General features: G+C 45.2%; 2 protein-coding genes across 2 annotated transcripts; both read right to left on the bottom strand.

Annotated features, from left to right (window-relative positions):
• Nucleotides 1–35,194: 35,194 nt before the first annotated feature.
• On the bottom strand, nucleotides 35,195–46,162 carry TMED3 (transmembrane p24 trafficking protein 3). The gene is made up of 3 exons (XM_027089106.1): nucleotides 45,860–46,162; nucleotides 43,947–44,195; nucleotides 35,195–36,057 (listed from the first exon to the last, which is right to left on the bottom strand). The coding sequence occupies exons 1-3, from the start codon at nucleotides 46,034–46,036 to the stop codon at nucleotides 35,821–35,823; spliced, it is 663 nt and encodes a 220-aa protein (XP_026944907.1). The 5' UTR covers nucleotides 46,037–46,162; the 3' UTR covers nucleotides 35,195–35,820.
• A 9,376-nt stretch (nucleotides 46,163–55,538) lies between these two features.
• Nucleotides 55,539–60,749, bottom strand: ANKRD34C (ankyrin repeat domain 34C). The gene has a single exon (XM_027089105.1). The coding sequence runs from the start codon at nucleotides 60,568–60,570 to the stop codon at nucleotides 58,963–58,965; it is 1,608 nt and encodes a 535-aa protein (XP_026944906.1). The 5' UTR covers nucleotides 60,571–60,749; the 3' UTR covers nucleotides 55,539–58,962.
• Nucleotides 60,750–71,892: the final 11,143 nt, after the last annotated feature.

Below are 71,892 nucleotides of genomic sequence, written 5' to 3'. Positions count from 1 at the left end.
AAAAAAAAAGACTGAATGAATTCAAAATGACTCCTATTAACTCTCTGCAGATCCACTATTCAGGGGCCGCTTTCCCCATCTCTGCCTCACTGGGCCTTTGTAGCAAAAAGGTCTGATTATTTCGTGTTATTTTATGCTACGTTATCCCCACCACCTCATCACCTAGCACACTAGACACAGTAGACAAGAGGGAATTTTGTTGCATTTGATTTCCCTTAAGCCCAGTAGGTATATTGCCAGGCGATTTCAGAATAAATCTCGCAGCTCTTGGCATCGCATAGGAAGCCCTTCCACATCCGGCCCCTGCCCCATCTTCAGCCTCATCTCTGGCCACACATTTCTCCTCCAGCTGTACAAGCACCCTCACCTTTCCCAGACATGCTGCTCTTTCTCCAAGTCCTCCCTTTCCCTCTCCCTCCAAGTCCTTCATTCAGTATTAATCACATAGTACTGTAATTATTCATTTGCATTACTGTGTCTCCTGCTAGATGGTCAGCTCTTCAAGGGGAGGGGCTTGGTCTCCCTGGGAATCAATCCTCTGCCTCCTCCCAGGAGATCCCATGTGGAATTTTCTCTGGAAATACAATGGAATAGGACAGAAGCTTGGAGATGCCAGAATGGAGGCAGTAAATTCTGAACAGAAGAAAGAAGGCAGCCTGGCGTGGGTCCCTGAGGTTCGGGACTGTTGCAGAAATGTGAAGGTGTACATTACTTGGTACCTCTACCCTACTCGCGGTGGACAGGAAGCTATCAGGACCCCTGGGCCAGCTCAGAGCCCACCACTCTCGCATATGCGTTGGAATTTTCCTCCCAGAGTTTTGCAGGATGGAACATTCAGGAGCTCTTTGATGGTGGGAGATGAGTTTCTCCAATCTCCCCTCAGGACTGAATTATTCCCAGGAAACAGGACCATGGAATTATTGGGATCTTAATGCTTGTGCAGTAAAGGATGAACCTTACCCCAAAAAAGTTTGGCCCTTTGCCCCCAGCTCCTGCGACGGAACCTTTAAGCTGTGGAATGTTAAAAGAGGTTTTGTTTACCTTGGGCCAAGCCAGAGAGTCTACACCAACAACGTGATTCATGGTGGGGGCCATGGGCCACATAATGTCAGCTTGACCTCTGAGGCTAGAGACTAAGTTTGGCTGGACCAGTGGTCAGCCATGACTACAGCTCCAACTGCCCAATAAAAACTCAGGTCTCCAAGACTCAAGTGAGCTGCCCTCACTGGCAATACTCCATGCATGTTGTCACACATCTACATGACTTCACGGGGAGAGGACACGTGGAAACCCCAGGCCTTACATTCTGCTCTATGTGCCTCTTCCCTTTACCAATTTTACTCTATATACTTTGCTGTAATAGGTATAACCATGAGAAAAACAGCTTTGCTAAGTTCTGTGAGTCCCAGTGAATCATTCAACCTGTGAGTGGTCTTGGAGACCTGCTAAACTTTCAGAGCTCCTGTTCAGTGCATTTCTTTCCTCCATCTAAGGGGGCACCATGGGGTCAAAAAGATATGATCTTTGAAAGCCTTGAAAATAGTCTCCCAAAGCAGGAAATAGTGAGCCACATTGGAAATCAGGTGGCTGGCTGGTCCCTGGAGATGGATGATTGTACAGATAACAAGGCCAGCAATGACCGGTGCATGGGAGAGGGACAAGGTGTGGCAGTAGAGCTGTTGGCGCCTCGTGCTCTAACTCTTAGAGGGCCATGACCCATGGAGCACGTGCTGGCAATAAACAGGCAGAACAGGTAAATCCCAGATGGCGATCACACTGGAACTCTTTGTGGTGGTCTTGGTATTGGTGGAGCCCTGAGGCCCTTGGAGAGGAAATTGGTCATACTGATGTCATTACAGTTGACTTTGGGTCAATGGGAATAAAGAACATACTCTTTTGTTAGGAACAAGCATATGAGACACTCATGAAATACAATCCAAAGGAAGCTCCCAGCCTCTGTGTCTAAAAACACTACTCCATAAGCAGAGGATCTGATCAAAATTCCAGGAATAGGGGATCAGGCAGGATAGATGGCTGGTGAAGCCAATAGCAGTGATGGCAGAAATTCAGTGAAGTGGAGGACACAGGAAAGGGTAAAAGGAAGGATTTCCAGCAGGGAGCAGAGGGGGCGCAGTCAGAGTCAACCACCTTGTAAATCTGATACCAACCAATGTTATTGGCCTTCCCCAGTCAATAGAAATTGATCAGAGGCCAGACAAGAAATTCAGGCAAGGCTTTATTGGGCCCCCCCGCCTTCCCCTGAGGAGAGCTTGCTCCTTATATGGGGTGAGGGTAGGGGTGCGTCCAGGGGTCGGGCCGGAGGGTTGGCTTAGATGTTCCGCCCATCCCCTTAGGTGGTGTTGTGTGCAGGGGGCATGCGCAGTACCCTGCGTTTGCTCCTGGCTCTTCAGAAATGGCAGTTGGGTTTTTTGGTCTTTTGTATCTTTTGTCCCGAATTTGCCCTAACTGCGCATGCACGCAGTTATTTTTAGTTCCATACAGTTTCCTTGTATTTTGTCGCTGGAGGAGAGGTGTGTCCAGGTGCCAGCACTGCAGCAAAGGGTCCCAGGTCCCAGCCGGTCTCAAACCAAAACAGCTAAGTACCAAGAGGAACTGTGAGAAGCAGATGACAGACCACACCAGACTCTGGTAATTTGGGGAAGGCCAGCAGTGCCCCGTGGGGTGCACGCTGCCAGTGCAGACCAGGCGTCCGCTGGCAGGATGGCTCATCCCTCTGCACCAGCATTTAGCGATGTTCTGGCCTGGTCGTCTCCCTGTGGGTATCAGCAGACGCAGCTGCAAGCAGGTACTGCTGTCAACTAAGAGAAGCTAGGGCTAGTCGCAGCTATTGTTTTCTGTAAGGCAGATCAGAGAGGAAATGTCGGAGGTCCAGCCAGCTTAGGGCCTTCCTAGAAAGAAGTTCCTTCCAGGAGCGATGCCCGGGATAGCTGATCATTTCATTCTGGCTCCTGAGGACAGAGTCAGAAGCCAGCCGTGTAGAGAGCCCACGGCCTCCACGGGAGCTTGCATTGTAGTCTTGGTTTCTGTCTGTTCCTGGGCTTAGATTGCTGAGGCTACCAGGAGGTTTAAGTGAGTTTCACGTCACCAACTGCAGAGCACAAAACTAAGAAGTGAGGGGATCCCTTCAGGTAAAGTCCAGGGAAATCCAAGCCTTAATCCTCGGGGGAGGTGCTGCGGATAGAAGCTCCTCTAAAGCAGCTACTTCAGAGGAGAACTCAATGCAGAATTCAATGCAAATAATTTTACGGATGAGAAAACTGAGGCACAGAAGGCTTAACTCACCTCCCGGCTAGTGGCAGAAATGGTCACGTTTGGGGGCAACGTTCCTGACTTCACAGGCTGCCTCTGAGCATCGACAGCCCCGTAAGGTCTGGGGTTGGGGGGGGGGGAGAGACGGGGCTGTGGGGACAGGAGGGACACCTCTGATGTTGGTGAGCAGAGAGTCAGGGCTGACTTTGCAATCACACCGCACATAGAGCCTTTTAAGCAGTGTCAGAATCAGACAAAGGAAAGTGCTTGTCACCCCCTCAGGGGCAGCAAGGAGCTCCATCGCGGTGCGTCCAGGTCAGAGTGGCCGTGGCATCACTTGTCCTCTCCGAAGGGTTCGGGCGAGGTACCAAATCTGGCCTCCCAGCCTGGGCCCCCTGGTGCAGGGAACAGACCCTCTGTGACAGCCAGCAATTGTTCTAGACAAAAGCTACTACCCAAGTGAGTTGGTCAGGAGCTAACGGCACAGGGCTTCCCCACGGGGAAAACATGCGGACTCTTCCCACAGATCACTTGCTCCCTGCTCCCTGCGAGGACCTTTTAAGCTTCATCCTGTTCTGCTAATTGTGCACCTCCTGAGCCGTGCGTGCTGAAGTGAGCAGAAAATGAGGCTCAGAGATGTTCACCTTAGCTTCTGTCTTTGGTGGCTTTTTTCCTTCTGGGTTCATGAGGCTTGTCTGCACTTTGCCCTGGCTCAGGCCATGGGGTCAAGGCTGTCGAGGTTACAGACCTGCCCCGGTTTCTTCCCCTCCTTAAAGCTCACCAGCAACTAGGGGATGCTGCCACCCGGCAGTGGGAACTGCCTCCCATGGGGCAATTAAGCCAGTGAGCATCAAACCGTGATAAAAGAAGACTTTGCAAAAAATAAAAATAAAACATATAAAACTTCCAGAGCAAGAGTGAGCAAAATAGTGAGTCTTCCAAGTTAAGCAGATGTGGTAAAACACGTTCATTTGATGTTTGTTTGGCTAATGAGAGCAAAAGCTTAATATACATTGTAGATTTCTCTTTCCTTCTTCCACTTGTTAAATTGTTGGTTGGTTTAAAAAGGAAATTATAAGAGCATGTTTAAATCATGTATCAATCATGTTTAAAAAGGAAATTATAAGAATATACTCTGCTTGAAATAGAGACACAGACATAGAGAACAAACATATGGATACCAAGGGGGGAGCGGGGGTGGGATGAATTGGGAGATTAGGATTGACATATATACACTACTATGTATAAATAGATAACTAATGAGAACCTACTGTATAGCACAGGGAACTCTGCTCAGTGCTCTGTGGTGACCTAAATGGGAAGGAAATCCAAAAAAAGGGCATATATGTATACGTAGAGCTGATTCACTTTGCTGTACAGTAGAAAGTGACACAACACTGTAAAGCAACTATACTCCATTAAAAATTAATTTAAAAGAGTGAAAACCATGAAACCATAAAGATTCTAGAAGAAAGAAAAAGAATATACTCTGCTTTAAGATCTGAAAATTCATGTATCCTCGACTGAGTGAAATATATACACATATTTTTTTTATTAATGCATTGTCTGTCTTATCCAGGAATTAAGAGGTTGTAATTTATTGGCAATTATCTTCAATAGTTTTAGTTGTGTTAAGCTGAGGAGGCTTAATGAGTTCAAATTTATATGTAAAAGGAACATTCAAGTCTCTCAGAACTGATTTCTAAGACTGAAGTCTCCTTAAGGATGCCTTAGTCACCCTTGGCCTATATAATTGATCTTTAAGTTATAAAATGAGATTTTCTCTTATTTTAGAAAAAGTGGGGGAGGAGGAGGAGGAGGGATATTTGGAGGAAAAGGGGAGGGGCAGGGGAGGGGGGAGAGACTCGGCAAGGATCCCCCTTGCTTAGAGAGTTAAAAGGGGATCAATTTCTAGATGCCTCAACTCCCATTCCTAAAATCTGCCTGAGAACAGGTCGGAATGACCATGGAGATTTTTCCTTTCCCAGCTTCCCTTTCACAGTGGCTTTTTTGACAAAGAAGAAAGGAACGCCTTCGCCCATCCTTAATCTTACTACTGTATATTGCGCCGAGCTGTAAAAAACTGCGGGTGTCAAAGAGACAATTTAAAATACTGCCTTGGGAACAGCTCCTTTAATCAAAGCACAGTGGACTTATCTATGGCCCAGTCTCTGTCTGCAGGTCTTGGAGGCATTTCTATGAGGGTGAAGTAAAGCATTAGAACCCAGATGTGTCGGCCTGTGTTAGGATGCCCTAAAGTGGGATATATTGCAGAGAGAGGCAGTGAGAGGGGTTTCACCTCTTCCATCTCCCAAATACTGTCCAATAAAGGATCACTCTTGAGGGAGAATCCCCTGAGAACAGAACAAAAAGCCCCAGAAAATGTGTTTCCTCCCGGTATTTAATGGTAAACGATTATTTTCAGATATATTTATGTCTGAAGGACAGGGGCAGCTGAGTGATGCCGATTCTTTTAGGCATGACTAGAATGCTTTCTGAGCTACCAGCATTTTTCAATATCCATTAACGCCACCTGCAGATAAAAACATTCTGTGAATTTTCAGATTTGGTGCGCTTCATTCTGTAAGGCAGTGAAACCTATTCTAACACGTCATATCACAAAATGCGTTATTTCATTTCATAAAGTGTTTAATATTTTTCTATCTCCTTTTAACAAACAACAAAATTATGTGCCAGTTGTCAGGTTGATTTATGCTCACACTTTCATTAAATACATAAAAAAGTTTGCTTGTGACACCTAACATAATTAATCATTTCTGATTTTTATACATGATTCTTATTGAATTATTTCAAAAAGCTCGACACCGGTGTTCAATATACAAAGCACATACTTTGCAAATACCATGCTTCCTATACCTCGCTTCAAAAATAGCAACATTCTGGGGCTTCCCTGGTGGCGCAGTGGTTGAGAGTCCGCCTGCCGATGCAGGGGACGCGGGTTCGTGCCCCGGTCCGGGAACATCCCACGTGCCGCGGAGCGGCGGGGCCCGTGAGCCATGGCCGCTGAGCCTGCGCGTCCGGAGCCTGTGCTCCGCAACGGGAGAGGCCACAACAGTGAGAGGCCCGCGTACCGCACAAAAAAAACAAAAAAAAAAAAAAACAAAAAAAACACAATATTTTAACTACACTTTACATTGCATATTAGTAAATAAAGAGTAATAATTATATTATATATATATATCACTTTGTTATTGATTGCTTTTGGTAACATATCCCACTAGATGTGCTGTTTAAGTTCTTTCTCAATTGTTCTTTTAAAAATAATGTTCTTTAAAGCACATTGAAAAATGAAGTTGGTGTTCTCTAATTTTATTAAATGAAGAAAGTAAGCTTGAGTTGACTAACTGGTTTGCCAACAAGGATTGACTTTGCTATTTTGGTTATATGACAAATATCTTCCATCAACTTAATACACTAAATCTGAAGTCCCAAGATGTCCACCAAAATTAAAATATTTATAAAGCAGGTAACAATCCAAAAATGGGCAGAAGACCTGAACAGACATTTCTCCAAAGAAGATATACAGACTGCCAACAAACACATGGAAGGATGCTCAACATCACTAATCATTAGAGGAATGCAAATCAAAACTACAATGAGGTATCACCTCACACCGGTCAGAATGGCCGTCATCAAAAAATCTACAAACAATAAATGCTGGAGAGGGTGTGGAGAAAAGGGAACCCTCTTGCACTGTTGTAAAGTGGTACAGCCACTATGGAGAACAGTATGGAGGTTCCTTAAAAAACTAAAAATAGAACTACCATACGACCCAGCAATCCTACTACTGGGCATATACCCTGAGAAAACCATAATTCAAAAAGAGTCATGTACCACAATGTCCACTGCAGCTCTATTTACAATAGCCAGGACATGGAAGCAACCTAAGTGTCCATCGACAGATGAATGGATAAAGAAGATGTGGCACATATATTCAATGGAATATTACTCAGCCATAATAAGAAATGAAATTGAGTTATTTGTAGTGAGGTGGATGGACCTAGAGTCTATCATACAGAGTGAAGTAAGTCAGAAAGAGAAAAACAAATACCATATGCTAACACATATATATGGAATCTAAAAAAAAAAATGGTTCTGATGAACCTAGGGGCAGGACAGGAATAAAGACACAGATGTAGAGAATGGACTCGAGGACACGGGGAGGGGGAAGGGTAAGCTGGGACAAAGTGAGAGAGTAGCATTGACATATATACACTACCAAATGTAAAATAGATAGCTAGTAGGAAGCAGCTGCACAGCACAGGGAGACCAACTTGGTGCTCTGTGACCACCTAGAGAGGTGGGATAGGGAGGGTGGGAGGGAGATGCAAGAGGGAGGGGATATATGTATACATATAGCTGATTCACTTTGTTATACAGCAGAAACTAACACAACATTGTAAAGCGATTATACTCCAATAAAGATGTTAAACAAATGAAGTAAAATAAAGCAGGTAAAATAGTAAAGACATTTTATAAACTAATATTGTGTTGACAAAATTATATTGAAATTAAAATTTCAATTTTCCCAATCCTTTCTGATTAAATAAGGTGCCTGTAAGTGAAGGGGTGACATCATCACTTAATACAAATTGAGAAAGCTTTTTAGTTATTCCTCCCAGAAATTTAAATAAGGAATAACTTTGACGAAAGGGTAACATGCATTTACAAAAAGGTAGTTCTATTTTTAATTTTTTGAGGAACTTCCATACTGTTTTCCATACCGGCTGCACCAACTTACATTCCCAACAGTGAACAAGGTTCCTTTTCTTCCACATTCTCACCAACGCTTGTTATTTCTTGTCTTTTTAATAATAACCATTCTAAGGGCTTCCTTGGTGGCGCAGTGGTTGAGAGTCCGCCTGCCGATGCAGGCGACACGGGTTTGTGCCCCGGTCCGGGAGGATCCCACATTGCCGCGGAACGGCTGGGCCCGTGAGCCATGGCCGCTGAGCCTGCGCGTCCGGAGCCTGTGCTCCGCAACGGGAGAGGCCGCAACAGTGAGAGGCCCGCGTACAGCAAAATAATAATAATAATAATAACCATTCTAACAGGTGTGAGGTGATATCTTGGGGTTTTGATGTGCATTTCCCTAACGATTAGTGATCTTAAGCACATTTTCATATACCTATTGGCCATTTATATGTCTTCTTTGGAAAAATATCTATTCAGGGTCCTTTGCCCATTTTTCATTTGGGTTATTTGTTTTTTTTGCTATTGAGTTGTATGAGTTCCTTGTGTATTTTGGATATCACCCCTTTATCGGATATGTGATTTACAATATTTTCTCCCATTCTGTAGATTGACTTTGCACTTTGTTGATTGTTCCCTTTGCTGTACAGAGCTTTTTAATGTGATATAGTCCCACTTGTTTATTTTTGCTTTTTTTTTCTTTTACCTGTGCTTTTAGTGTCATGCCAAAAAAATCATTGCCAAACCAAAGTCAAGGAACATTTTCCCTATGGAAAAAGGAGTTTTATGGTTTCAGGTCTTATATTTAAGTCTTTTTATTATTATTATTAATTTTTTAAATTTATTTTTGGCTGCGTTGCGTCTTCGTTGCTGCGTGAGGGCTTCCTCTAGTTGCGGTGAACGAGAGCTACTCTTTGTTGCGGTGCGCGGGCTTGTCACTGCAGTGGCTTCTCTTGTTGCGGAGCACCGGCTCTAGGCATGCAGGCTTCAGTAGTTGTGGCTCGTGGGCTCTAGAGCACAGGCTCAGTAGTTGTGGCGCACGGGCTTAGTTGCTCCGCGGCACATGGGATCTTCCTGGACCAGGGCTCGAACCCATGTTCCCTGCATTGGCAGGCGGATTCTTAACCACTGCACCACCAGGGAAGCCCATATTTAAGTCTTTAATCCATTTGGAGTTGCTATTTGAATACCTCAGATGGTACATCCACTCCACCTCACAAAATGCGCCTGTGTAAACAAGAAAATGGCCCAACTTAAAATCGTAAAGAAAAGAGTTTTCATGTTTATCGAGACATTCTGTACTTTTTTTATTTTTTTTTTGCGGTACGTGGGCCTCTCACTGTTGTGGCCTTTCCTGTTGCGGAGTACAGTCTCCGGACGCACAGGCTCAACAGCCATGGCTCACGGGCCTAGCCGCTCTGCGGCATGTGGGATCTTCCCGGACCGGGGCACGAACCCGCGTCCCCTGCATCGGCAGGTGGACTCTCAACCACTGCGCCACCAGGGAAGCCCCATTCTGTACTTTTTAACGGCAGCTGTGATCTTTACTCTGTAATCTCTCTCTAATTCTCCCCAAAGTGGCTCTGCCAATGGCCACTCCCAGGCTTTCTCAGCCTCATGAAGACCCCCCAGTAGCTGGATGTACAGCTCCCATCTCAACTTCCATTGATCAGAGGAGCCACTGAATACAATTCATACTTGGACCGGCCACGGGACCTGAGGCTTTTCTGAATGGCAATCCTGAAGTTCTGCAAAAACTGTAACAGTGATCCCATCTAGGCCAGCTGGCTGAAGCCAGGAAGGGGGAACAACGTCTGCGCATACCCTAAAAAATAATGAAAATAAATAAATAACAACAACCATAAAAATGGTAAACAAAAGATATTCTGAGGTTATGGTTACATGTCAACACTTCAGTGAGACCACAAAAAGGTTAATGCTATTTTAGAGACATTCATGGAAGCCTTGGTTCCAGAACAAAGGAGGGGTTGTTTGGGATCTCTCTGTGCTGGTCAGATCACCGCTGCACCACTGTTTTAATCTGGGTGCCTCAGTCTGTAAGCAGCCCTGACAAACTGAAGTTTCCTGATAAATTCCCTCCACCACTGCCATTCAAACACATGGGTCATTGCAGGGTCAAACTGGGGTGAGAAAGAAGTGGGTTGGACTGGGGCGTTATTGCAATTCTGGAATTTACAAAATCTTTGACACTGTATAACTTCCTTGAACTGTAATAAGCAAAATGACCAATAAAATCTATCTCCAAATGGCCTCTGTCTCTGCTATTGTTAAAATTACCCAAGAACTCCAGAAGTGATCAAATAGAGGTCCTGATGGACAGAAATTACAGGGTGCTATGCTTTAATTTAATGGAAGAAACATTTTCTGTTAAGTAAATAGACTAAGTGTTAAGACTGTGAGTCCCTGAACTTGGAAGTGACCGTCAGAGGAGGTCTGGTAGAAGGGCAACTAGTTGAATGAGGTAACCCTAACTCTAACCTGGTTTGCCCTGGCTGCCATATTTCTACTTTTTACCTTGGGTGTGGGGGTGAGAACAGAATGGGTCTGGCAATCAGCCACCCACCTTCCTTCTCTGCATGGCTTCTGATGCCACCTAAAAGCATGTCCCCTCCGTTCCCCTGTGGTGGTGGCTTTGGCCCAAAACACTACCCTCTTTTCCCAAGCAGCGCACACAGAGGGATCACCCAAGAAGAGAGCAGTGGAGACACAGGGAATGTCTGCTCTTATCTAAGCAGGGAGAGACTGAGCAGAGGTGGGACATTGTGCTACTTGGTGGCCTGGAGAATGAGGGACAAACAGCCTCTCTCCCTCTCCCTCCTCAGGGCCCAGCACCAAAGGACTAGGGAATTACATCTGACTTGACAAGGATGAAAAGGCCAGAGCGATGTCAGCCTACCTGGTGTTTACTAGGCTCCTAATATGGGCCCTTTACATGAGGCCCTTGATACTCTGAGGATTAGACACTTTTATAGGGCTATATGGAATTCTGAAGGCCATGAAAAGCCATGGGTGAATCCAGCATGGGGGTGACATCGGATTAGCAATTTAGGGCCAGCTCTGGTGCGAAGGTTTAAGGAAGGAGAAAAAGAGAACTTCATATGTCTGCCTGGTCGCCCTGCCCAGCAACCAGGGCAGGGAGAAGGGCAGGGCTTTGGAAATGATGCTTTCTCCAGGAACAAAGAGCTTTGGTCAGTTTGAAACATCCCCTAGACCCTGTTTCTCAGGGCTCAGTATCTGGGAGGCAACTTGATAAAGGAGGTATGGCCCAAAGCGGGGTTGGTCTGATCCAGCTGTTGACCTTGGTTCATTTGCAAATCAGCCTAAATAAGAAGACCCTCAAAATTAGCCATGCTTCATCCAGAAATATCCCTAAACCCCCAAATCCTTGTTAATGAAGCAGGTACTTGGACAGGCATATGGCCGAGAGAGAGGCTGGGGATAGGAGAGAATGTATTTGCATTTCATCCGTTTCCATCTTGGTTCTACTCAATTTTCCATGTGGGAATTTTTAACTGAATCCACCTAAGCTTCGAGCGATTTCTAGCTGCTTAACAGATCCTAAAAGGTCATCTTACATCAGGCAGGAAAGGCCTCAAACCAACTATAGAGCCCATGAACCCCAGAGGCAGAGCAGCTCAAAGAGGCTGCCTAACCTTGCTTTGTATGCTGAGTTTGTCCTCACACCAGTACTTCATCTTCTGTTCATTTGCAGCAGTGAAAGGGACAGATGATTAAGTACTATTGGGAGGCACGGGAATTCATCGGAAGGTGGGCTTGCTTGCATTAAGCTGTACTTATAACATTTTGCAGTTGAAGACAATTGAGCAGCCAAAGAAAATAGCCCAAGAGGGAAACCAAAGAGATTTAAGATGTCTGATGGACAGTTCTTGACAAAGCTCCCAGACCAGTATAATCTGGTATAATCTCGTTGAAAATGCAGCCCTTTCCATCCTTTACTGGAAGGTAAAAGAGAAAACAGCCCATGACTGGTCTTATCTGCATGATGAGTGGTGTTTACAAAACACAGATTCATTGTGTAGCAAGAGATAACTAGTAGGCGCTTGTTTGCAGGTGTAAAATTTAAAAAGAATCTGCAGAGACTTCTCTGGGGGTCCAGTGTTTAAGACTTTGCCTTCCAATGCAGGGGGTGCGGGTTCAATCCCTGGCCAAGGAACTAAGATCCCACATGCCTCGGGGCCAGAAAACCAAAACATAAAATAGAAGAAATATTGTAACACATTCAATAAAGACTTTGAAATTGGTCCACAACAAAAAAAAAAAAAAAAAAAGAAAAATCTTAAAAAGAATCTGCAAACATCAGAAACACAAGGGCTCCATTCCCTTCCACCACCACTCATTAGATTGGTCTAAGGCAGGCTGGGTCTGAAGCTGAGCTTTCTTGATAAATCAAGAAACAGTGGATACGCCCTTTCAAGCTGATCAGACAAACAAGGGAAAAGCTTATTTTTTGGACATAACCTGAAAGTCCACTTGAAAAGACTTGAGCACATTATGGGTACAGTAGGGACACGGATAAGAAAGGAGAATTCTGGGCTTCCCTGGTGGCGCAGTGGTTGAGAGTCCGCCGCAGTGGTTTTCGTGCCCCGGTCCGGGAGGATCCCACATGCCGTGGAGCGGCTGGGCCCGTGAGCCATGGCCGCTGAGCCTGCGCGTCCGGAGCCTGTGCTCTGCAACGGGAGAGGCCACAACAGCGAGAGGCCCGCGTACCGCAAAAAACAAAAAGAATACACATTTCTGTGTGTATTTGGTTTTCCTGAAGTGGGACCTATCTGGCAGATCTTTTAAAGATACAGTCTCAAATGTTTTAGAGTTTAAAACGTATCAGTTTCAAGAGAACCCAACGCATATAGTTTCGGCTCGATTACCAGCAAACTATTAATAGCTTGTCTGCCTGTCTGCAGAAACTGGCTGGGAAAACTCTGCAATCAGATGCCTTTCACACCCCCTGTGACTGCGCTCTGACCAGTGCAGGGCTGCTTGTACTTTCAGGTGATAGAAAACACCCCCACAAAGAGAAAAGCCAGACCTGTGTCCACGCCAAAGCAAGCCACACAGGCAGAAGGCGTTCACGAGGCCGACGGTTTTCTTCACAGAGCCACCCTGAGCCAAAGGGCTCCCCCAACCTTCCTCCCATTTCAGAACTCCCAGTCTCAAGATGCTTGTGGATTCCTCAGGATCCACGGCCTCCGTTTGAAAAATACTTCGTTAATCATTAAATCCTGTCACTTAGGAGGTGAGAAAAGCAGAGGTAGACATTTGACATTGAAGAGCAGGCCTGGTTATAAAGGGACATTTATCAACCAGTGTTCAGTTAGGAAAACTGGAACCACTCTAGCAATTTCAGAGGGTCAGAAGGGAAGGAGTAGCAAAGAGAGAAAGCTGAGTCCGCTCGCCCGTGGGAGCTGCAGGCAACTAGGAGCCTAGAGTTACCAGATGTCACTCATGCTGGAGCGGAGCCCAGGCTCTGTGCCGCTGCTTGAGCAGAACCCAGGAGCCTGCGCTGCCTGGGGGCTGCTGTTGCCACTTGCTGGTGGTGACTTCAGATGCAGGGGGGAAAAAGGCATCTCCCTCCCTCCCGAGACAGAGACCAGCAGCCCCTGGCAGCCAGGAGCGGGCCTCAGACTTCTCCTGTGAACACGAACCCTTTCACAGAACATCCACATCAGACAAGGCCATCACTCTGGCCAAGCTGAGGCAAGACACAAACACGACCGCTCCACCATCGTGGGTGAACTTGGCCAACACAGGAGTACTGTTCAAACGACAACATGAGCGAACATCCCCATTCTGGCTGATGTAAGCATCTGCTGCTTCTTTACCAAGGACAATTTGGGCCTCACACTGCTCGTCCGTCCTTCTAGATCAGATTTGTTAAGACACCCAGTCATGGAATTACCCCACTTCCTGACAGCATCTAACTCAGAGCAAGCTCCTCTCCCTAAACTCTCCCCCAGATCACCTGCCACAAGCCCAAACCCTATAATCGACTCTTTCTTACACTCTCAACGGAGACGCCCCCAGTTCCCTTGTGGTCACCAGGTAGTCTAGACAATTAAACAAGCATTGGCTAAGAACCAAGGTTAATAGCTTATTGATGTGTTACCAGCACACTACAAAAAAGAGGTAGGTGTATGGCATGAATTACACAATGCTTGTTTCGAATCACCTGGAACTGTCCTCTTATCTCTCCTCTTATTTCTCAACAGTTTTCCTTGTTTTTAATACCCTTTATCCATTCCATCTTAGTGCTGAAATCATGTCCACCTCACTAACTCAATTCTCTATCGTATCTAGTCAACTGCTGACTAGCTCTATTCTCGTACCATACTTGCATAATATTGGACTATGTCGGGTACCAGATGAGGTGCATTCAGTTAAAGATGGCTCTAGGTCTCCACCCAGATTCTCCACCCAGAAGGAAGAATGGAACGCTCTGTGTTGTAATTTTGCATGACTAATCCAGGACCTAGCAGCCTGGGTCAGTTAAAAATGGAGCTTGGGCTGCAATCAGCTCTAGCTGAACCACGCAGAGAGTGGGAAAAGGAAAAGGGTGATTCCCAAGGAGAGCTAGAGAAGCGCTGACCAGAATTAGGGAAAATGGAGCTGAGCAGGGAAAAACCATGCGTGTCCACCACAGCACCCTTAACCGCTATTGCTGTTCACCTACCTATTTTGAGTGAAAACCTGTGCATTTTGGGACTTCTTTCCTAATACCAGAGAAAAACGCTCCAATGCCACTTTTTTCCTTGTCATTGTCACCAACAGCAGCACTGAGCCAGGTCTGTCATGGTCACCTCATGGTTTTTGGAGCTAACAGATTCTCAAAACTGCTGGTGCAGCACTAGCCCCTCCAGTGTAACATGGGGTCTGGTTCTACATATTTATATATTTTATTTTTGAATGTTTAGTATTTGGGCTTATAATTCAGAATAAGGTATAGAACTCCAGAACTCCAGGATAACCCTGAAAAGTTGAGGACCAATGAGGAATTTTTTTTTCCTAGACATATTGCAATATTGAAATTCCCTCTCAGCTCTCCAGACCAGGTAGTTGGAGCCAAGAGGCTCTACCAAACGATTCGTTTGGGAACTTGACAACCTGGAAGGTTTTATTTTCATCCACTTACCCAACAAACACAGGAATGAAAGCAATAATAAGTCATTCGATCATTACCAGAAATCATTAACAGGCATGAAGACACTCCCTATTTCTTTCTCTAGGACCGAGGGCTAATCGTGGCTTTTAACAACCACTATCTCTGTGAACTAAAAGATGCGAACCACCCAAGTATTAAGTCCATTCTGAATGCCCAGGGTGCTGAGGCCTACTTTGGAATGAATTAAACTGACTTAAAGAAGGTCCATTCATGTGGAGACAGGTGAGGCCGACGGCCACCTTATACATGAATGGGTGTAAGGAACGGGTTTTATTGGGGAAACGTACAAGCTAGTACGATGAGACATACAGTCCCCTGCTCTGTCCTCATCCATGGAGAAGTACAAAGGGGCAGAGCACATCGGGCAAACCATGGTATGCTCCAAGGGTAGGCCCTGCCTTGGCTACGTCATCTGCACAGTGCCAGCATGAGAGCAGCCTGGCATGCAGAGAGAGGAAACGCCAGTGCACGGGTGCCATGCTGTCCGAGTTTACACACCAGATGCTAGAACTTGGTGACTTTGTAAGAAGTGGCGTTCTAGCTTCAGGGGCACAGGAGCCTCTAGTTCCATGGGAAACTAAGTGTGTGCCCAGCCTCTCTCAGCTGACAGCAGGTGACCTCCAGTCCCAGGTAGCCCACTTCCAGACAACCTGAGGAGGGCTCTGGGGGTGATCAGTGAACAATTCTACCTGTCTCTCCACAATTTACAAGGCACAGATTCATCTCCAGCTTTTTCTTAGTGGAAGTATTGAAGAATCCGTTCATCTTGAGGGAGCATAGAAAACGGAATTGAAACTATTCTGTGCCTTTTGAAAACAAGAATGCAGCCATCGTTAATCTCTGCCACTGACTTGGAAGTTAGCATCCTCTGAGTTCAAACCCCGTCACTTGGCAATCGGTGAAAGAAAAAAATGCATCTTAAAGTACATCCTGTTAAATACACAGAGGGATGCTGGATTGCTCAGTGCCACGGGTCCTGTGACTCCTTCCTCAAAGTCACACAGCCAATGGGACATTGACCATCACCCTGGAGAATTAGATTTGCAAGTCAGCCCCAGGCTACGTGCCTAACATTCAAGTAGTTTTGGGATCTCAGTGACTAGGCTTCCCAAAGACATGCCTGATGGAAAGGCGCTCACAGGACAAAAAGAGTCAAATGTGCTTTTGCTTTACATTACAACTGAAGAAAATTGAGAATTTGCTTTTTAAATTATTGTTTTTGCTGCCCAGTTGTAAACTGTCCTATTCTTTTAGTATGAATATATATTGTTAGAGAGGGTGAAATCGTTTTCATATATTTATTGACCATTTGTAGTTTGTGAATGATTTTTTTTCCTGCCTTTGGCTGTCATTTTCCACTTGGAGTTTTTTTTTGTTTTTTTTTTTTTTTGCAGTATGTGGGCCTCTCACTGTTGTGGCCTCTCCCGTTGCGGAGCACAGGTTCCGGACGCGCAGGTTCAATGGCCATGGCTCACGGGCCCAGCCGCTCCGTGGCATGTGGGATCTTCCCGGACCGGGGCACGAACCCGCGTCCCCTGCATCGGCAGGCGGACTCTCAACCACTGCGCCACCAGGGAAGCCCCCACTTGGAGTTTTAAAAAGGAAATTGTAAGCATTCCTTACATATTAAAGTTATTGGCCATTTCTTTGTGATACAGTTTGCAAGGATTTTTCCTAGCTTGTTATTTGTCACATTTGGTATCTGACACACAAAGGTTGAACGAGTTATTAGCTGGGTCTATCAACGTTTTCTTTTCTAATTTCTACCTTTGTTTTATGAGTAAAAAGTCCTTTTAAAATAAAAGTTATGTAAGTAATTATATTTCCTTCTAGTGACTTTAAGGGTTTGTTTGAGGGGTTTTTTACATTTAAATCTACCTGAAATTTATGTTAATGTATGGGAGGAGATCACAAAATCTATTTTTTCAAATAGTTATCTGGTTATTCCTAATCTGTTTATTGACAAGTTCTTCCTCTTCAACATAAAATGCTACTTTTGTCATCTAATGAATTTTTATATATACCTGACCTGGATCTGGAACATTCTATTTCATTGATCAATCTGCACCTGATCACATAATTTTCATACTATAACTTTGAAATACTATATTGTCTGATGATACACATTATCTCCCCCCCCCTTTTTTTAAAGAATGCTGTGTTTTTATTTAATTTTAATGTGTTTTTTTTTTGGCTGCGAGGAGTGGCATGCGGGATCTTAGTTCCCCCACCAGGGATCGAACCCGTGCCCCCTGCATTGGAAGCTCGGTGTCTTAACCACTGGACTGCCAGGGAAGTCCCATATCCTTCCCCCTTTTTAATTTTTACAGCCATTTATATGCGTAAATAAATATTTTATATCGACTTTAAATAGTTTGGTAAATTTCCCTCCCCAAAATCCCACTGAAATGGGAATTGGAATTATAGTAAATGTATTGACTAATTCTGATAAATTAACTGGTTTTGCAATCCAGGACCTATAAAATAATGTCGTTCTACTTCTGTAAGTCATTGTTCATGACCTTGTTTTCCTTCTCATAGACCCTAGAATGTTTTATTATTCTCATAGACCCTAGAATGTTTAATTCCTATGGTATCTATTTTTCAATAATTAATGCGATCTTTTATTCTTTATATTATCCAAGTTATTAATGCTCTTATAAAGGAAAATAATTAGGTTTGGTATATTTATTTTATAACAGGACACATTTTGAAATCTCCTTTTAGTTCTAAATGCTTCACTTGAGTCTCTTGAGATAACTTGGGGTCATCAATTTAATAGCTATTTAGGCAAAATATGTAAAAATTGTAACTATAATTGAAAGTTTAAATAGTTTTATGATTTAAAATTAAATACTTTCACCTGGATTACCTCCTTTAATTCTCACAAAACTTATACGAGATAAAATTTAGGGTCCTTATTTCACAGATGAAGGAACGCAGGCTGAATCGACACCACTGGCAAATGACAGCATTGGAACCTGAACGCAGAGAATTGGTTAAAAATCTCAATTACATATATTTATACAGAGTATTATACATTTATTGTACGTGATTCTGTAGAATACTGTCTAATTTAGTGTTTCTGTACTGTTTTTCACTTCACAGCACACATAGAAAATGAAAATATTGTATGGGGCTGAGTGGACAACCAGCTTGCAGCTCTGGCCCTCTAGACACCTATGTCTCAGGACATCTGTAACCCATTTAAAGCACTGCATTTGGGATGCTCTGAATTACTGATGTGCAAAGACATCCATGTTGCAGTGTTACACCACAGTATGTCCCTGTGAGGAATAAATGAATAAAAACATGTAAAGCCCTTATTATGATGCCTGGGATATCAAACGCCCTCAGTAGTAGCTGTTATTGTCCCTTTTCTTCTGCCCTTAAGTCTGTACAGAGCAGGCCTCTTTCTTATGTTTCAGGAACGTCCTTTATCAAAAAAAAATTAAAAAGTAACTGTGTGTACCAGAAGATTCTGTTTACCCACCTAAACAGCCCTGGTTCTTCAGACAGCATGATCAAGTACATGCCATGCAAACCTGGACCCTCTATTTATTTATTTTTTGTAATGCTCATAGAATATTTATTTGTAATATCCCCAAACTGGAAACAAACCAAATGTCAATCAACACTTAAAGGAATAGATAATGGTATATTCATAAAACAGAAAAATTACTGCAATGAAAAGGAGTAAACTAGTGACACATACAGCCACGTGGATATATCATAAAATAAGTATGCTGTGTGAAGGAAACCAGATAAAAAAGAATAAATACTGCAGTATTAATTTTTAAATAAAATTCCTAAAAATACAACCTAATCTCTAGTGGTAAAAATCAGAACAGTGGTTGTCTGGGATAAGAGGGCAAAAGAGGTGGGAAATACTCAAAAGGAACACGAAGAAATTTTGAGGTGATTTTATGTGCATTTGCTTGATTATGGTGATAGTTTTATGGATGTATACATATGTCACAACTCATTGAGATGTACACTTTAAATATTGGACCCTATACTGTAGCATCCACATAAGATGCCTCAAATCCCATCCCGTGTTCTGTGTGGATCCCGCCCAGCGCGGCCCCACCCCAAAGGTCCCAGGCATTTCCAAGTGGAGTCAATACTCCGGTTGGTCCTACTTGCAGCCTGTTGCTTTCTCTGGACTCTTGTTCCCAGATTCTGCGGCTACCTTCCTCTCTCCCCACTCGCCGCCCCCTACCCTGGCCCCAGCTCCTAACTCCATTTTCATGCAGTCTCACTAACCATCACTGGTTGGCTTTACCAGATTTTGCTAAAGGTTTGGAGTAATGGAGGGAGATTACAGCAAAGTACAGGCAACAGATTAAATCTAACACTAGACTTTAATGTCCTAAAAATGTATCGACTATTCCTCTGATGGGCCTTCCTGAATCGTAAGGAAGAGACCTGCTCTGTGCACATCTAAGGGGAAATAACAGCCACTCCTGAGGGCTCCTGGCCTTCCAGGTATTATAGTAAGGTCTTTACGTGTATGTACTCATGTATTTCTCTTGCTGGGTATGATCAGCTGACTGTCACCTTTTTGATACACGCGTCTTCTCGTTTCCCCTTCTCTCTCTTTTCTGTGCTTGAGATCCCCTCAGTCATGCCAGCTGCCAGAAAACAGCTCCCAAACTCTGCATCCTTTATTTAGGGAGCCGTGTATTCCTCTTTTCTTTCCCCTCCTGCCCAGGGGAAGGGAAGCCTCCTCTTCAACTCAGAGGTCCATTAGGTGATCTTTCTGTATAAGGATCCGTCACCTTTAAATAAATTAGGCCACTTCTAAGTGTACAGACACAGATACAGTGCTTTGGTTATGAATTGCTTTTTTTTCCTTCTGGCTACATAAGCCTCCTGCCCCACATTGTCTCCCCGTCCTGGGCAAAATCTTATTTGTCCGAGAACCTCTCTCTGGGGCGTCCATGGCGTATCTCCTGCCACAAGTGGGACTGCTGCTTCCACTCTCGGGTTCCAGCCCCCGTACCCCTAGTAAGTGCAGAGATGGTGTGCAGTCCAGACAAGGTGGGAAGGAAAGCCCCCCATCCCCCCTTCTCTCTGCTCCCCCGATTTATCCAGACTGACCTTCAGGGACCTGTTCAGATCACAGCCCTCCTGCCCCACTATCTGCTACTCACTTACCTGAAAAGTTTTCTGCAAACTGCTCCTTCAAGATGCATATAGGTTACACCCAGGGAAAGCTGCATAGAGCTGGCCTACTTCCTGAGAAGCTTCCTTCTTAGCTTTGGCAGATAAGGAAATGTTGGGATCTTTGAAAGTAATTCTTCTTAGCTGAATATAACTCCCGCTGATCGAGTGGGGAGGCAGTGGTCAGAGGGCCTGGTGTGGACCCGTGACCTATTCTGGGCCAGGCCAGGGGATGCCTTTGTCCTCGACCTCCTGACCTTGAAGCCGGCCCCTTCAGGTGGCTGTCATAAAAGACACCTTCCACCCCAGCCAGGCACCGGTCACTCTCAGCCTGCTCAGTCTAAACTGCAATTCGTGGCCAACAAAATGGAACTTTCTTCAGTCAGGCCCGTTGGTGGACCATTTGCCTAGACATACCCTGTAGGTCTGATACCTGAAACCCCAGAAAGAAAGAGTGAGTCACCTAAAGTTTTATGCTTCGAAGCGGCGAGATGGGTGTCACACCCAGGTGCGCTAGCTTCAAGTCCTGACCTCTGTCCGGCACGCCTCAAGGCCTCCACCTCTCCTAGCTGATGACAGGGTTTCCAAGACAGGCCACCTTCTTCCAGCACAGCCTTTCCCAGCATGGCACCCCTCAGCCCACTCTCCAGTGCCCTGGGCCCCCGATGGAGGACAATGGGCATGCCTGTTCCCCCAGGTCTGTCCCCATGTTCTGGTTTTCCTCAAGTAAACAGGCACCCTTCACATGCCCATTCCCTTAGGGGTCTGTAGTCCGCTTTATCTGGTAAACCAACCTGTGCTCATGTAGAAACTGGGACTGACCAGTAGCTTAACAAAGCGTTTCGTCTCCCAAGAAGGATGTTGATACAGAATTTTCATGACATTTGGACTTACAATCACAGGATCAAAGAATCCTAGGGTATGACGGCATGGAGGGACTTCAGCGATGTTATAGACCAGTACATCTGTGTTCCAGATGGGGAAACTGAGATTTAGGAGGGGAAGTGAGTTTTGCAATGGTTTTCCATCATAATGAAGAAGTAGAGCCCATGGTTCCTGATTTCCAGGCCAGTGCTTTTCTTACTGACTCAGATATCAACTGAAATCAGAGAGGGCTCTGAATGCCCCAGGAGCTGGGTGGGGGAGGGGTATGAAGACACATCCACAGACAGAAGGACCCTAAGGAGAAGGAGGTATAACATTAGTTCAAGAAGAGTGTGTTTTGTTTAAAAACAAAAAACAAAAAACTTTTTAAATTCTAAAACTAATGCATGCTTTTGTTTTAAATATAGAAGAGTATAACACGGAAAATAGATCTCCCTTCCCCAGAGGCATTCACTACTAAGCTGGTGTATCCTTTCAAACATTTTTATCCATAAATAAACATACACATATTTGTATATGTTTGTGTATTTATTTACAAATGCGCATATAGGTACATACATTCTTTCACAAAAGAGAGCTCGTATTATACACTCTATTCTGAGATTTGCTTTTCTGCTTTACTTAATGTATTCAGTACATTTTGTCTACGTCAACACATATAAATGTCCCTCTTTTTGAATGTCTGCTTAGTAATCCATAGTGTCGATATATCCTAACTTATTTAACGTATTGATGGGTATTTGCGTTGTTCCTAGTTTAAGGAAGTTATAAAGAATGCTGCAGTGAGAATCTCCATATAGATCTCTGTGCGTTGCTGAGATTCTGTAGGATAAATTTCTAAAAGTGGAAATGCAAGGTAAGAGAGATTAGCACTTTAAATTGTATTTTTTAGAGTGGGCTTTTCCTGATCTCCTTTTCTAGCCCGCCACCATCTGCTGACCTTCTCCATCCCTTTACTCTGCTTTTTTTGGTTCTCCATCTGAGACGATATACATTTATTTATCATTCATCTTCCCTTCTGGAAACTCCTGACAGGAGGGGCTTTCGCTGACAGTTCACAACTGCAGATGTTCACTGGTGTGATCCAGGTCTTAAACAGTGTCTAACACACAATAGGTGTTAAATAAACATTTTTTCACTCATTTATTCCTTCCTTCATTCACTAAGTGTACATTGAGCACCTATTACATGCCAACACTGTTCTAAAGAACTGGAAATACATCACTAATGAAAGCGGACAAAAATCCCACCCTGTTATTCAGTGAATGAAGGGCTCGTTCTAGTGGGGGAATATTTGGGGCTGGAGAACACTTTGAACTCTTCAGAGCAGACTGTTTTTCCTCCCCAGTCTAACAAGACTCTGTTGGATTGCCGCATCCCTGCGGGAAAGCATCACACAGACCCACACTGATTCTAGGTCTAGAGGTGGTCTCTTCCTGTGTACTTGCTACACCAGACACGTGCCGGGGGGTCAGCAAACAGATCATCAGAATGTTCCATTAAGGCCAGCTCTCCCGGTAATGACAAAGAGCTGGATGAGAAAACTGTTACGTTGCTGACATCTCTGACATTTAATTTACAATAATGATGTTCGCTCGGGCCAAAACATCTACAATTAAACCTCTCACTTTAAAATTTAATATCAAATTGCACTTTCTTGAACTTTTGATCAGTCAATCCATTAAAAACTAGCTGTAAAGTGGGCAGCAGCTGACTCCCAGAAAATCACAGATGGAAAAGGTAAAGGACGGGCTCAGAGAAAGGGAGGACAAGCCAGGCAGGTGAGGGTCAAGGCTGACTCCTTGAAGCTGGATTTTTTTTTTTTCTTTGCGGTACACGGGCCTCTCACTGTTGTGGCCTCACCCGTTGCGGAGCACAGGCTCCGGACGCGCAGGCTCAGCGGTCATGGCTCACGGGCCCAGCCGCTCCGCGGCATGTGGGATCTTCCCGGACCGGGACACGAACCCGTGTCCCCTGCATCGGCAGGCAGACTCTCAACCACTGCGCCACCAGGGAAGCCCCGAAGCTGGATTTCTTGAAGGCTCACATCTGCCAGCACGTCCACCCCAGATGCTGAGCCAGACCTGAACCAAGGGGCAAAGAGTGGCACTTGTTCTTCTCCCACTCTCTAATCTGCTGTCCCTTTGGGGAGGGTCACAGTGTGCACCAAGCCAGGCAAGGGTGCATGGAGTGGTCGAGCCATGTCAGATAACTGGTTATGATGGAGGTCTGGTTTGAAACTCCAGCCACTCCCAGGACTGGAGCCCTGCTTGTGATGGGAAAGCTGGGGTCACTCAGTCCTCCCGAAGAGGTCAACCGTTGCACAATGGGAAGAATCAATAAAAATGAAGGAGTGGCACCATTTTGCTGAAGGTAGTGAGGCTTCTTTCTTTTTTAGATTTTGTTTTATTATAGAATATGTGTTCAGTTTTTTTTTTTCAGTAGAAAACATAGATAAGCAAAACCCAAAACAAAATCTGCAAATCACACTGCAGCACCATTTACAATAGCCAAGACATGGAAGCAACTAAATGTCCATCGACAGATGAGTGGATAAAGAAGATGTGGTACATATATTCAGTGGAATATTACTCAGCCATAAAAAAATTGAAATAATACCATTTGCAGCAACATGGATGCAACTAGAGATTATCATACTAAGTGAAGTAAATCAGACAAAGACACATATCATATGATACCACTTATATGTAGAATCTAATTTTAAAAAGATACAAATGAACTTATTTACAAAACAAAAGCAGACTTATAGATATTGAAAACAAACTTATGGTTACCAAAGGGGAAACCTGGGGGAAGGGATAAATCCGGAGCTTGGGATTAACATACATACCCCACTATATAAAAAATAGATACCCAACAAGGACCTACTGTATAGCACAGGGAACTCTACCCAATATTCTGCGATAACCTATATGAGAAAAGAATCTAAAAAAGAATGAATATATGTATATGTATAACTGAATCACTTTGCTGTACACCTGAAACTAACACAACATTGTAAATCAACTATACTCCAATAAAATTAAAATGTATTTTTTAAAAAAAACCTACATATCACACTTGATCTGCCATCAAGAAAAAAAAATACGTGGTGAAATTTTTATGATATTCTTTCTGGGATTTTTATCTATGCAAGAACGTGTGTGCATGTTGTGTGTGTGTTTGCATATTTTAACCCCAAATGGGACCGTACTGTGGATACTGCTTTATAACTCAAGGAAGTTATTTTCTTCATAATATTCCTGCACATTTAAGAAAGCTCTTTCCTCTAGTGGTATAATATATATCATTGTGTTGTTATAGTAAATGGGATCTTTTTTCCATTAAGTTTTCTAACCAGCTCTTGGTTTGCAAGAAAATATTGACTTTGTATATATTTTTAACCAGCCTCCTTACTGTACTCTTGTTAGTTCTAATAGATTTTTAATTAATTACCCTGGGGTTTCCATATACAGAATCGTCTTGGCTACAAATAAAGATTATTTTTAAATTATGACTTTTATTTTACTTTGAAAGCTTAAGTGCATAAAGAAAAATCAATTTTCAAAGGAACATGGCACATGAGTAAACCTTGTAAGCATCCCCCTGCTTTGCTGTGTCTGAAATCGTATTGACAGCCCTGTTTGGGGTTGACCACAGGACACCCAGCATTCTGGGGCTGGACAGAGTTTGTCTCCAAAAAAATAACCATAGACTTGTGACAGGTGAGTAGAGAGCCTTGAATGTTCACCAAGTACCAGAGCTAATTTGAATGCTGACCTGTGCTTTCTGGAGAGCCAGCAATGGGGGTGATTGTCCAAACATGGAGCCAATGGTCTGTGCCACATAAACGTGTGTCAAAGAGGATTTTTTAAACCCGATATCCCCATTTAATTTTATGAAGTATTTTATTCGGAAAGAGAGGAGAAGGAATCTATTTTGAAGCACTAGTAATTGAAGTTTTTTTCTGGACACTTGACCCATTTTTTTCCATTGAGTTGGTAGTCTTTTTCATCTCAGTTTGTAGCTTTCCCTCTCTCTCTTTACTATTCCCCCTTTTCTCTCTCTACTTGAGCATTTCCATGAGATTCCCATATGTTGCACTACCCACCCTCTTTAGAAACAGTCTACCCCACATCTCCTTCTGGCTACAGCTCAAACACAGCAAAGCTTTAGAGCAAAACTCCTTTAAAACTTTATCCTCCAGCCTACAGCTCCTCATCTCCTTGGATGAGTCTCATAGAGTTGCAGTCAAGATGTTGGCTGGGGCTGAACTAGGTAGTTGAACTAGGTAGTTCTCAACAGCTCTTAAATTCCATGGCATTCTGTGACGCGTTGAATAGCCCTGAATAATTCGCACAAACTGAGTTCCTCGGCAGCACACCTGTCTCTGCTCCGAAGCGGTGACTAACCAGCCCAACCCTCCAAGCAAAAGTAAGCTTTATTGATGTTTCTCTATTGCCCTCTTGTGGTCATTCCTCATATTGCCGCAGTTCTAAGAAAAAGATGGAATTCCTTTGGTATTTACAGGAAAAAAAAATACAGTGCTAAATACAGTATATCGAGCAGTGTTTGCTGGGAGTGGTGGGAGATACACATTCATGCAGTTTGCCTCTGTAGACTTTACTCTTTCCGTAGACGTAAGACACTCTGCCCAGAAGTGTATTCTATTTTGTGGCAGTGCGTGGTGAGGCACAGAACTGGATCACAGATCTGACTTTATTCCTTACACACGCCACCCTCACCACCACCAGCATCATCACCACGACCACTGTCACCTCCATCATAACCACTACCATAATCACTGCCAACACCACCCAAAGGTTGAAGCTATCAGACCACGTAGACTTTTGAAATGGAAGTTAACAGAATCAACAGCAAATGGAACAGATTAGCTATAAAATAATATTTGCAGAGAGCTTTTCATTTTGCAAAGAATTTTCACAAATACTCTTATGGAAACCTTGCGATAGCCTTAAGAGGTGAAGTAAGTACTATTACCATCCTTGTATTTACTTTGCTTTTGAAATTTTTAATACAGAAAAGTACAAAAGGTAATACAACAAACACCCACATATGTGCCACCCAGAATTAACAAATGCTAATATTTTGTCATATATACTTGAGATTTTTTTAATTTAAAAAAAGGAAAAAGGAATACCCCAAGATGAAATAGAAATCCCCCTCCATCCCTCCCCATCTCCATTTCCCATCCTCCATTCCCAAAGGTAACCATTCGTTTTACAACTTTGTATTCAGTGGGTGTCTTTATCATCTTAGTATGTACATTTATAGTATATTTAATACACACAGACATAAATTCATATGTTTCCATAAGCCATACAGAATACCATTTTCTGTGTGTTTTTAGTGATACATAAGTAGTATCACACTGAACAATTTTCCAACTTTTTCTTTTCACTCAACAGTATGTTTTCAATACCATTTCATGTTGCTGTATAGGGAGCTATTCTATTTATTTCTAACCGTTGTAAAGTATTCTCACATACTACATTTTGCTTCTCTCTTTTCCTGCTGATGGACATTTAGTTTATACCAATGTTTTATCACCACACACAATGCTGCAATGAACATCATTACCCATGTCCCTTAATATCACATCGTATCACAAATGAGAACGCAGAGGCTCTGAGCGGGGAGACCATGTGATTTGCTCACCCTTGCACAGCTCCCAGATGGCAGAGTCAGGACGCGATTGCTACCAAACTGTTCTGCACTCCAGGCATCTCTGTGCATGTTCCCAATGAGACTGGAGTACGACCAATATCTCATAAAAGAAGCTGGGAAAAAAGTGACTGATTCAAGCTATGAAATGTATCTAATCTTGACAAAATAGAGGTTCTGAAAAGAACGTAATTTAATTTTTTTAAAGTAGAAAAAATTAAAAGAGTTGGATTTATCCAATTCCATCTGTTATGAGCCGAACTGCATCTCCCCCAAATTCATATTTATGTCCTAACATCCAATATCTCAGAATGAAACTCTATTTGGAGACAAGGCCTTTAAAGATGTAACTAAATTAAAATGAGATCACTGAGGTGAACCCTAATCCAATATGATTGGCGTCCTTATAAGAGGAGATTTAGACACAGACGTGCACAGAAGGACTGTGTGAAGACACAAGGAAAAGATGGCCATTTACAAGACAGAGAGAGAGGCCTCAGAAGGAACCAACCCTGCTGACACCTTGATCTCAGACCTCCAGCCTCCAAAACCATGAGAAAATAAATCTGCTGTTTACACCACCCAGTCTGTGGTGTTTGTTACAGCAGCTCCAGCAAACTAATACAGCTTGCAAGAGAGCAGCTAACGGGGGCGGGGGGGGGGGGGGGGGGGGGGGTAGATACTTTGGATTCCAGTCAGTCAAGATGCAGCCTTGGTAATAGTGAGGCGTGGTCCTCCAGGGTCCACCACAGCCCGGATGGAATACCTAACAGAGGTTGCCAGCCCTCTGCTTTGATGACAGACTCCCAAAGCAACTTGTGGTGATTACTAATCGTGCCTTGATACTCAGAAGTTGGTGGAAATGTCCATGTCCCTCGATTCTGTAAACCAATCAATCCACTCTGGTAGGTAGAGTTTTCAGGATCTGATCCACCCAGAGTAACAATGTGGTTTGCCAACGGCTCAAAGTGTAGGAAGCGCCTAAAGTCTAGGTGACAAGCCAGCCTAGGGCGGGGCTCTATCTTTTTTTTTTTTTTTTTTTTTTGGCGTTTTCACATCTACCTGCTAGAGCTGAAGTTCAGGGAAGGGGATATTTCCAACCCAGGTGTGATGGTTAATTTAATATGTCAGCTTGACTGGGCTAAGAGATACATGGAGAGCAGGTAACATATTATTTGTGGGTGTGTCTGCAAGCCTATCTCAGGAAGAGAATAGCATTTGAATAGGTAGACTGAGTAAAGAAGATTGTATACCAATGTGGTGGGTATCATCCAATCCATTGAGGGACTGAAGAGAAAAAGGCAGAGGAATTTGCTTTCTCTGCTGGAGCTGGGACATCCCACTTCTGACCTAGGGCATCAGCACTTGTACTTATTTTATTTTTTTTTAACATCTATATTGGAGTATAATTGTTTTCCAATGGTGTGTTAGTTTCTGCTTTATAACAAAGTGAATCAGTTATACATATACATATGTCCCCATATTTCTTCCCTCTTGCGTCTCCCTCCCTCCCACCCTCCCTATCCCACCCCTCTAGGTGGTCACAAAGCACCAAGCTGATCTCCCTGTGCTATGCGGCTGCTTCCCACTAGCTATCTATTTTACGTTTGGTAGTGTATATATGTCCATGCCACTCTCTCACTTTGTCCCAGTTTACCCTTCCCCCTCCCCGTATCCTCAAGTCCATTCTCTAGTAGGTCTGTGTCTTTATTCCTGTCTTGCCCCTAGGTTGTTCATGACCATTTTTTTTTTTTTAGATTCCATATATATGTGTTAGCATACGGTATTTGTTTTTCTCTTTCTGACTTACTTCACTTTGTATGACAGACTCTAGGTCCATCCACCTATCTACAAATTTCGTTTCTTTTATGGCTGAGTAATATTCCATTGTATATATGTGCCACATCTTCTTTATGCATTCATCTGTTGATGGACACTTAGGTTGCTTCCATGTCCTGGCTATTGTAAATAGAGCTGCAGTGAACATTTTGGTACATGACTCTTTTTGAATTATGGTTTTCTCGGGGTATATGCCCAGTAGTGGGATTGCTGGGTCATATGGTAGTTCTATTTTTAGTTTTTTAAGGAACCTCCATACTGTTCTCCATAGTGGCTGTATCAATTTACATTCCCACCAACTGTGGAAGAGGGTTCCCTTTCCTCCACACCGTCTCCAGCATTTATTGTTTGTAGATATTTTGATGATGACCATTCTGACTGGTGTGAGGTGACACCTCATTGTAGTTTTGATTTGCATTTCTCTAATGATTAATGATGTTAAGCACTCTATCATGTGTTTCTTGGCAGTCTGTATATCTTCTTTGGAGAAATGTCTATTTAGGTCTTCTGCCCATTTTTGGATTGGATTGTTTGGTTTTTTGATATTGAGCTACATGAGTTGCCTGTAAATTTTGGAGATTAATCCTTTGTCAGTTGCTTCATTTGCAAATATTTTCTCCCATTCTGAGGGTTGTCTTTTCGTCTTATGGTTTCCTTTGCTGTGCAAAAGCTTTTAAGTTTCATTAGGTCCCATTTGTTTATTTTTGTTTTTATTTCCATTTCTCTAGGAGGTGGGTCAAAAAGGATCTTGCTGTGATTTATGTCATAGAGTGTTCTGCCTACGTTTTCCTCTAAGAGTTTGATAGTTTCTGGCCTTACATTTAGGTCTTTAATCCATTTTGAGTTTATTTTTGTGTATCGTGTTTGGGAGTATTCTAATTTCATTCTTTTACATGTAGCTGTCCAGTTTTCCCAGCACCACTTATTGAAGAGGCTGTCTTTTCTCCACTGTATACTCTTGCCTCCTTTATCAAAGATAAGGTGACCCTATGTGCGTGGGTTTATCTCTGGGCTTTCTATCCTGTTCCATTGATCTATATTTCTGTTTTTGTGCCAGTACCATACTGTCCTGATTACTGTAGCTTTGTACTATAGTCTGAAGTCAGGGAGCCTGATTCCTCCAGCTCCGTTTTTCTTTCTCAAGACTGCTTTGGCTATTCGGGGTCTTTTGTGTTTCCATACAAATTGTGAAATTTTTTGTTCTAGTTCTGTGAAAAATGCCAGTGGTAGTTTGATAGGGAATGCACTGAACCTGTAGATTGCTTTTGGTAGTATAGTCATTTTCACAATGTTGATTCTTCCAATCAAAGAACATGGTATATCTCTTCATCTATTTGTATCATCTTTAATTTCTTTCATCAGTGTCTTATAATTTTCTGCATACAGGTCTTTTGTCTCCTTAGGTAGGTTTCTTCCTAGATATTTTATTCTTTTTGTTGCAATGGTAAATGGGAGTGTTTTCTTAATTTCACTTTCAGGTTTTTCATCATTAGTGTATAGGAATACAAGAGATTTCTGTCAGCACTTGTTCTTAGGCTTTCAGACCCAGACCAGGACTTTCACCATTGATCCCCCGGTTCTCAGGCCATTGGACTCAGACTGAGTTATGCCACCAGCTTTCCCGGGACTCCAACTTGCAGACGGCAGATGGTGAACTTCTCAGCCTCCATAACCACGTGAGCCAATTCCTAAAATAAAATTCTTTGGTTTTATTGGTTCTTTTTCCTTGGAGAACTGTGACTAATACTCCAGTCTAGAAGAAATATCCCACCTCAGGGGCACCAGAATCACAAAGGACAGAATCAGCTCCAGCCTGCAGCCACACTCCAGCTGCCACCCTTACACACCCCTGACCAATTATTCCTTGATCAGAAGTTTCCATCAGGAATGGATTTTACTAATCTTATTAACTTATTTTTCAAGGCCTCTTGAGATGACCAAATAGCTTTTCTCACTTGACACTTCCTAGCTGTATGGCCTTGGGACAAGTTGAATAAATTCTCTGCGCCTCAGTTTCTTCATCTATAAAATGGGAATATTAATAATCCTTATGTCATAGAGCTGTTGTGAGAATCAACTGAAATGATACACAGAGAGCACTTAGAAATGTGCACATAGCAAGAGCTCAACAGAATTTCTTTTGTAGTTGTCATAATTAGCATTCTTAAACCTTAAAAATAAGAACATTAGCATTTACACTTTCTCCTATCTTCCCCATTACCTGTATTGTTCTTTTTAAATCATTAGAGTTTATAAAATTTATTCTAACTAGATTTTCCATAGTTGTCTCATCTCAGGGGTCTATTTTAATGGATGAAACACTTCCTGATCATCTGCCCTTTCTATGATGGCTTCTTTCCTTCCTGGTTCTCTAGAGCTTTTCAGGAGAGTAGCTTATTCAATAATGGTTCACGAGTGCTCTGTCCCCTGAGTTCCTTCCAGCTTTAGAATGGTCACCTGCTGCCTTTGTACATGAATGACAAGCTAGCAGTTTATAATCTTCTTTAGTCTACATTCTCTTTACCTAAATTCCTTGTAGACGCTACTTGGTCATCTGTCTCACAGTAAATGTCATAGAAAAGTTGGAGAGCACATGATTTCCTCTTGTCGATTGCTTGCGCTTTTTGTCTTTGTTGTTAATGTAACATAGATGTTGATAATTTCCTTATCTTTTTTTGAAGCTAAGTAACTTCACTAGGATATGTCTGTGTTGATCGTTCTTCTTCAATTTTTCCTAAAATGCAAGGTACCCTTTTAAACCAAGGATTGGGGTCTTCCTTTATTTCTATTAAAGCTTTCTTTTTTTATGTCTTTAGATTTGTTGTGGTGGTTCTACTTTCTTCTTCAAGGATCCCAATTACCTGCATGCCAGATATCCTTTGTTATACAGATCTCTCAGTTTTTCCCTGATAACTTCCAGCTCTTTGTTTTTTTCCATTTTATCTTTTTTAATTTCTTTATTTTTTACGTATTTTATTTTTGGCTGTGTTGGGTCTTCATCACCACATGCGGGCTTTCTCTAGTTGTGGTGAGCGGGGGCTACTCTTCATTGTGGTGTGTGGGCTTCTCATTGCAGTGGCTTCTCTTGCTGCGGAGAACAGGCTCTAGGCACACAGGCTTCAGTCATTGCAGCAGGTGGGCTCAGTAGTTGTGGCTCACGGGCTCTAGAGTGCAGGCTCAGTAGTTGTGGTACACGGGCTTAGTTGCTCTGCAGCATGTGGGATCTTCCCGGACCAGGGCCTGGTCCCCGTGTCCGCTGCATTGGCAGGCAGATTCTTAACCACTGCACCACCAGGGGAGCCCTCTACTGATTTCTTAAAATCATCAATATCAGTATCTTTTCCCAAATGAGACAAGAACCTTTAGTATACCCTCATTCTCTTTAGTCTCTCTGCCTGCCTCTTAAACTCTCCGGATCTTGTTCAGAATGGCAGTATTTGGTTGGCATGTATTTTCTTTCCTCCTTTACTCTGGCCCAAGACTTTTAGACAATAAATATCAGTTCTCGTATGTTTTACTGCTGCCTCTGAGGTTTAGTTCTCTTCTCCTCTGCTGTGGTCCTACGTGCCTGAGATTTCTCTGTGGGTTTTCATGTCTACAATTTGGCTAAAGTCCAGGGTTATTTTATTCTTGCCTTTTCTATTTAAAAAAATGTGCCCTCATTTTCTTCTTGCATGCAATGTTGCTGTTGAGAAATCTAATGTAAGTCTGATTGACAGAGGATTTGTTTTTCTCTCTGGAGGCATTTGGAATTCTCTCTTTGCCTTTGGTATTCTTAAATGTCATTACGTGTCCATATGGGGATTCACCTGGTCAAACCTCAACCCTGTTTGTCACTCTGTGACGCTTTTGCTCTGAGATCTTTCCTTTCTTTCATTCCAATATATGTACTTTTATTATTTCTTCAAATATATTTTTTCTACTTCAGGTTCACCTATTATCCATCTCTTATCTCTTCTATTTTCACCTTTCCTATCTCTTAGCTTTTTTTTTTCTTTTTCTTTTAATATTTTCTCCTTTTTTCCTGCTGCCATCTAGGACGGTTTTTCATACAGATCAGCTCTATGTCATGCTTTTATTTCCTCTGGAGTAGTCTTCATTTCTACTTTTATATTCCTCATCCGTAACATTTCCACTTGGTTATTACAACTTCTTGCTACAGCTAAATATTATTAACATTTTCTCGTTTAGAGTATATTTATTTTGTTACTTAAAAATTGGGGTCCACACGTTCCAACAACTTTGCTGCAAATGACTTGGTTGAATGGTGGTCAAGGTGTTGTATCTTTTTGGTATCCTTCGGGGTCTGGTTGTTTCTGCCTGGGTATTCATGTTCCCTTGGGGTCTGGGAATGCGTATTGACAAGGGCTAAAGTCTAGGACCTAGCTGGTGTCTCTGCAGAGGATTTAATGAGGTGGCGGGGGAGGGAGCCCCAAGATGGAGAATCACAATGGGTAACCCTCATTTGCTAATACTTGCCAGCCTTGTTGTTCAATGTTCACTTTATATTTTTTATAATTCTTAATTTTTATTTTATTTTTGGCTGCATTGGGTCTTAGTTGTGGCTCACAGGCTCTTTGTTGCAGTACGTGGGCTCCTCTCAAGTTACGGCGTGTGGGTTTTTTCTCTCTCTAGCTGTGGTGCACGGGCTCCAGAGCACGTGGGCTCTGTAGTTTGCACATGCAGGCTCTCTCATTGAGACGCGCGAGCTCAGCAGTTGCGGCGCGCGGGCTCAGTTGCTCCACGGCATGTGGCATCTTAGTTCCCAGACCAGGGATTGAACCAACATCCCCTGCATTGGAAGGTGGATTCTTTACCACTGGACCACCAGGGAAGTCCCTTAATGTTCACTTTAAACACTCGGAAAGAACAGCCTTGGGATGAGAGAGTGGCCTTAGTTTTTAATCCACCAGCCATGGATCTTAGGGAGGGGAGGACAGGGAAGAGTAGACGCCCTGGGGCAGCTGGTCAACCACCGCTCACCACCCAGGGACAGGGCCTTTGCTCTGTCCTGGTCGTGCCCTACACAGGCACCTGCGGCCTGGCTCCTGCCACTCAAATCATGGCAAAGGAAGGGGGCCATGGTAGCCCCAAGGCAAAATGCAGGAGAGGCAGGCACAGAATGTCAGCTTCTAAGAGGAAACAGTCACATTATATTGCTTAATCCAGGTAGTGGCACATAAGGATGTGCTGTATTGTTTTTCATTATACTGCAAACATATTTCATAAAAAATCTTTTATATATACTTGGAACTTAGAGAAGAAATACCATCAAAACTCTATGAACAGGTATAAGTAGGATTTATCTTTCAATCAAGCTAAGTAAGGCTTATGGAGTTTCTATCTCATGGGGTTGTTTATTTTGTTCCCTACAATGCACGATTAACACTTGCTAGACAGCTCAGGATTTCAGATTTCTTGGTAGGTTTTTTAGGACAGACATCATATCATCTTCCCTCAAGACCTACTATACAGACACTTGATCAGTATGCATTAATCTCTTACTAATGGGCAAGGCTGTTCATCTAATAACTAATATCTATTAAGAGCTTAGTATATATCAGGAATTATTCTACACACTAAGAAATACAGCAGTGAACAAAGTCCCTACCTTCATGGAGCTTACATCTAGACAATAAACAAACAGGTAAACATATCTGTCAATGGTGATAAATGACATACAGAGAAGTAAAGCAGAGACAGAGACACAGAGGGACAGGGACAGGTGAGATGATGCCATCTTAAACAGAGTGGTTAGGAGAGACCTCACTGACAAGGTGACACTGGTTAGGAGGAAACAATGGAGCAGGTCATGCAGATATCAGGGAGAGGGTGTTCTAACAGAGGAAACAACCTGTGCAAAGGCCCTGGGGCAGAAGCATGGCCTGGTGTGATAGGAACAGCAGGACCTGGAAGACATGGGAGAAGTGAGTGGAGGGAGTAGGGTAGGGGATTTCCAGGGCCAGAGGCTGGGGTGCCAGAGGCTGGGGTGCCAGATGCAGGATTTCAGAGACCACGGTGAGGACTTTCATGAGCTGTGAATGACATGCAGAGCCTTGGGAAGGTTTTGAGCAGGAGCGACAGGGTCTGACTTAGGTTTTAAAGAGACCACTGTAGCTGCTGTGGAAATGGCCTTGGAACAGCCACTCATCATTGCTCAGTCTTTTCTTTTTCTGTTCTTAGCCCCTCTATTTGGATTAAATGATGACTCAGGTGTTGACAGTAAGCACTAGGGTCTGAGAACACAAAATAACCAACTCCCTATTTCACTGTTTTCATTCAACTGAGAGCTGTTTACTACTCCCTCCACAAACGTCTACACATACAGATCTCTGAGGCATCACTTGCTCTATTAGGCTGTAATTAATTATATGCACACCAATGCTCCCCATTAAGCCGTGAGCTCCTTTAGAGCAGAGAAATAATGGCACAGGTCTCCATGGTGCTCACAGACAGTTTTTATTAGCCAGAGTCCTGCCTTCTAGGAGATACACAGCCAACCAAGGCACCCAGCTACCATTCTGTTCTTGCTTCAGGGCTGATTCCATGGTTCTCACCTGGGATGGGGACTTCTGCAAAGCCGCTTCAACGCCTGGTTTCCACAGGTACAGAGAGCTCCATGTGAGGAAAGGCCAGACAGGGCCCTGTCTCCTCCACGCGGGATAGGACACACAAGCCAAATGGGCCATGCGTCGTGGAGCAAAAAGAGAGCCCTGAGCTGCCCCCTGGAGGCCTGGGCCCTTGAGGTTCCTCCTACGAGCCAGGCCATTGGATGGCTGCCTGCCTGCCCTCCCACACTGGCCAATCCCCAGCCTGATTGTACCCTATCTGCATTCAGTGTTACACACATGCTACAGCTGGATGCCTTCGCTTTCTGGGCTCTATGAGCTTTGGCTGCTGGAGTACAAGGACCAAGCATCTGAATAGAAGGCAAGGTGAGAACGTGTTACCCTGTGCTCTTCTCCAGGCAGCTCCTGGGTCGCACCCACCAGCCCCAGGAGCCTGTGACCAAAGGGAGCTGCTCCGCCCTGGGGTGGGAGGGGCCTGGGAGCAGAGCGCCCCAACTAGGAGTGGACCATCCTGCTGACGGGTCGTTTTTCTGTGAAGAAGCTTTTCAGCAGCAGCACCTGGCTGAAGCTCACCACGAAGAGCGCGATCGTCTCACCGACAGACCAGTAAGAGACTCGGCTGTTCAGGTCCTCGGCCCGGGCCCTGTCCTGGGCCTCCCGGAGCCGGTAATGCGTCTGGGAGTCAATCACTGTCTTCAGAGCCTCGTGGATGGTCACACAGGCGGACTCCATCTAGGCAGGAAGAGAAGAGCAGTCACTGTGAACCCTCAGAAAAGAAGAAGAGGACCCGGCACACACACAGCAAGTGTGATCTTCAACATCCTCGGTAATTTCTCCTGGATGCTAACTGTGTGTCTGTGCTAAGGATGTGACACGGCTGTATTCATAATAAGCCTGACTGAGGCTCAGAGAGGTTAAGTAACTTGTTCAGAGTCACACAGTTAGTAGATGGCAGAGTCAGGATTTAAACTCAACTGTCTGAGTCCTGAGCCTATGCTTTCAAATACTGCCCTGTGTTCTTATTTAATACTCACCATACCCCTGACAGGCAGGGATCATTACTCCCAATGTTAAGGAGGACTGACTGATTGCTTACTGCATATACTGATGAGGAAACTGAGGCTCAAAGAGGCTACATGACTTGCCCAAGGTCACACAGCTAATGAATGGCAGGGTGTGAAGTAAACCACAATTGTGTTGGACTCTGAGTTCATTCTATTAAATTTGCAGCCTACACTTCTATGTATACACAGAAACACATGAAGACATACATTTCTCATGTACATAGAACCACACTCACATACAAACATGTGCAAAGACAGACATGTGTGCACATGAATGTGCACACACACATGCATATACTCACACGTAACGCACACTACTTCACAACTTCCTTTACCTGCTAAAATATTACGTGTAGCATGCCGTATTCTGAATACATCCCACCCCCACTACCAAGGTCCCCTGCTCCAATCCCAGGAAGCTGTGAATGTGATGAGCTGCCACTCCTGTGATTATGTTATATGTCACAGCTGACCTTAAGAGAAGGGGGCCATCCAGTGGGCCTGACCGAATCACAGGGGCCCTTCAGAGCAGGGAGCTTTCTCCAGCTGGTGGCTGAAGGAGAAGTCAGAGAGGCTGGATTCAAAAGAATTCAGTGCCCCATTGCTGGCTCTCAAGATAGAGGTCACATGCAAGGACCAGAAAAAGGCCTCTAGGAGTGGACAGCACAACAGCCAACAAGGAAACAGGAACCTCAGTCCTACAGCTGCAAGGAACTAAATTCTGCCAACCACCTGAATGAGTGTGAGAGCAGACTCCTCCCCAGAGCCTCCAGAGAAGAGGCCAACCCAACCTGATTTCAGCCTTGAGACCCTGAGCAGAGAACCCAACTGAGCTGGCCCATGCTTAGAGCCTACAGAACGGTGAGATAATGAATGCCTGTTGTTTTCAGCCATTAGTAGTAATTATTGACTCAGCAATAGAAAACTAAGATATTACGCCTGTGAAAGAACATGTGTTCTTACTCACAGGCAACCTCTAAAGCAATCATTTTATCCAAAACCCAGCAAATTCTATCCCAACAATAAGTTCTTGTGCGACGGAAGTTCATAAGCATCCAACAGACGTTTGTTTCCCAAATTCCAAAGGTGAACTACTTATAAAGCTCAACGTAAGAAGCTAGAAGGGACCAAACCATTGTGTCACCACCTTGACGGATCCCCGTGAAACCCTCATTTCTCTCACAAATTGAACAGTTTCTGGACGCCAAAGGGGAGACTATGACCAAAAAAAGATGTTGCCCTTACTTGCTTCATAGATATTCTTGATTCTGGGCCATTCAAGGAGCTAAACTAGACTACGTGAGGAGAGAAAAGCTCCCCTTCAGCCTCTGTGTTGTCAAGGCAGCATCTTCTGTCTGACAACTGGTCTACCTCCTAGGGGTGTGGGTTTCCTCTGCACATGTTGGCTGACCCCCTCATTCTGATCTATAGGGAAGAGGTGGTGAAATGTCACGTGGAGGGAAAACTGACAAGGTCACTGTGTACGAGATGGAATTAGTGGACCTCGACTAGGCATCGGGTCAAGGGGCAGAATCCATTGTAAAGAACAAGAACAAGGTCGTTTGTGCTTCACTTTTTCCCCCAAGGGGAACCTTGATCCTGCTTTCTCAGTGACACCTGCGTGTCCTATTTTTGGGCTATATTACGGTCTTCTCTTGCGACTGGAGTTAGCATGGGGCTTCTTCGCCTTCCCCACATTTGGTAGGTAGGGTGTAGAGGGATACCTTGGAGATACTGCTGGTGTGTTTCCAGACCACCACAATAAAGCAAATGTCACAATAAAGTGAGTCACAGGGATTTTTTGGTTTCCCAGTGCATATAAAAGTTACGTTTACACTATACTGTAGTGCATTAAGACTGTAATAGCATTATGTCTAAAAAAAAAAATCAATGTACATACCTTAATTAGAAAATACTTTATTGCTGAAAAAAATGCTAACCATCATCTGACAACACAGGGTTGCCCAAAACCTTCAACTGTAAAAAATACAGCACCTGTGAAGTGCAGTAGAACAAGGTATGTCTGTACCTACAGATGTGTGATGTTGAGAAATGGACAAATGATCCTGAGAAGGGTTCCTGACATCAAGAAGTTGATTCCAAAGGGGACTCCTAAGTGACAACCGACTTCAGATGCCAACCACCAGAGGAGACCTCTCAGGGTACAGACCTCTGCACTGGAGACAACGGTGGCATTGCCCCTCCTCGCTCTCCTGGTAATGCTTCCAGAGTTGATGAAGGCATGTCAACTGTCACAGAGGAAGGAAGGGGACTAAACTGTGAAGGAACCAGGAAAGAGGTCACAGAGTGGAGTCAGGCTTAACCTACGCAAACCTGTGTCCAAGTGGAACCAAGGTATGGCATTTGTAGACGCTTCCCTACTGTGCCCTTCCAGTCACTCCCTGTGACCATGACACAGGAAGGTTTGGTAAGGCCATTAGTTCTATATTTATAGCACCCTGGTGATCTTCGGAAGACCACGGTTATTGAAGGTAGGGCTGGGGAACTCAGGAGAGACGCCTCTCAAAATGACACTACAGGAATTCCAAATCATACTCGGTTTCCTCTGATAGCCCAAACTACACTAATTCATTCTTTCAAATGTTTATTTATTAAGTGCCTACTCGCCTTCCAGACATTGTGCAGGGCCCTAGGAACTGAGAGATGAAATGAGTCAGACACAGTCCTGGGTCCCAAGAAGGTCATAATTTAGAGAATGTTATCAGCTTCCTGCAATGCCAAAAGAGCTAACAACAGAGGGGTGAGCGGAGCTGTAGGAACACCTCAGAGAAAGCTGCTAATCCTGCCAGAGATGGAGGCGTACCTGACACAGGGAAGAGATAAACTGAACCTTGACAGATGGGCAGCATGTCACCAGGCAGAGGATGAGGGGAAGGCATTCCACGCAGGAAAAGCATGGCAGGGCTTCCCTGGTGGCACAATGGTTAAGTATCTGCCTGCCAAGGCAGCGGACACGGGTTCGAGCCCTGGTCGGGGAAGATCCCACATGCTGCGGAGCAACTAGGCCAATGCACCACAACTACTGAGCCTGCGCTCTACAGCCCGTGAGCCACAACTACTGAGCCTGCGTGCCACAACTACTGAAGCCTGTGTGCCTAGAGCCTGTGCTCCGCAACAAGAGAAGCCACCGCAATGAGAAGCCCGCGCACCACAAGGAAGAGTAGCCCCCGCTCGCCGCAACTAGAGAAAGCCCGCGCACAGCAACGAAGACCCAACGCAGCCAAAAATAAATAAATAAAATAAATTTATTTTTTAAAAAAAGGAAAGAAAAGCATAGCAAAGAGCACATGCAGAGCCCAGTATGTGCAGCCCATCGGGGATATGTGGGAAGGAAGTCATGGGTAGGTGGAAGCTCACGGTAAAGGCCTTGAGAGTCAAGACTTTAACACGAAGCTCTGTGAGCAGAAGATTGGCAAGGCAAGGATCCCACTTTAAGAGAACTTCCCTGCCAGCCATGATGCAGAGGCAGACTGGTGGTGGGGTAACCACTTTGGTGGCTGCAATTCTGCTGGGGAGAAAAGACGAGGCCCTCAATTAAGAAGGTCACCAAGTGGGGTGAGAAGAGTGGATCTGGGAGCGATTCAGGGGACTCGGTAACAAAGTAGAGAAGATCGTTCTTGAAATTAGTGGGATGAACAGAGATACACATATACATGTGTATACACGCACACGCATGCCCGTGTGTCTGTGCATGCATATGCATGTGTACACACAGACATACATACACACATGTTTACAATGTATAAATACACAGAGGCTTTGTTTTTAAACACTAGGGAAGGGCTCACTGGTTTTCCAGGCTAGAATTCCACCCTCCGTGTTTATTTCCATCACAAGCTCATTCAGAAACTCAAAATGTACATTACACTCACTTGAACTGGGGGCTCCTGGGACCCCTGAGCCCTAGCCCAGGCGTTCAGCAGTATAGGCTGGTACCTCCAGCCTCCTCCCAGGGTCCAGAATCACTGGAGAAGGAGTGGGGGTGGGGGTGGGGGGGTGGGGGGGAGAGAAACGGAGGAGGACACAGAAACCACGGGTGCCGACACCCCGGGCAGAGGACACATCAGATATGCCACGCAAGGCATCACTTCAAAGACGTGGATCAGATGTCATCAGCCAGAGACCAGCACTGCACTTCTATGAAGAGGGCCTGAGGTCTTTACAGGAACCACCTCAGATCTGATCAGTGACAGGGAAGGAAGCCAGTTTTCAGGAGGTAACAGAGCAGGAGGTGGTACTCTACGGCTTTCCTGGCGTCTAAAACCAGGAGACACCTTTAGAACCTGGCACGGGCCTCACAGGAGACCCCAGGGCCACACATCACCAAGATTCACAGACACCTGGAAGCATCCCCTTACTGTAAAAACATGCTACTTCCCTGACCACTGGGATCTGCTGTTGGCGTTAGTCTAAGATACCACTTCAGCTTGTTCCCACAAAATTTCAGTTAGGCAACCCAGCCAGCCTGCTTCCTACCCAGCAGGAAGCCAGCAGAGGCCCTTCTGTTGCAAAGAGCCCTGTTCTCCCAGGGCCATGGGTCCCCAGCTCTCCTGCAGTGCAAACTTCACCCTGCTGAGACCTCCAGCCCTGGCTGGTTCAAAGTGTCCGGGCACCTCACGGGGATCGTGGGCACCACTCCATCATGACAGGTAGTCTCTGGAGACACCCTGACCTGTCTCCCTCCCAGGACCATCCCTTTGCTCCATCCCATACCCACATCCCATCCCGTCTCTACCACCTGCTGATGCCCAGGTCTTCACTCTGTAACCAGCAGCAAATTCCTGCAGCCTCACCTCATCAGGACCACCACGGATAGAGGCACTTGGCTCTTTTTTATTTTATTTTATGTTTTTGGCCGCGCAGCACATGGGATCTTAGTTCCCCCAACCAGGGATCGAACTCGCACCCCCTGCAATGGAAGCGCAGAGTCTTAACCACTAGACTGCCAGGGAAGTCCGCACTTGGTTCTTTAAATTCTTCAAGAGCTCAAAGGCAGCGTTGCAGGAGCTGGCCTCAGAGTAGAGTTAGGAAAACCTTTAATCTTCCCTCGACCACCACTGAGGCAGCCCCGGACCTTGGACCTCTGTCAGGAACCTTCAGCCTCCGCTAGGATCTGCCCAGACTCTCAGGACGCCCAGGGCACCTCAAGGTTGGCCTCCCTCAGCAGCATCTCTAGCCCATGTCCTCTGCCAGGAGCCTGGTCGTGCTGCAACTCAGGCCGAAGACAAGTCCCTCTGGCCTGGAGCCCTGGCCCGGGACGCGGTCACTCTGGATCCTATTCTTTCACCCTGGGGCTGCTACTGGTGCCAGAACACACAGCCTCTGGCCCAGCACTGAGCCGGAGGAAGCCTCAGGGGAAGAGAGAAGACAGCTGCAGGTAGAAAGGGGATCCATGCCAAGCAAAATAGGATCAGGGCCGGTGAGGAAAGTAAAGTGATGCCCTGAACACCTGCACCTGCTGTTCTCCCCACCCAGGAGGCCTCTCCTCCTCCCGTGCCAGACACACTCCCAGGCAAGCACCCAGAGTGTCGCTTTAAGCTAAAACTCTCCCTGTGAAGACTTCCCTGACCCTCCTGGAAGAGTCAATTGGTCCATCCCCTGACAACCCTCACCCTTAAATCTCAGCTCTGATCAGAGCATCCTGGAGCTCCGTGGTTTACAGGGTCGCATTCCACACAGGGCTCCTGACAGCTGGGACAGCGCCCTCTGACCTCATACTCCCACCACCCAGTACAGTGTGCAGACTGAGCACGGGCCCACCACAGGCGAGGGGGAGCTGTCTGAGACAGGCACAGACCAGGCAGGGGGGTCAGAGGTACAGAAGGAGAAGGAAACAGCTCTTTTGTGGCTGGGCAGAAGGAAGGATGAGGTTCCCAGATGCAGAAGAGGGGAAGTGCAATCACTCCTTCCTGCAACAAAACCAAACTCTAATTCTAAGGCTCCAGGAAAGAACGTCTCTAGTGCACTAATCCACAAAGCCTTTTCTCTACTGGTTTCTTTTCCACTGCTTAGAGAGAGAAATCCTTCAGCTCAGCTTCTGGAGACTCATAAAATCTTCAAAACAGAAGCTATTTCATCAACGACCAACGAGAGGACAGGTTATGAAAGATCCTACACAGAAGACACACCCTGGGCTGGAACTTCTATCAGCAGTCATGCCGCTAAGTTCAAACGCACTGCTGTCCAGTGGAACTGTCCATGCGTGGGCACCAGCCACTTGTGACTACTGAACACTAGAAATGTTGGTACAGAGCAAACAAGGAAGGGAATTTTTAATTTAATTTTAATTAAATGTCAACAGCCATATGTAGATAGCTGTTACTGACCGGACAGTGCAGTGCTAACCTCCAAGTGCTCAGAGAACGAGCCCATGGTCAAAGCCACAGAGGAATGGAGCCTGTGGTCACCTTGGAGGGCAGCCCAGAAGGTAATCTGGCATTGCTGGAGACTCAGATGCTCCGGCTTTGGGTGTGGAACAGGTGCAGCCACAGAAGGTCATTCCTGTCTCACAGGTTTCCCTGGGTCCTGCCACTCAGTCATTTGATAACTATTTGGTGAGCTCTTAGTCTGTGCCACACCCCAGGCACTGGGGCGCTGGGGACTCAGGGGTAATACAGAGTCCTAGCCTCAGAGCCTGCATATGGGAGGGAGGGAAAAGCTTAAATAGCAGGAGGGAAGACTGAGGGAGGAGGCTGGGGTCGGATTATAGTTAACTGTGACAGCCATGGGTGACAGAGATGACTATCCGTCCTCCAAAAGTGTCACCGTTTCTCTTCCAGATTGTGAAGTTTGTTGCTAGGAGTTGACTGCCCAACTGAACTGTATTTGCCACCTTCGTTTCATCCAGTCTATCCACAGGACTATTCCTCAACAATGAGATATGAGTGGGTGTGATGGCATCACTTCTGGGCCAGGGCTTTTAAGAAGCAGATGGGACTTTATCATTCTCTCCTTCTTTTGGTGGCTAGAAACAGAGGACTCTGAAGCCCTAAGGGACATCAGAAAGATGACAAGAAAGAAGGAGCCTGGCTTCCTGAGTCACTCCATGGAGGAAAGTCCTCCACCCCTATCCCCACTCTCTAGATTATTATTTGAGTGAGAAAAAAAAAAAAAAAACTTTCATTGTGCTAAGCCATTGATATTTGGGGTTTATTTGTTATAGCAGCCAGCCGTTGTTACCCTGACTAATATATACCACACAAAGGAGGACCGGTCTTTCTCATGCAGATACATCGTATCAGCAGAGAGGCGTATGCTGTGTGTACTTTGAAAGTGGTGCTGTGTCAAAGACTAAATGGGAACGCAGGAACACCAGAGGAAAGCACGGCAGGGATCCAGTTAAAGAATGGAGAGGAAGACCAAGAGGAGAACATAGGGTCTTGTAGGATTGGATGTGAACAGAGGGGCAGAGTCAATACTGAGACTTCAGACTGGAGCTAGAGAGCTGGTGACTGTTCATCAGGCAGCACGGGCACAGACAAGGAGGAGCAGGCTGGGGGGGAGGGGGTTCATCTCAGCCTGTTAGCGTCCACTCACCTGGGTGAGAGCCGTGACTCTGTTGCCCATGTCTGGGAGAATGGGGGGCTCGTCGCCCACTTGAAAGTCAAAGTAGACGGTCTTGTGAGAGAAGGTGGAAAACTCATTACTGAAGCAAAACTGATAAACGCCCTTGACCTCAGCCTGGTGTGTGAAGCTGTCATACTGCTTCTTAGTTTCCCTGTAGATGGTGTTCCCCAGGGGGTCCTCCACATAGCAGTCGACGTCGTAGTGGCCTCCAGTGATGACCTGACAACCACAAAAGACACCCACAGTCTGCTGTTACCAGAGAGGCAAACACCACTTACCAAAGGCCGACCAGGCACTGTGATTACATGTCACAAACATTTTTTTCATTTAATCTTCACAGCCTTCTAAAGGCTGACACTCCCCAATTTACAGAGGATGACACTGAGGCTGAGAGAGTTGAAGTTAACTGGCCATGGTCATGCCGCTTGAAAGTGACAGAGCTAAGACTTGAATCCATGTCTGCCTGATTCCAAAAGTTTTGCTCTGCAAGAGCCTAATCCTCCCCATTTTACAGAAGAGGTAACTGAGGCCCCGAGGTTAAGTAAACTGCTGAACGTGTCTGGTAAACGTTAATATTATTGCTGATGGAATGCAAGGGGAAAGCAAACATAGACTGAAGCCTTCACAGAATCAGTGATTACCAGAGGTGGGAGAGCCCTCGGGAATCATTAGTTCAAACTCTCAACACAGGAAAGATAAGACCTGCAAAGGGTAAAAATCACAGAGGTGGTCAATGACTATAACTAAGGTCCATCAAAGAACACAGTCAGTGGCCTCCATCTGCTTCCAAATGTTAAAATTTCCTTTTGTTCAGATGGAAGAAGTTGCTTTGTGATTAGTGAGCTTCCTAATGCTGGAGGTGTGTAAACTTATGCTGAACCTGCTCTAACAGGGGTTCCTGACCTGGCAGGGACCAGATGACCTCTCAGCCCCCTCCATCCTCACAACGATCATGTTTTGGTGACTGTATCTAGGTTACCCCTGTTAACCCAGCTGCAATTTCCACACTGTCCACGGACATGTGAAAGTGGCAACACCAGTGACTTGTGCTGTCCCCAAGCACACGCCTCTTTTAGTGGCTTTGGTCAGAGAGGGCCCACCACATGGCCTGCCCCTACTCCTGCTTCCCGTGCCAACTCATCTCTGTAACGCCTGTCAGTATGTGTCCACAAGCAGACGCGGGTCTGGGTATAATTCCCACTCAGCTCCCTACTCTTAGATCTGCTCACTCAACCTTAGGGGCAAATCTCTCACTCAAGACCTGCTCCCCTGAACTGTGAGTCGTGAAATCTCTCAAAGGAGCCAGGACTGCAGGAGCTAGGAGCTTTTCCGAGCCATATGGCAGCAGCCACAACACCACTCCTTGGAAACACTGCCAGGGCTCAAAGCCTGCGCTGACACCTCCTTTCCAAAGCGCCATTTCTCATCACTGGCCGCGCTCACCCCAACTTGACTTCAAACACTGGAGAGAGGGAAAAATAATGCCAAGGACCCACTTCCTCTCGCTGCCATTTTTCAGTACAGGCGGGGACAAACTGGTCCAAAAAACTTGGGACAGAGAGTCTGTGTCCAGCTAATCAGACATGGCAGTCCTTAGAGTCAAGGGGCCTGCAGGTCATTGAGGACAACTCCCCAGGATGCAGGACTCGCCCCCGGGCATCCGCATCCAGGTAGCGCACCTTTGGCGCTACCTCCCGCCCTGGGTAGTCGGGCCTGTCTCGAGTGGGCTCTGACTTCCTCGCGGGGAAGTCAGCTGGTCTCTGGTCATTCCCGCCCCATTCAGCCTCTTTGGCTAATTCCAGCCACTCCAGCCTGGGGCGCACCAGTGACCAATGGAGACCTGGAAGGGGGAGAGGAGGCGCTGCCGGGCGCCAGGGCCTCACCTGGTAATCCAGGGAGAACTTCACGCCCTGCTCCACGTCCTCGTGGAAGCACTGCTTGGCGTTGTCAGGTAGCTCGAAGGTGAGCTCCGCGCCCCGCGGCCGCTCCGCCTGCAGCAGCAGCAGCAGCAGCAGCAGAAGGGGCAGCGCGCAGGCGGAGCGCGAGGCCACGCTGCCCATGATGCTCCCGGTCCAGTCCCGTGGGCGGCGGCTCGGGCGTGTGCTCCTCGCGGATGGGACGGTGGCTGGGGGACCAGGGATAAGGTGCAGGGACAGACGTGGCGCTTGCGGGGCGCTGCGCTTCCGGGAGGGCGGGAGGCTCAGCGCGCAGCCGCGCGCTCGGGGGTGGTCCCGGGACCGAGGCCAGAGAGCGCCGCGGCCTCCCCCCGCCCCTTCTGCCCGTTGCGCCTGCGCGCTGGCTGGGCTGGCAAAGGGGACACGCCCCTTCCCCCGCCCCGCGCTGTTCTGCTGGGGCGTCTCGGCGAAGGTGAGGCGGGACGCCCATCCCCAGCGCGCACCTCCCCGGAAGGGCCCTCTGCCAACATCCCCGACAGACGTTTTCTGCATCTTCTGGGACCCGCAGGCTTGAGGATTACCCGGAATTGGCCCAGGTCCACGCAGTCCATCCTCTCTGGCTGCAGCAGCACGAAGCCCATGGGGTTTTACAAGGTACAGGCTCTGCTTCTGACTGGCTCTGTAACTTGCCTCACGCTTCTCTGGAGAATCAGTCTCCTGGTCTAGAACTGGGTGTGCCCAAACCTACTATCCACAATAGCAAGGAAGGCTAGAGGAAAGATATGCAAACTCTGGGGACCCAATTAACACCCCCTTTCTCATTCCCATCCCCTTCCCAAGGTGAAAAAGTATGCCACGGGGCAGGGGGGGTTGATGGGTGAGAGTAAGTGAAACCCCACAATTACATCTGTTCTGGGGAAAACCGGCAGGCGTGCTCACACACAAAGCTTCCTGAAGCTTCCTGAAGATACGAATACAGGTCTCTCACTCAGGGATTTCAGGTATCTCTTGGTTGTCTGTATAAGTTGAAGGTTCTTCTGGGACAAAACAATCTTTTTTTTTTCCCTTTGACTTCTCAAAAGCGCTGAAAGCAGATAAATTAATTTACTGTCTTATCTATTACCATTTACCTAAGAAGATATTTTGTATAATCATTACTATAGCGTTTTATATTCACTATGATCAGGTAAAGACAAAGAAAAAAAGATTGTAGTCTCGCTACTCAGTAAAGAATTTTTTTCAGAACATCATTAGGTGAGGTGTATCTTGATTTTAGCAAAGAGTTTTACTACCTATATAGGTCTCCACGTGGATAAGACCGAAGTGTCCTGTCACTTAAAAAGCTTTTGCACAGCAAAGGAAATCATAAGCATGATGAAAAGACAACCCTCCAAATGGGAGAAAATATTTGCAAATGAAGCATCTGACAAAGGATTAATCTCCAAAATATACAAGAAAAAACCCAATCCAAAAATGGGCAGAAGACCTAAATAGACATTTCTCCAAAGAAGATATACAGATTGCCAACAAACACATGAAAGAATGCTCAACATCACTAATCATTAGAGAAATGCAAATCAAAACTACAATGAGGTGTCACCTCACACCAGTCAGAATGGCCATCATCAAAAAATCTACAAACAATAAATGCTGGAGAGGGAGTGGAGAAAAGGGAATCTTCTTGCACTGTTCGTGGGAATGTAAATTGATACAGCCACTATGGAGAACAGTATGAAGGTTCCTTAAAAAACTAAAAATAGAACTACCATATGACACAGCAATCCCACTACTGGGCATATACCCTGAGAAAACCATAATTCAAAAAGAGTCATGTACTAAAATGTTCATTGCAGCTCTATTTACAATAGCCAGGACATGGAAGCAACCTAAGTGTCCATCGACAGATGAATGGATAAAGAAGATGTGGCACATATATACAATGGAATATTACTCAGCCATAAAAAGAAATGAGATTGAGTTATTTGTAGTGAGATGGATGGACCTAGAGTCTATCATACAGAGTGAAGTAAGTGAGAAAGAGAAAAACAAATACCGTATGCTAACACATACATATGGAATCTAAAAAAACAAAAAAACTGGTTCTGAAGTACCTAGGGGCAGCACAGGAATAAAGACACAGATGTAGAGAATGAACTTGAGGACACGGGGAGTGGGAAGGGTAAGCTGGGACAAAATGAGAGAGTGGCATGGACATATATATACTACCAAATGTAAAATAGATGGCTAGTGGGAAGCAGCCTCATGGCTCAGGGAGATCAGCTCAATGCTTGTGTCCACCTAGAGGTGTGGGATAGGGAGGGTGGGAGGGAGATGCAAGAGGGGAGAGATATTGGGATATATGTATATGTATAGCTGATTCACTTTGCTATAAAGCGGAATCTAACACACCATTGTAAAGCAATTATACTCCAATAAAAATGTTAAAAAAAATTCTGATCTCTATGTCTGTGAGTCTGTTTCTGTTTTATAGACACGTTCATTTGTGCTATATTATAGATTGCACATCTAAGTGATATCATATGATATTTGTCTTTCTGACTTTCTTCACTTAGTATGCTAATCTCTAGTTACATCCATGTTGCTGCAAATGGCATTATTTCATTCTTTTTTATGGCTGAGTAGTATTCCATTGTATATACATACCACATATTCTTTATCGCTTCATCTGTTGAGGGACATTTAGGTTGTTTCCATATTTTGGCTGTTGTGAATAGTGCTGCTGTGAATGTAGGGGTGCATGTATCGTTTTGAATTATAGTTTTGTCTGGGTATATACCCAGGAGTGGCATTGCTGGATCACGTGGTAATTCTATTTTTAGTTTTCTGAGGAACCTCCATACTGTTTTCCGTAGTGGCTGTACCAACTTACATTCCCACCAGCAGTGTAGGAGGGTTACCTTTTATCCACACCTTCTCCAGAATTTGTTATTTGTAGACTTTTTAATGATGGCCATTCTGACCGGTGTGAGGTGGTACCTCATTGTAGGAATACTAAACACTTTAAGTTTTATAAATGAAGGATAAAAAAGATGAAGATATGAATTTTTAGAGTAACAATTCATGTTTCTGCATTGGGAGACTTAATCTTTTAAAATGTTAATTTGCACTGAAATAACTAAATGTCAAAGAATCCCAGTCATAATCTCAGAACATTTTTAACATTTAATAAAATGATTTTACGAAATAATTTGTCCAATGAGAATTGAGAATGAATGTGACTCACCATTTGTGAAAGTGAGTTAAAACCCTACAGTAATTAAAATAGATGCTCTGATATGGAACAGAAAGACAAATACACCAATGGAGTGTAATACAATGGAACAGAATGGGGTGGAATGAAGTGGGATGGGATGAAATGAGGGAGTTTAGAAACAGACTCAAGAATTTTAAAAGCAGGAATTTAGCATGTTACAAGGATATTTTAAATCAGTGAATGATATCAAGATACTTTTAGATTCAAGTAAATTTTTTAAACTCCAACTAGATTACATGATATATAACTTATATTAAATAGACTATAGAATTCTAAAATATACTACTCATATCATATATATCAAAAAATATACCATTGAATATAGCAGAAAGTTCAGAGGTGAATTCAGCTTCAGGCATAGTGTGATAAGGGCTCCAGTCCATTTCCCTGCTTTTCTCTTGGCTACTCCCTCCTCTGCATGTTGGCTTTATTCTTAGGCTCTATTATTTTATTGTCACAAAAAGGTTGTCAAACCAAACAAACAAGCTTGAGCAACATGTTTATTTAGTCATGTCTATCAGAAGGAAGAGAAATATTTCCTTCACTCATGACCTGTATGTCCTTTCCTTCAGTACAGTTGGGCCAACTTAGGTCATGTGCCCATATCTGGATCTAAGCCACTGACAAGGGGAAAGTCATGTACTGATTGGCTTAGGCTGGATCCTTTAGCCAATCACTGATAAGGAGAATGGGGATTGTCATAATTAACTCAGACCAATCAGGGCTTCCCTTGGAGCTCGGGATGAAGTCAAAAGGGCTGCAAGGATACAGGGTGACTGACTACATACACAAAATCAGGATCTAATGAGAAGGAGAAGGGAGGATCAAACTGGGTAGGCAACAATATCCAACTGAAGCAAAGAAAGGATTAAGTACTGATTAAATTGTAATGGGATAATTTAAAAATGTATTTAGACCCTTACCTCTCACCCCATGAGAAATCATTTTTGCCCTCGGTCAGGAGTGTCTGTGATTCTGGGTCCATCATCCCAGAGGAGGCAGAGGACTCCAGAAGGGACAGCCAGGTGGGCTTCTTTCATCAGGCTATTTGGACTGGTTCACACTGGCAAGACCTTGTCCATGAAAAATCTAATCAATAGTCAATCTAAGAAAAAAATGGGAAATTTTATTCGAGCCAATCTGAGTATTATAACCCAGAAGACAGTCTCTCCAAGAGTTCTGAGAACTGTTCCAAAGGGGTAAAGGAGGAAGCTAGCCAAAATGTGATTTTGGCAAAGGCGGTACCTGCAGTCAGGCACACATCTTTCTCAGTAGAAGGTTGCTGCGAGTCACAGTAGCAGACATCTTGGTTAATGGTTTTAGTGCTTTTCTAAGTATGGGAAGATCCAAGAATCCAGGTTCATAAAAAATTTCTGCTAAAGATACTATCTGAGGGCCGGTTCTGTCAGTTTTCCCAGAGCACAGAGTGCCTCATCCTGATCTTCACCCTGAATTCCTTTCAGGGTGTGTCGTAGGTCAGCAACTGCAGTGGTGAATGACTTGATTCTTGCAGAACTAGAGATGGTGGGCAACAGTCTTTATTTGACAGTCCCTTCCCTTTTACTCTTTTTTTTTTTTTGTTTTACAGCGGTACGCGGGCCCCTCACTGCTGTGGCCTCTCCCGTTGTGGAGCACAGGCTCCGGATGCGCAGGCTCAGTGGCCATGGCTCACGGGCCCAGCCGCTCCGTGGCACGTGGGATCTTCCCGGACAGGGGCACGAACCCGTGTCCCCTGCATCGGCAGGCGGACTCTCAACCACTGCGCCACCAGGGAAGGCCCGTTTTACTCTTAATTTCAACCAACGTTTGGGGAGCATTTTGTGACCAATTTGTCTCATGGCACTAGGAATGCTCATTCCCAGGTCAAGTGAGGATTTTGTTGATAGGTCACTTTACATGCTATTACTGGACTATGCTCTGTTAGCAATAGCCAAAAGCCTCTGGATCACCTATCTTACGGTTATGGTCCAGGAAATGGTTCCCTCTTATTGCTTCTTTCCATATCTAGAGTTACACTATTACAATCGTTGATCTTATAGGACTATATATTTTGATCAATCATTGCAAACTGCCCAATCATCATTAATTTTATCTGTGGCTCCGTCACACATTTGGTAATGCAATAAACGATAATCTTGTGAAACAGGCAGAATGCAAGTAATATGACTAGCGACATTCATAGGTCATAGGGATTTAAGCTAAGCACTTCCATTAGGTGAGGCCCAGTATCTCCCAAGGTTCCTACCATTCGGGAGGTCTGGTTAACATATAATGCAGTTGCACAGTGCACACCGGAGTGGGGGGTGGAGAAAGAGGTCAAAGGACAGAGAAAAAGGTTTGATGTTTCCATTTTTCTTGTCTTGCCTTAAAATGTGAATTTTTATTTCATCAACCTTGACCTCTTCTAGCCTTTCACTTCTTTCTCTTCTCTTCCTCTCCCCCGACCCCAATCCTCATGCGTAATGATTACCCTTTTCTCCGATGAAAATTGCTAGATTTTTAACTCTGTGCTTTCGCAGTCAGTCTACTGGAATTGGATCACAACATCACCTTCAGCTAAGGTGTCCTGGTGAGAATCACCAGACACTTATTCCTGTGTTGACTTATTAGATAATGCTACAGTTCTAAAATACTTACCTCCTTTCTTTTTCTGAGATCTGCTTCTTATTCTTGATGTCTTGCCGCAGATAGATTCCAAGTGTGAGCAAGTTTTCTTCCTTCCCACTGCATGCGTGCCATTTTGTAACTTGGACCATAGTGTTGCAGGAAGGGGAATCCCTTCAACGGCCCAAGAATGGACTCTTGTCTAACACTCAGAAATGAATTGTCTGAGGAGACACACGTGCTGACAAAGCAGGACACTACTGAGAAGGGAAGCCCGGGCGGAGGGCAGCCGGGTAAGCGAACCCAGGGGGACTGCTCTGCCACGTGTCTCGCAGTCTCGGGTTTTACGGTGATGGGGTTAGTTTCCGGGTCGTCTCTGGCCAATCGTTCTGACTCAGGGTCCTTCCTGGTGGCACATGCATCGCTCAGCCAGGATGGATGCCAGCGAGGAAGATTCTCTGAGGTTGGGAGGACATACAGACTGGTGTCTCCTTTTGACCTTTCCTGAATTCTTCCAGTTGGTGGTAGCTTGTTAGTTCCACGTTCCTTACCAGGACCTCCTGTGGTAAGATAACTCATGCAAGTAGTTACTATCCTGTTTGGCCAGGGCCTGGCGCTTTCCATCAGTGGTTCCCCTAACAATAGGACACGGACTGCTGTGAATTTCACCTCATTAACCTTTGGATGTGAGAAATGTCCCATTTCTTTACTTTGCTAAATCCAGTTAAAATTGACTGTATTTCCCAACCCCTCCTTCCCAACACTGATAAGAAAATCCATCTCAGCCATGGGGGAGCTCTCTCCACTGTGTCCTGTAGATGCCTTAAGCAGTGCACAGCCTTCAGGTTCAGGGAGCCCTGGGGTCCTTGTGCCGATGTGTTCACTGTCCAAGCTCCAGTGTTTCTTCAAGGCAAGTGCATCAGCTGCCCTCCTGCCCAGCTTGACCCAGGCCCATTCTCCCAAGATGCACATGTCAGCTACAAATTGGCACTTGTCGTGAGCACTTGCCATCTACCTCTACAAGGATTAAAGCAGGTGCCGCTGCAGCTGCTGACTTTCAACACCCCCTGCAAGGAGTTCAGGTGGAGATCGGGAATGAGGCCCTCTGTGCTCTGGGGAAAACTGGGGGAACAGGTCTTCAGATAGTGAGATATCTTCAGGAGCCAATTTTATGAGCCCAATTCTTGCATCTCCTCATATCTAGAAAAGCTCTAAATTCCTTCATGGTGACATCTGCTCCTCGTGACTAGCAGTAACCCTCAGGAGACTAGCAGAACCTTCTGCAAAAAATATGTGCTTGGGCTTCCCTGGTGGTGCAATGGTTAAGAATCTGCCTGCCAATGCAGGGGACACGGGTTCGAGCCCTGGTCCGGGAAGATCCCTCATGCTGCGGAGCAACTAAACCCGTGCACCACAGCTACTGAGCCTGCGCTGTAGAGCCCACGAGCCACAACTACTGAGCCTGTGTGCCACAACTACTGAAGCCCACACGCCCAGAGCCCGTGCTCTGCAACAAGAGAAGCCACCGCAATGAGAAGCCCGTGCACCGCAATGAAGAGTAGCCCCCGCTCACCGCAACTAGAGAAAGCCTGTGCACAACAAAGACCCAACTCAGCCGAAAACAAACAAACACATTTATTTTAAAAAAAACGTGCAAACTGCCAAGTATATTAAAAAATATATATATGTGCTTCATTGTATGTACACCCCCTTCACCAAAATCACATATATACTGACCTTCCCCCCTGCCTCTTTGGAGCAGTTTCTCAGAGCTATGTGAAATGCTGTCTCCCAGGCTGCAGTCCTCATTTTGCCCCAAATAAAACTTAACTCGCAACTCTCACGTTGTACATTTTTTTAAGTCAACACACATCTAGCCACTCCCCTCTAAGGTTTTGCTCTGGAAAGGAGCAAGTTCCACACAAGGGACCCCAACTTCTGAGCCTCCTATAATCTTGGGAATGTACTCCCTCACTCGGGGCGGGGGTGGGGGGGCTTGTCCCTCATCACACCTCCACCTCCCCCAGCACTTTCTTCTCCTCCCAGGGGGTCCCTCCTAATCTCTCCTCAGAGGAGCTGGAAACAACATTGACCTCCCTTTCCTGCAGAAAGAAGTGAGGAAAAGACATGCTCAAACTAGTCCTTTCCCCTCCCCCGCTTTTTAAAAAATTTTTAATGGAGTATAGTTGTGTACAATGTTGTGTTAGTTTCTGCTGTACAGCAAAGTGAATCAGCTATACATATACATATATCCCCTGTTTTTTGGATTTCCTTCCCATTTAGGTCACCAGAGTATTGAGTAGAGTTCCCTGTGCTATACAGTAGGTTCTCATTAGTTATCTATTTTATACAGAGTAGTGTATATATGTCGATCCCAATCTTCCAATTCATCCCACCCCCGCTTCCCCCCTTGGTAGGCATAAGTTTGTTCTCTACATCTGTGTCTCTATTTCACTTTTGCAGATAAGTTCATCTGTACCATTTTTCTAGATTCCAAATATAAGCGATATTATACGATATTTGTTTTTCTCTTTCTGACTTACTTCACCCTGTATGACAGTCTCTAGGTCCATCCAGGTCTCTGCAAATGGCACTATTTCATTTATTTTTATGGCTGAGTGATACTCTATTGTATGTGTATAAATACCACATCTTCTTTATCCATTCGTCTGTTGATGGACACTTAGGTTGCTTCCCTTTTCTCCCCCTTGCTAACTGTAGTGTAAGCCTGAGAGCTGGCTTTTCTTTTTGCCATGCAAGTGCCTGACTTAATTTTGATGTCTGAGGCATCCACTTCAAAGGGGGCCTCCACCTCAGAGATGCCTATCTCGATAAATACACATTGCCAGCCACAAAGGACTAAATAAAGAGCCAGGTCATGCCCCCACCACTCCCCAGCTTTGTTTTAGAGATCTTGGTTGATTTCAGTGACTGACCATTTGGGCCCCTTGTTTTTTCTCTTCTCACACTTTAAATTCCTTCTCTTATGTTTTAAATTCACTCATAAAGAGTGAGCCCATGAAACCCTAGGTCCTCAGCTTGGACCCCAATAAAAGCAGAACCCCAGGCCTGGGCCCTCTGTCTACCCACAGCCTCACTGTGTGACCCCAGGTGTGCCACGTAATTTTCAGGACCTGTAAGCAACAAACCTTTTTTTTTCAAAGTTTCCTGATGATTATTGCTGAGGGCTTCTTGCAACCACAATAAGAACCACAAGGGCTGGTCCAGCCATAACATTGGTTATCAACAGGCTGAGACGGGCACAAAACAATATAATTTATTTCAACCGTCTAGGAAGGAACCTAGGGGTAAGGTTTGGAACTTTCCAGGGAATCAGGAAGTCTGGATGAAGTCTGAATCACAGAATTCTAGAGTTTAAGAGAGAAGAGAGACCATCCACCTGGTTTATTTGATACTTACCAGCCTGCCCTGGAGTAAGAGCTAAGAGAAATCAGCTTATATTAACATTCATGGACATTAGAAATAGGGCCCAAGGAGGGATATCCAGGGACCTTACCAGTAGCAGATGGCAGGTGCAACCCTGGGGGGAACTGAGCAGAAGGGCCAGAGGAAAAGAATTCACCCCCATTGCGGCAATGCACCTTCTCATTCTTAGCTTTTTTTTTTAAACCAGAAAAGAAACTATAATACCTGTGTAGTTAAAAATTCATTTTCTAAATCACGTGTACATAAAATAGTAGGTGTTTGCTCAGGTCGATGTTACCAGGCAGTCATGCCAAACCCATCTTAAGGAAAAGGTAATATGTATAATTGAGATTTCACTAAGAAAAATGGGAAATACTTACTATTGAAGGATCGTAATATATCTTTTATTGACATATTAGAAATATCTAAATAGTTCCATTACATGGATTTTGATACATCCTTGAGCACATCGTCAGCTCGAGACTAGGATAGAACACGGTAGAGAACCAGTTCAAGCAACACACGATACATCTGAAGTACCAACACACACAAAGGAGGAAGGTCAGACAAAACCTGCGTTTACTTGATGATATTCTAAGAGGCTCGACGATGGACTTAAGCAAGCAGACAAAGGCTTTAGAATGTCTAGAAATTGAACCCAAATTCCAGATTTGAAACCTTAGACTCACATTCTATAATATATTTTGATAAACATTCCAGAGAGTCTTAAGTAGATGGGTTATTGAAACTAGTTTGTGGCTATCTTCTGTAGTGACCCTAGGCTCCCCCAAATCTCTGATCTAGGAAGCGTGATTCAATCCAAATATGCTTTTAAAAAGCATTTCTCTGAGGTTTGTTAACACGAAGAAAATTGCCCATGTATGCATTAACCGTGATTAAGTATTGCAGTGGTTGTACTAGTTTGGAACAGTCTAGTTCAACTAATGCATCGTCAGATAGTGATGAAACAAGGTACTATCCTGATGACTGTCTATAGAAAGGCCAATGGAAAGGTCACAACTGATGGATGCAGGCAGTAAGTGGCATGAGCGTACCTGCTGTTACGCATCTGTGTGACGGATGGACAGGCTATTCCAAACGGGCAACTCATCATGTTTAGTGTTTCACCTAAGCTAATTGCTATGAATGTACCACATTCACTACTTAGGATAAATTAGGCTTTCAAATCTTAGCTAAAGGTTTAGAAAAATTCCCTTATGCAGTGTCTTGCTCTCGCCCCAGTTAGATACTATCAATACTGGCAGACGTTAGTTTTAACTGACACTGACGACCATTGGAAAAGTACTTAAAATGTGTAGTGTGTGTGCGTTCCTTTAATGAGCTGCTGAGAACAGTGGTTGTCTGTCTGGTTCTCTCTTTAATACATCAGAATTGTTGCTTTGCCTGTAATCATGGCCAGTTGGTGAGACCTATTACCATCTAAATGGTCCTGAAGAGCGTATGGGTTGGGACACTCAACCGAGGTCATGAGCCCTAGAGTTTCACTAGCTTATGTGCTATTCTTCTCATTTTCTTCCCTTCCTGCCAAGTACAAGAGGCCATTAGCACTGAGGTCGAGAATCCTGAAGGCGCACGTTGTATATGAGTCATCTTACTAAGTTACAGTTTGAATTGCCCTGAAGTTAGTGGAACAGCCTAGCCAGCCAGCCAGACCTACACCTTCATGCAGTTTGGTTGCTCTTGGCATATTTCTACCGTGTACACAATCGTTCTCCTAGAGCAGTGGTGATCAGCTAAGGTGATATCACCTCCAGGAGATGTCTGGCCACGTCTGAAAGCGTTTTTGGTTGTCACAGTTTAGGATGAGGATGCTACTGATATCTAATGGGTAGAGACCAGGAATGCTGCTAAACAACTTACAACGTACAGGACAGTCTCCCACAGGAAAGAATTATCCAGCCCGAAAGACCCATAGTGCCGAGGCTGAGCACGTGCCTGCCCTAAAGGAATTACTAAAGAACAAACACTCCGTGTATTTATAACCATCATTAGCACTTTTGATTGGGATATACAGATACATTTCTAGCAAATGTCATTATAGAAATGGTCTGATATGCAGAGCTTCTGTGGCAGAATTTCTTTTACTCTACAAGTGAGTTTAAGGCTCAGTATTGACAGAACCCCTGAGAATCTCAAGGGGCCCTTTGAATCTTTCAGCTAGACTTTGCTTCCCTTTGTGTAGGGTATTAGGTATTATTTGAGATTTTGAGGCTGCGGAGGTCTAAAGGAGTATGAAAATCAGCTGCCTCGTTTCCAATTACTCCTAGCTGTGCCAGGCACAGTTACAGGCACTTTCATACATTATCTCATTTAATTCTCACCACACACTTGTAAGGTGAAGCATTACTAACCCCATTTTACAGATGAGGGAGTGGAGGCTGGGAGAAGTTAAGCCACTTCCTCAAGGTCACGCAGCTGGTAAATGATGAAATAGAGATACAAACCCAAATCTCAAAGTCTCTCCTCTTTCCTCTATGTGATGCTATCCCCAAGGACTACTGAATTTTTTTAACCATAGAGCAAACATATCTAAGCAGCATGAAAGAAAACAATAAATGGGAAAATAACCAGAAATATCTTCATCTAGAACGTGGCTACATTACACCAAACGTGCTAAATGTCTGCTTCCGTTCTTGGGTTCGTACAAAGTGGCTTGAAAAGGTTGTACAGGTTATTTCTACAAATCTCTCATCACATAGATAATTCAGGCAAAGAAGAAACCAGATGTTCTTGAATTTCCCAGAAAAGTGAAGGGGAAGTGACAGTTTGCATCCCTTAAAATTTTCAGGCTACAAGTGGTCCCCACTGCCTCTGGCCTGAGAACCATCTACTCTACCTTGTAATATGTGCATCTCCCATCACCATGTATCATTCTAGTTTGGAGAGATCTTACCAAGTTTTTTTTTTTAAAGAATAATCAGGAAACGCTTCTTATGGGTCTATTCTATGAGTTGTATGTACAAAACTCCAAATTAGCCAACAGCCCCTGACTGTTTTTCACAAGATTTCAACACAGAACCTGTGTCAGGGCAGGAGGCCAAGGCCAGTTTCATTTCTGGGCAAGATTCGTCTCTGAGGCACCAGCTACTGCGACACAACAGAATTTGGGGGACACGTAGATCTAATATTTGGGGACTCAAAGCACACCCGAATTAGTACGTGGATAAAGCCTGTTACCGGAGTTCTGAAAGATCTCAACTATGCTACACTAGCCAGTGCCCCATGACATGGTAAGAGGCAGGACCCGAATGCCAGAACCTCTCTGATGGGAGAATTCTACTTCTGTTCCTCCAGATGTGACACAGATACCCATATTTAACAGCCCAAAGATCGGTTTTGAACTTTTGCACATTCGAAAAAGCCTCGTTTTCTTTATAGGCACTTTATAGATTTATTACCCATGACGTCCTCCAGATACCATCTTGTGATTTAAATTGTTTGTCTGGTAGAAAATAATGGGCGTCAGCCGCTTAGATCATTGTACCTGCGGTGTGACTTTCAAACTCCAAAAGTTTTCTTCCTTCGGAGATTTTTTCATCTCCAAAACCCAATTATACTGGGCTCTTTTCAAGTAGGCCTATAAAAACCCAGATGTTCTTTCAGAAGGGAAGCAGCACCGTTTCCATCTCTCCTGAAGCAGCCACACACCCACAGTAAGGAGTGATCAAGATGCAGAGACTCTGCATGACCGTGTTGGTCTAGATTATGGTACTTTTCATAAACTACGTAGATTTAAAAAAAAAAAAAAACCTCACTGAAAAAGCTTCTAGGTCATGATTTCTTCAAAGTCAGACAGCTGCTTCATCTGTTCAACTTGCATAGAATGCCTTCTGAGGAGCTTCCTTTTACTTCTCAAGTCAACTCTCTTTGGTGAACTTGGAGCAACAGGTACCATGGATTTTAAGCCACTAGCAAGTGGAGAGGAAGGTTTGCTGCTCGATCTAATATCCGGGATAGGTGGGTTCAGATTTACATTTAAAGGCGGAAGGAAGCCAGGCCTGGTCTGGGAAATTCGGTCTAGTAGCAGAGTTCCGGAACCCCGTCTTTCTAGAAGATGGGGTGGCCTGTGGCGCGCTGAGCTGGGAGATGTGCAGGACGCAGCATCCAGGGCCTCCCTGGAGCCCTGGAAATGAGACAAGTGGGAGTTGTTGAGCTTCTTCCAATCTAAGGGTCCTTTGCCTGATTCAAGGGAGATGGAGTTGGGCGGATCGGCCCCTGGCTGTAAATCTAAATCATAGAGGTCATTTTCCAGCCGTTTGAGGGACGCTGCATCTTTGAGAGCAGAGGGGCCTGATGGGCCAATGCCACCCTTCTCTTGGTCAATAGGGAGAGTTCCTCTTCTGGCCAGACGTGGGTGGGGAGGCTGACTTTTCTCGTAGGCTGCCTTCCACGAGGCTGGTGCCGAAGAGACTGGAATCTTCAGAACCTGCTCCGTGACCGTGAGGAAGAGGCTGGGGTCTTTGCCATCAGTGCTGTTGGTTCTGGAAAGGGGGCCCCTTTTGGGGAAGGACATGTCACTGATGCTCTTGATGACCTCGCTGTCTGCACCTGCGCCATGGCTCTCCTCCTGGCGCATAGAGGCGGCCAACACGGAGGGCGCGGTCAGGCCCCAGGGCTCAGATTGGAGCCTCTTCAGTTGAGGCAAACGGGCCCTTTTGAGGTTCCCGACCTTCCTAGTGAGTGACCCAGGATCATTAGGAGACTTGGAGGTGTTGCAACCACCTGGATGCCCTGACTGGAGGCTAAAGAAGTCATCTTCCTTCTCACTGGGTGGAGAGCCCAGGCCTGGAGCCTTCAGTTCAACACCCGAGGGAGATGCACACCGTGGAGGTGACTGTCTGTCTTCCTCTTTGGGTGAAGGAGGGACATTAAGATACTGTTTGGTGGTTTTGGTGCCTGAAGACGATTTATCCGTTGTTATAATAATCACCTCCTTGCCTTTGGCTTTGCAGGCATCCAGGAGATGTTTCAATGCATCCTGGTCATCTGCATTTATTGCGTAAACCAGAGCTGAAGCCCCTGTGCGGTCCTCGAGGCTGGGGTCTGCTCCATTCTCCAGTAGCAAGGAGACCACTTCTCCCCCAGCTCTTCTGATGCAAGCATGGATGAGGGCGGTCTTGCCCGACTTATCCTGAATATTGGGGTCTGCCCTGTTGTCCAGCAGATACTTCACCATCTTGGACTTGCTGATGCTCTGCTGGTCCACATGTTTGGTGATACATGCCACCATGAGAGCCGTTTCGCCTTTGTCGTTGCTTTCGTTGATATAAGCACCCCCTTCCAGGAGGAGCCTGGTCAGCCTGAGCCTCCCCAGCCACACGGCCTTTAAAAGTGAGTTTCCATCCGTCCTTAATTCAGTGTTGTCATCCATCATACTGGCTACAGCTTAGAGTCTCTGAGCCACAGTGGCGATCAGACCTAGCAAGGGAAGAAGAGAGAAGAGGGTCATGTATTCTATAGAGCTGATCTGAGCAGCAAGGCTGTTAGAGACTCTGGATACAGCCGTGTCCCAGTTTGATCCCAAGTTATGCCACCTTGCCCGGTTATTTAACCTCTCTGGGTTTATTTCTTCATCTGTAACATGGCAGGGGTGACTGTGGTGATAGTGGCAAACTACCTGACTTTGTGAAGATTAAATGAGACACTGTACCACACGTAAAGCGGTTGGCATGATGCCTAGGAGAGAGCAATAAAACGTGCAAAGCTCTTACTGGGTTGACTGCATGACACTTATCACAAATGCAGTTTTGTGATAACAGAAACTTTGTTTTCTGTCGGCATCACTAAAGTCTAAGCTTCCATAAGGAAAGGTCTGAGTCTATCTTGTTCACTGTTGTAGCCTCAGCATTTAGCAATGAGTCACACTTAATTGGTTACCTCGTAAATAATGGTTTAATGCAGTGTAGTTCTAGGTGTGCATCAAAAAGACCAGTAGGAAATACGCCAAAATGGTGATAGGATTATGAAGAGTTTTCCTTTTTGCTGTACTTCCTAAACTAAACGTGTATCACCATTGTCGTAGGGGGGAAATATCGTAAAACAAAAGCAATCCAGCTGTCCATTTCCATGTTGTAGTCCCCACTATTCGAGCAGATGTCCGAGTTCTCATCCACCTCATTCAGGCTCTCAGAATAGCTCAAATAATGCAATGCTACGTCGTCCTCTCTGGTTGAACAGATCTGAGGCAGAGGATGGACAAGGGGATTGCCATTTTGCTCACGAATGTTAGGAAATAAAGCTCTTTCCAGAGCTCCCCCCGCTGAGGTCTGTCAAACCTGGGTTTTCTGCTTTGGTTCTCCTCATGTCAATTACCTAATTCCTGGACTCAGAGCTTCCAAAATGGGTGTTGGTCACGAGGTCTCCCACGAATAAGGAGAAATGGTCTCCCAGAATTGATGCCCTACCAGCCCCGGGTCCCTCACTGGCCATGCTCTGCCAGCATGGCCCCTCCATGTGGACTTTTTGTCCCTCAGGCTCCGCTGGGCAGGTGTCACAATGCCTGAGTTTTCCTTCTCTGATGCATGTCATCCTTCCTCTTACCCCACTACCCTGAGCAGTTATTGATCAATTTCTATTCCTCTATTAAACAGGAAGTCAGCAGCTTTTCTTGGCTAAAGTTGAGAGATGGGTGTATTGCCTTTTAAAACTTTTAATCCATGAATAGATACTTTGTTTAAAAGAAAAAAAAGCCCAAATCACAGTTAAGTATATAAAGAAGAAGAGTACCCTTTACACGCCCCCAGCCCACCTTGAAGCCACTCATCTCTTAAGAATTAACTGTGGTTAACAGTCTAGGTTGTATCTTTATGCTTCAGATCATTTTCTGCTTCTTCCAAATGCATTATTCTGATAATGCCATCTCAGTCTGATCTTGTTGCACTTGTGTTTGTGTGTTCCTATAAGATTTTCTGTAAAATCCCTACCATCCAAAGACACTGTATATTATTAAATGTATTCACAAGACGTTTGTTTCTGTCTCTTCAACTCTATGCTTCTTTCTTCAATCTCCTACTGAGTCCTTCCTCTCTCCCTCTCTGTCTCTACCCGCCTGCGCCCCCCAAATGTGGCCATTCTCTCTCATATGTTTCTGCCATTTTAACTCTTCTGTGGTCATATGATCATTTTATTACAGTTCTATGTGTCTATAAGCTTGTTAGTCCCCAAACTCTGGACATCTAAAGCGGAATTTTCAAGGGCTAAATAAAGAAAAGGCAATGTGCAGTGAAAACATGCTGTTTTCCATTCCATCCAAGGGGCCCTTCATCTCCTGGCCACACCTCTTCAGCATCTGCCCTGCTACTCCTGTTCTCTTTATACTCCATCTATCTTGAAATCTGGTCATTTCTCAAATGCCCCACTTTTTATTTCTCTTCCTTCTAACCCTGTTCATGTTTCTAACTCTAAGACCTCCCTGCTCTTCTTTAATTATTCATCATCCCTCAAATCTCAGCTCAAATGTTACTTCCTTTTTAATCAAGAGAAAAATCACTCAGGCTGGAAGGGAGAAAGAGGAATAAAATGACAACTGACTCATATCCAGACTATATAAAGAACTCCTACAAATCACTTCCTCCAAAAGAGGATACACAAATGGCCAATAAGCCCAGAAAAAGGTGCTCAGCCCTGTTAGTAATCAAGGAAAATCAAATTACAGCACAATGAGATACCAGTACACCCTCCAGCACAGCTAAAATTAGACCGACAGTACCAAGGATGGAGAAAGATGGGAAGATTCAGGAACACATTGGTGGGAGCACAAATGGCTCCGCTAAATTAATGCCTACACTCTGACCCAGTAATTCCATGCCTGGGCTTAGCTGTGTGCTAGACTGAAAAGCATGGCCACAAAGTCCTGCCATCCCAGTGTGCACACCACTTGCAATGAGGTCTTGCCTCTCCTCCCATGGAGAGGAGGCGTCAGCATGTGATCTGCTTTGACCAGTAAAATGCAGCAGAGCTAACTTTGTGTGACATTCAAGGCATGGCCCCAGTGAACCCTGCAGCTTCAAGATTTGCTCTCTTGGAATCCAACTGCCATGTGCAGAAGTCTGGGGTATCCCTAACCAGAAAGGACACAGGGCGCTTCAGCTGACAGCCCCAGCGAACATCAGAGTATGCCCGAGGCCATCTCAGGCCAGCCAAAGCCCCAGATGATTGCAACTGTGTGAGGGAACCCAGGTGAGGCCAGCAGAAGTTCCCAGAGGCTGGTCCAGATCGCAGAAATACAAGCAAACAAATGATTATTGTTTTAAGCCACTCATTTTGCAATACTTTGTTCTCAGGAATAGACTACTGGTAAATATGCGTAGCAGAACGTGTGCAGACACGATCCTGGCAGTGAAAACTGGAAACAACCCGTCAAGAAGAAAACAAAGAAACTGTAGTATATTCGTATTCATACACTGGAATATTATACATCATCTTTACGTTCTCTCTCGCTCTCTCTTGTGCGTGTGCTCTCTCTCTCTCTCTCTCTCACACACACACATGCACACACACGCACTCACACACACTACATACCAAAAGAAAAAAGTGGATACTGCATCCCCTGGGTTCAGCTTTCTCCGTTGAAGTATTGATCTGGTTCATCATCTGGGTCTACCTCCTCCCCATATCTCTGAGCCCCTCGAGGCAGGAAAACTGTCTTTCTCCCCCATCAGCTGTGTGATAATTTGAAAGTAAGATAAAGGAAAAGATGGAGGAAGGGAGGAAGAGAAAAAGGAAAGGAAGATGGGAAGGAGACGTGGGTGGAGCATTGGGTTATCTCTCTATGTTGTGTGTGGTGCAAATCACATAGCTCTGGACTACCTCGAAGTCTGGGGAGGGGGTGCAGGGAGTAGGGGAGGCAGGTAGGGGACAAAAGAGAAAAGGAAAGCGGGGAAGAAGATGGAATATCTGGGAGATGTTTCTCTCCCTTCACTTGGAATCAGTGGCCACCTCCTCCCCGGAGCCCAGGCTTGTCCCCAGTCAACACTGCCCTGGCCCCTAAGGAGAGAGCAGCATCTGAGTAGTTCTCTGAGGTCTGGAATGTCTAGCCCATCTATAGAGATAACATTCTCTGTCCACAGTGAGCTACTTTTTGGGTTGTCTCTAACCATTTTTTCACTGTGGGCCTCCCCACTGAAATTACTTAAATGACGAAAATGCAGGAGCTCCGTGTGAGGACAGAATCAGACCCTTCCCTCATTATTATTATTACTTTTTTGAAGATGTTGGGGGTAGGAGTTTATTAATTAATATATTTTATTTTTGCGGTGTTGGGTCTTCGTTTCTGTACGAGGGCTTTCTCTAGTTGTGGCAAGCGGGGGCCCCTCTTCATCGCGGTGCGCGGGCCTCTCACTATCGCGGCCTCTCTTGTTGCGGAGCACAGGCTCCAGACGCGCAGGCTCAGTAGTTGTGGCTCACGGGCCTAGTTGCTCCGCGGCATGTGGGATCCTCCCAGACCAAGGCTCGAACCCGTGTCCCCTGCATTAGCAGGCAGATTCTCAACCACTGTACCACCAGGGAAGCCCCCTTCCGTCATTCCTATAGCCCAGATAAAATGTGCTGCCTGAACATTAACTGTTGGTGTGCTGCATGTGCCTTACACTTTTCATGTCAAGAAAATTGGGTTGAAAAGATTGCAGTTCACACAGATGTAGAGAATGGACATATTGATACTGGGTGCGGGGGGAAGGAGGCGTGGGGTGAGTTGGGAGATTGGGATTGACATATATACACTACTGTGTATAAAATAGATAACTAATGAGAACCTACTGGATAGCACTAGGTAACTAATGAGAACCTACTGGATAGCACTAGGGGACTCTACTCAGTGCCCTGTGGTGACCTAAATGGGAAGGAAATCCAAAAAAGAGGGGCTATATGTATACTTATAACTGATTCACTTTGCTGTATAGCAGAAACTAACACAACATTGTAAAGCAACTATACTCCAATAAAAGTTAATTTAAAAAAATAAAAGTAAAAGATTGCAGTTCACGTAGCTGGTTGACAAGAGCCTTGCCAATGACGCCAGACTCACTGTATGTATCATCCCAGTTTCACACAGCCCTGTCTGCTTACCCTCTCTGGGGGTTGGCCGCTCACCTTGCTCTCTTGCCTGAGTGGCCTTAGCGAGTTCTATACCTCAGTCTTAGAGTCAGGACACTGCTGCTGCTGTCACTGCTACAGATGGCTGAGCCCCACACCTGGTTCCAACTGATCAGGAGAAACTGACTATTGTAGAAAGTGTTTCTCCAACAGCTGCCTGGAGAGACAGAATTACTCAGCTCAGAAGTGTGGGGGGATTAGTCCTTTGTAGAGCAAAATATTGACCAATGGGAGATGGGAAGTAGATGTCAGGAAAACGCTTTTCCCTTGCGTCTCCTAATAGCCTGGTTTTGGTGAGTTTAAAAGATTTGGGTGGGATGCAATGGATTATACAACTTCCGCAAGACTGAGCAATCAGTGCACTTGTCTTTAACACGTGAGTAGCTCAATAATGTAGTGCTTGTATTTGCTCTTCCTCTTGCCTGGCCTCGTGTTCCATTTCCCCTTATTCCTACTTCCCAAGGGTTTTGTTTGTTTGGTTTTTATTTTTTAATTTTTATTGGAGTATAGTTGATTTACAATGTTGTGTTAGTTTCAGGTGTACAGCAAAGTGAATCAGTTATACATATACATATATCCACTATTTTTTTAGATTCTTTTCCCATATAGGTCATTACAGAGTATTGAGTAGAGTTCCCTGTGCTATACAGTAGATTCTTTTTTTTTTTAATTGGAGTATAGTTGCTTTACAATGTTGTGTTAGTTTCTGCCATGCAGCAAAGTCAGCTGCATGAATCAGCTATATGTATACATATATCCCCTCTTTTTTGGATTTCCTTCCCATTTAGGTCACCGCAGAGCATTGAATAGAGTCCCCCGTGCTATGCAGCAGGTTCTCATTAGACTTCCCAAGGTTTTATAACCCAATGAAGTGTTAATGCATATGTTTTTGCCCCAGGCCGATACCAGCTGCCTTCTTTGAAGCGTCAAATGGCCCTATCAGATGTCCTCTCTCCCCCATTTAACAAATGAAGAAACTGAAGCCAAGAGTGAAGAGTTGGCTTGCCCTGGGTCATTCAGAGATCAGTGAGTGGGTGACTCCTCTGAGATGTCCCCCCAGCCCACATTGACCCTTCTCTCTGTCATCCATCTCCCCGCACAGTGTTCAGCTTTTGCTAGGTGACTTTGTACTCTCTGACCTGCCCCATGTGCTTGACTGACTTGACCTTGGGTAGAATTTGACATTGAGACTGAGAAACACCAGTTATCTTGGGCTGTTTGTAGGAACTGAAGTGTTAGGGACTCTGGAGATAAGGCTGCTTTGGTCAGGTAGCCACATGCACAGAGAAGCAGAAAGGCTGAAGTGCACAGTGAGAAGAATGAAGTTAACACACTGAGAAGCTGATATGAGAGGTGGAGAGAATCCCCGTTCTCTTCAGCAGTTCAGCTCCCTCTGGGGTCTGTGAACACTCGAGGAGCCATGTTTCTGTTTAGCAGAGCTTGAGTTAATTTTTATTATTTATAACATGGTAAACCTTCACTAAAACACTGGCATTACTTGCTGGCTCATTCATTCATATATTCACCATCAAACACTCAATGTGTCTACTCCACATTAGGTGTTGAAGAAATCTGTAGAATTCTAAAGAAATCTATAGAATTCAGGATTGGAAGGGTGAGACGGGAGGCTGGAGGAGCCTCTGAGAGATGACGAGGCTCAGAAGCACCAAAATGAGGAAGTTATGGAAGAATCAAGCTGCAGAGATGTTCGAAAGCTAGAATTGAATAGTGACCCATTGAATGTGGGAGTCAACCAAGACCAAATTTACTTTTTAAAAATTTTTTTTGGCTGCATTAGGTCTTCGTTGTTGTGCACAGGCTTTCTCTAGTTGCGGCGAGCAGGGGCTACTCTTCGTTGCAGTGCGTAGGCTTCTCATTGTGGTGGCTTCGCTTGTTGCAGAGCACGGGCTCTAGGCGCGTAGGCTTCAGTAGTTGTGGCACGTGGGCTCAGTAGTTGTGGCACACAGGCTTAGTTGCTCCATGACATGTGGGATCTTCCCAGACCAGGGCTCGAACCCGTGTCCCCTTCATTGGCAGGCAGATTCTTAACCACTGTGCCACCAGGGAAGTCCCCAAATTTACTTTAATTTGGGAATTTATCTCCTACTGTGCATCACACAGAATGAATGTTAAAAACACCTAATGCTGGAAACAGCAGATGCCTTTCAGGCTTTCTAAGCTTCTTGGAAGAAAAGGAAGCAGTCCTGAGTGAAAAGAGCTGGTACATGCCCAGAATTTTGAAATCCCATCCCCTTTGGCTGCTCTAGGCACCACGTTTTTATCTTTAAAAATTAGCAACCCCAAAGTGGTGAGGTGTTTCTTCAAGTGTTTCAGAAAAGGAGTAAACTGAGAAGTGAGCAAAGTTTGGCGGGTTCCTCCCTGTCGTGCTCCCTTCCCACCCCCACCTCCCACCCCCGCCATCCTTTTCACTTTTCAGGGCTGTTTTCTGTTTAATTCATCTCCACTATAATGGAGACTAACATAATTTCTGAAGGCACAGGGACTGGAAAAGAAATGCTGAAAACTAAAACATCACTAACACCCAAAAAAAAAAAAATTGTTTTGATGGAGGGGATGAATGGGTGGAATTATTTGCCTTTTTTGTCCAGAAATCTTTGAATTATTTCATTATCCACAAAATTATGGAAGTCTTAGACTTTTGAAGCTGAGAGGAGCCATCTTGTTCAATCTTCCCAGTTTATAAGTGGGAAGTTTAAAGACAGAGATTGAGTCTTTAATCTCACTGAATCTAGGCTCCTTCACTCCCATGTCTTCCCAGACCTTTAGCCTGATTAGTGTAGAACAAGGCTGCATAATACTGGGCTGAGGGCTAAATGTGGTGCCCAGTTATGTATTGCTCCACTGGAACAGTACTTTAACTTTTTTTTTTTTTTTTTTTTTGCGGTACACGGGCCTCTCACTGTCGTGGCCTCTCCCGTTGCGGAGCACAGGCTCCGGACGCGCAGGCTCAGCGGCCATGGCTCACGGGCCCAGCCGCTCCGCGGCACGTGGGATCTTCCCGGACCGGGGCACGAACCCGTGTCCCCCCTGCATCGGCAGGCAGACTCTCAACCACTACGCCACCAGGGAAGCCCCACTTTAACTTTTTTTTTAATTTGAATGTTTTAAGATGGATTATTCATTGTCCAGTTTGACAAAGGCCCTGCCATTCTCTGTAGTCTTACATTTGGCCCAGTTCACACATTCAAGTTACTTACCTAGCCTCTGTAGGTATGTGGGTTTATGACATGAAGCATAAAGAGTAAAATACGTGGGCTACAAGTCATGATGTTGTGTTTTTGTTCTTCCCCTCGCTTCCTAGTCTCTCACCTCTACAGGTTTGTTAGGAGGCTCCAACGAGCTGATGGATACAGAAGCCCTTTTTATAAACTTTAAAGTATGATGTGCTCGTGTGAACCATTATAAATAGCTAACACTTCATTACTTCAGTGCAGATAAAATACCATTTGCTTTACCTCCCCTTTCTTGAGTCTCATTGGCATCAGATTTCCAGTTAAACTTCCCTTGTTTGGCACAGTGGTAAATCTTTCAGAGGGTTGAGGCATTGCATTGGTTTCAAGACTACTTATATTAGTGCTAGCAGAAAAATTATGCAAAAGTGGAGGAGCAACAGACTCCTACAAACGTCTGCAAAGTTTCTCATATCCCTGTGCAAGGGACTGTATATACACTTTATTGTACTTTGTGACCCAAAGCAAGTTTCTAGGACTTTATAATATGCATATTTTATATTCATCTTATTTCTGGCTACAGCCTTCATCTTGTTTCTCCTCTATTTTCTTGACTGCTTCTAATATATATAAACCTGGCACCTTGTGGACCTTTATAAGTTGTTTTAAATTCTTTGTGGAACAAAATAGAATATAATCAATGAACATTTATTAGATTGGTCCATATGACGTTACTGTGTCTGTAGGTAAAAAATGGTCAAACCATCATCAGTTTCACACGGTCCAACCTGATATTTACAGTGCTTATCTCCATATATTTTGGTGCTGTAATTGCTCCGTAATCCAGGCTCTGGAGGATGCACCAGTCATGGTGGAAGGATTACAGGATAGAGAAGCAGGAGATCTGGATTCTAACCTCAGCTGTGCTACTAGGTAGCTGAGTAATTAAGGGCAAGCGTCGTCTTTCCAAATGAATAGAACTCCGACGCTGCCTTACAAGATTGTTATAAGGATCAAAGGGTAGGCTATATGTGAACACTCTCTACAAAGTCCTCTAAGAGCCACGGGGTTATTATGTTGAATTAAGCTCATCCAGAATCCTACCTCTAAGCCCTCCCAGCACCCTGTAGAGTGCCACTAATGCCATTACCAGTCCTCTTTCTCTTCCAATCACCTGCTGCCTCCTTTCTTGCCTCCACCACCCAACCACAATTCAAAGTTTGCTGAGTCTTTCCACATTCATGATCTCTTTGACCACCCTCCCCTCACACTTCTGCAAGGGAAGCTTTATTATCCTAATTTTACAGATACAGAGTCTGAAGTTCAGACGTGTTAAGTAATTTTGCCCAAGAGCACACGTTTGTAAGTGGTATAGCTTGGATTCAAACTCTGTTCCTCTGAGCCCAAGTTCAGAGCTCTTTCACAGTGAGAATTCTGCTCGGACACATCTCCTGACTACTGCAGCCGGGAGTGGAGTTTAAGAACACAGCTCTACCATTCGGTGGTTGTAGAAACTGGGCCAAGTTACTCAGCCTCTCTTGCCTCAGTTTTCTCATCTGTAAAATGGGGATAATCACAGACACATTTGTGGTGTGCTATAACAATAAAATAACTCAGGTAGAGCTCCTAGCACAGGGCCTTGGCACATGGAAAACGCTCAATAAATGTTAAAATTTGAAGAAGTTTGGGTACACCTTTCCAAATCCAGGAGGCCACCCCGTTCAGCTGTAGTATTTGCAGAAGCTTGGGGGCTATCTTTATACTCCGCCTCTTCCTTCTACAGTCACGGGAAGCAGTTAGAAGCGGATCAGAAACTGAGTTCCACGTTTGCTCTTGCGATTCGAAAATCCTTTCTCCCAGCTCTAGGGGCGGGGTTAGGTAGTCGCCCTCAGAGGCGAGCCGCGGTGGCCTGGGGCGAAGGAGACAGGACGCCCTGGGCTCACAGGGCGCCGCGCGCAGCCCTTTTGGGCTCTGTCCGAGGTGCTGAACGCCGCGGGCTCCGGGCGCGCGGGCAGTGCGTGAGGGCGTCCACTGTTGTCAGTGTCTGTGAGCATCTTCGTGGAGAAGGCAGAGCACGGGGGTCAGGTGAAACCAGGACGGTAAGTGCTTCTCCCATCATTTCTCTAAAATGCTTAGATTCATACTCTTTACCATTTCTTGCACATTTTCAGGCTCATAACCTCTCACCTCCCGTTCATCATAGGTTTCTGCAATAATGTGGACTTTGCTCCCCCTTCAGTCCCTGCAGAAATTCAGACGCCTGTCTCCAGCCCCGATCCACAACCATTTCCTACAAAACTTCATCCCCCTATGCATCTCATCCCCGCGCGTCAATGCAAAAATTTTAAAAAAAGGAATTTTTTTTTTAACCATCTTTCACTCCTATCTCCCACAATTTCCTGTGATAAAAGCAGACTCTCTCCTACCAACCTCCCACTCATGCATGTGGCTAAACTGTGCAGACTTACTTCTTAGGAGCTGAAGGTCCCACCCAGGTGACCAGTGGAGACCCCGGGAGTGCGCTTACCTGGTGGGGACGCTCACCAAGCGAGGCCACCTGGGTCCACGTCACGGGTCGTGTCATTACTCCAAAAGCAAAGTCAGAGGGCGCCCCGCACCCCTGCCTGAGGCTGTGGGTTGGCTTGCCAGGCTGAGCCAGCGCCGGGAGCTGGGGTTACCTGGGGCCTCGCGGGTTCTGTTGAGTGACTTGCCCAGAACTTCTTTAAGGTTTATAAATAAAACTTCTGCGTCAGTTCCTTCAAACCACTCCTTGTTCCTCCAAGTTACAGTGGGAACAAGGGAGGGTTTTTTTTAAGAGAAAGAAAGATAAGAATTGTCCCCCGTTGTGGTTTGCAGATCTCCTGCGCAACCCCAGCCCTCCAGCTCTTTATTCGGCTCTACTGGCTGCCGAGGCTCTGCTGCCCGCTGGCGCCTGAGAGCATCTCTCCAGCCGCGACGCGAGCGGTTTGTGTGGGTGTGTGTGCTGGGGAGGAAGGAGGAAGGAGGGGGCAGCGGGGGTGGGGATGTGCCTACCTGCAGCTGCGGGCAGAGGCGCCGGCCACCCCGCCCCCTCATCTCCAGCTCTTGAGGGATTAGACTCGCTTAACAACTTAACTTGAGCCTCCAGGAGCCCCAGAGGGTGGGTGCAGTTGGGACACGGCGACCCTTGGATCAGGCGAAATGAGGGGACGCTCCCAAAGTCTGACACTGCAGATCCCAGACTAGGGTAGGGACTTGAACTCCTGTCTCCTTTGCTCTTTCCGCGGCTCTGCCTTCCTTCATAAAACGCCCTCGGATCTCAGGATGTCTGTCCACAGTGTGGGAAGGAGAGGGAGAGAAGAGGGGGCGAGTGAGACTGTAAGACCTGGGAGGAATCTGATTATCACAGACAAACCATTGGATTCCATTCCAAC

The sequence above is a fragment of the Aethalodelphis obliquidens genome, unplaced genomic scaffold (genome assembly GCF_003676395.1).
Source record: "Aethalodelphis obliquidens isolate GAN/ISIS:26980383/991018 unplaced genomic scaffold, ASM367639v1 scaffold65, whole genome shotgun sequence".
Lineage (NCBI taxonomy): Eukaryota > Metazoa > Chordata > Mammalia > Artiodactyla > Delphinidae > Aethalodelphis > Aethalodelphis obliquidens.
Note: the sequence above shows the minus strand (reverse complement) of the source record. Positions and strands in the feature narration are given on the sequence as shown.

What these genes read in the sequence shown, in the direction of transcription:
- TMED3 (XM_027089106.1), bottom strand. Translation starts at nt 46,036, where the DNA reads ATGGGCAGCGTGGCCTCGCGCTCCGCCTGCGCGCTGCCCCTTCTGCTG. An exon ending in AGTTCTCCCTGGATTACCAG is followed by an intron (nt 44,196 to 45,859) that starts GTGAGGCCCTGG and finishes TGTGGTTGTCAG; the next exon opens with GTCATCACTGGAGGCCACTA. An exon ending in GAGTCACGGCTCTCACCCAG is followed by an intron (nt 36,058 to 43,946) that starts GTGAGTGGACGC and finishes CTTCCTGCCTAG; the next exon opens with ATGGAGTCCGCCTGTGTGAC.
- ANKRD34C (XM_027089105.1), bottom strand. Translation starts at nt 60,570, where the DNA reads ATGATGGATGACAACACTGAATTAAGGACGGATGGAAACTCACTTTTA.